The sequence below is a fragment of the Dreissena polymorpha genome, chromosome 9 (assembly GCF_020536995.1).
Source record: "Dreissena polymorpha isolate Duluth1 chromosome 9, UMN_Dpol_1.0, whole genome shotgun sequence".
Taxonomy (NCBI): domain Eukaryota; kingdom Metazoa; phylum Mollusca; class Bivalvia; order Myida; family Dreissenidae; genus Dreissena; species Dreissena polymorpha.
In genome coordinates, this window is record NC_068363.1 from 62,978,523 (window position 1) to 63,050,611 (window position 72,089).

At 36.2% G+C, this 72,089-nt stretch overlaps 2 protein-coding genes across 2 annotated transcripts; both read right to left on the minus strand.

Moving 5' to 3' along the window:
• Nucleotides 1-19,997: 19,997 nt before the first annotated feature.
• Nucleotides 19,998-30,531, minus strand: LOC127844765 (uncharacterized). Its single transcript, XM_052375225.1, has 13 exons — nt 29,741-30,531; nt 29,402-29,590; nt 28,798-29,308; nt 28,545-28,661; nt 27,901-28,211; nt 27,625-27,732; nt 26,510-26,663; nt 26,124-26,307; nt 24,419-26,034; nt 22,908-23,839; nt 22,259-22,580; nt 21,510-22,052; nt 19,998-21,295 (listed from the first exon to the last, which is right to left on the minus strand). The coding sequence occupies exons 1-13, from the start codon at nt 30,041-30,043 to the stop codon at nt 21,012-21,014; spliced, it is 5,574 nt and encodes a 1,857-aa protein (XP_052231185.1). The 5' UTR covers nt 30,044-30,531; the 3' UTR covers nt 19,998-21,011.
• A 1,398-nt stretch (nt 30,532-31,929) lies between these two features.
• Nucleotides 31,930-43,600, minus strand: LOC127844766 (uncharacterized). Its single transcript, XM_052375226.1, has 9 exons — nt 43,489-43,600; nt 43,194-43,255; nt 42,419-42,956; nt 35,251-35,373; nt 34,410-34,817; nt 34,159-34,291; nt 32,848-34,018; nt 32,442-32,663; nt 31,930-32,160 (listed from the first exon to the last, which is right to left on the minus strand). Exons 3-9 carry the CDS (start codon nt 42,765-42,767, stop codon nt 32,056-32,058), a joined length of 2,511 nt encoding a protein of 836 aa, XP_052231186.1. The 5' UTR covers nt 42,768-42,956; nt 43,194-43,255; nt 43,489-43,600; the 3' UTR covers nt 31,930-32,055.
• Between the last annotated feature and the right edge of the window lie 28,489 nt (nt 43,601-72,089).

The following is a 72,089-nucleotide window of genomic DNA, read 5'->3' on the forward strand; positions in this document are numbered from 1 at the left end:
CACTTTATTCATACAGTATCAAAGCTATTGCTTTCATACTTGCAACACTTATTAACTATCATAAGGGGACTGTGCAGGCAAAGTTATGTAACTCTGACTGGCATTTGGAAGGAATTATGGGCCCTTTATACTTAGAAATTTGAAAATTTGGTTAAGTTTTGTGTTTTGGTCCACTTTAACCCCAAAGTATCATAGATATTGCTTTCATACTTGGAACACTCGCAAACTATCATAAGGGAACAGTAAAAGGACAAGTTGCATAACTCTGGTTGTCATTTTTACGGAATTATGGCCCTTTTTTGACTTAGTAACTACTTTCATGCTATCATGAGGTTACTGCACCTGGCAAGTTGAATTTTACCGTGACCTTTGAATGACCTTGACTCTCAAGGTCAAATTATTAAATTTTGCTAAAATTGCCATAACTTCTTTATTTATGATTAGATTTGATTGATACTTTTACAAAACTACTCTTACCTGACATACCACAATAGACTCCACCCAAACCATCCTCCGTGCCCTCCCCCCCTTCCCCGCCCCGAATCCCCCCCCCTATTTTTTTTTAAGATCATCTCACAAATGACCACCACACCCTCACACTATACCCCCCACCCCACCCCACCCCCCATTTTTTTTGGAAACGGTTAAAAAACACAAATATTTATTTGTATTATTTTATGTTTGAAATACCGTCCAACAATCGCACCCAAGAATTTCCCCCCCCCCACTCCCCCCCTCCCCCCACCCGAATCCCCCCCAATTTTTTTTTTAGATCGTCTTGCAAATGACCACCACACCCTCACACTATACCCCACCCCCCCTACCCCCCCCCTCCGCCAAATTTATTTTTTTGGAAACGGTTAAAAAACACAAATATTTATTTTTATTAGTTTATGTTTGAAATACCGTCCAACCATCGCACAATCCATCCCCACCCCCCACCCCCCCGATTTTTTTTTGCATTTTTTTCGCATTTTTGGAAGATAATGTAATTATTGTCCACGCCCCCACACTATACACCCCTCTTCACTTCACCCCTCCCTTCTTTGTGATTGAAAATGAGAGTCCCTTCACCTTTAAAAAGAAAAATAGATGAGCGGTTTGCACCCGCAAGGCGGTGCTCTTGTTTATTTCACTCGTGATCATAGAAAAATAATATTTTCTATGATCACTCGAGAAATATCAAACGATCTTTTACTGACATGAACAAATATCCTCTATTTATTGCGCATGCATTAAGTGGTTAATCGGAGTTTTGGGAATTTGTTTTTTGGCAGCCAAGCAAAAACCGAAATATGCTTTTACGACTGTTAGTAGCCAACTAATTGTACACTGTATAAACATACGAATATTCTTATTTAATCGCACATGCCGACACATTCGTGATCAACTGATGTTTGCATGTTTTAACACCGTAACATGCCATTTAGACTTGCAATAACCAACAAATGATTGCATTTTCTGAACCATAAATTTTTACGCTGCCTTGTGCGCTTCATCTGGAATAAGGTGTTATATTGAATAACAAATATGGTAACTATAACACCAATATCAGCCTGAACGGTATTACTAAAATCAGGCATAATATTGGAAAATATAAATATGGCCTGAACGGTATGACTAAAATCAGGCATAAGCATAGTTCTAACGTAGAGAACTATCACAGCCATATCAGCCTGAACGGTATAACTAAAATCAGGCATGATATGGGAAAATAAAAAATATGGCCTGAACGGTATGACTAAAATCAGGCATAAACATAGTTCTAACGCAGAGAACTATGACAACAATATCAGCCTGAACGGTATAACTAAAATCAGGCATGATATGGAAAAATAAAAATATGGCCTGAACGGTATGACTACAATCAGGCATAAACATAGTTCTAATGTAGAGAACTATGACAACAATATCAGCCTGAACGGTATAACTAAAATCAGGCATGATATTGGAAAATATAGACAAAGCCTGAACGGTATAACTAAAATCAGGCATAAACATAGGTCTTACATAGAGAACTAGCACGTCAATATCCGCCTGAACGGAATAACTAAAATCAGGCATAATATTGGAATATATAAAGCATAGCCTGAACTGAATAATGAAAATCAGGCACAAATATAGTTCTTACGAAAAAAAAAAAAACGATAATATCCATATCCGTCAGAACTGAATAACTCAGGCGTAGTATTAAAGAACGGCCTTAATAAAATCAATTTCATGTGAATATGATAGCTAAAACCGTCATAATGTAACGGAAAATTGTGTCCAGTTTGGATTGATAACTTTAAGTGACAAAAATATGACACTGAATATATATATCTGGTCTGAACCTACTAAAACAGACCGACTAATTTGAAAAAACCTGAAAAGTTATCAGGCAAAATATGATAACTAATCAGATCGATTGTTTAAGGGCAGCGACAACCGCGGCCCGAATGTTGTTGAAAAATCTATGCTGGCCACGAGGTGAAAGGTGACAACCGTCATCCGCAAAGTTAGTACGGATACATTCTGGTGACCAAAACCCCTTCAAACGCCACAGGTATGCTCGGCCATGGGGCGGAGAATTCAGCCAGTCGATGAGAAGACTGTTCAAATCATCGACCCTGTTGTTGAACCAATGAATGTCAACTGGATAACGAGTGTGGCAAGTAGGGGAATGTCTGTGTAGTGTTTGCAGCACAATAACTCGAGGAATTCCATGAACAAAAAGTAAGGTGTCCACAAAATCACGTATTGCCGAAGCTACAGAGAGTGGCGATTGATTCGGGTTGTAGATATCATTGGTTCCCACAACCAAGATCACAATGTCTGGAACGAAATCCAAGAGGTCTTGTAATTTATTACGGAGACAGTCCACTGTGGCGCCTGGAAAACCCGAGTATTGGATCATCGGACTGCCGGTTAGGCCCAAATCGTAACGAAGGGACGGATCCTGACGAATGAAATCCTTTAACCTCTTCACGAACGAGTGTCCAAAGATATAAACTTTCTTCGAGATGGGCGCCGCCATCTTGGATCACGTCGCGGGAGTCAGAGCTTAATCACGCGAGATTTAGTCGTGCACACAAAGGAAACAAAGGAAACTAGATGTTTGTCCCTTAAACACGTTTAAAACACAAATAATGTAGATCACCGTGTAAAGAAATGTAATCCTTCAAAAACACCACATAAGACTGTGTCATATGGTGTAATAAATAAAACGTTTATATTACCGCTGAAAAGCGAATTTGTCGAAATTTATGACAATAATAAAGATGCAACTGCGTAGTAAGGATTCCAAAACGAGTATGGCCAGGATCAATTTTTATTGGTAGAAAGAGCTCACGTGATCCTATAACCCGATATGATTGGACAATAAAAATAGAAACAATTTAAAAATAGAAACAATTTACGTTTTGGGTTACACACAAGTAATAAAAGACGAACAATGCCATAAAACTTTTTATGTGTGCATAAAATGTTATTTATTCATAATCGGTATGAATCACATAAGGCAAATGGTTTGCATAGTATTAAAGACGGTTCGTGTAATTTTTCAGGAATTTTGCTAATTTATTTAATCTTAGATTGTGCGTACTTGGTTAGCTTATATTCATCGCTCGATCCCATGACTGTAAATGAGCGAAGTTGAACACAACAGAACATTATTTACCAATGAAACCGCAGGGTCTCTTGCTTTGGGCGAAGCAATGCAGTCAAACCTGAACGATGCGTACAGTTACATGCTCTGTATAAAGCATATTGGACATCCAGCAAGGCTTATCTGAAATTTGGCTAAGTGCCTTATTAAGCCTAATTGCTCGGCCATTTACATTCAAAATGGTCCCTCCACTTAAAGGCACCGAAGGAGCCAAACTATCGAAACACGCATGCAATCAAGTCAAAAGTTAATTTCTTTTCGCGTAGGACCATATACTCGACCCGCAGTCAGCTTGCAAGAAGGAGTGTCGTTTATTAAAAATGTTACATTATTATGTGTTTGATGGAAGTCGAGGACATGCGCATGTACATATAATTTGTGCACATTTGTATAAATACAAATATAATTCGGATATTCACGCTCAAACTGTTTATCTATAGATTAACCTGATTAAAATGGCGGTTAGTGGGTCTATTTATATTTGCTGTTAACATTTGATTTAAAAAACAAAAACGTATATTAAAATACTTAATCCTCGTGTAGTGTGTCTGTTAGAAACTTATAACAGCGATAGAAAGCTTTGAACGGTTTCCCATATATGCACGAGATTTATCTAAGTGGCACTTACACAGTTTATTGAAGTCGTGCATCTTTCCATTAAAGGATATGTACGTTACTCCATCCATCCAATAATCTTACACTTATGTTATAAAGTTACATGTATATGTCTGTTAAACGTATAGTAAGATCAACGTATAGTGTGTTTGGTAATCTTCATTCAAAAGATTCTGAATAAGAGCGTCCTGACGTCTGCTTTAAGAACCACCGCATTTCTAGCCGCCCTAATACATGTATCATGACTATCATTTCTATTTATGTTTCTACAGCGTCTTCTTATACCACTAATTCTATATTATATTATATTATATTATATTATATTATATTATATTATATTATATTATATTATATTATATTATATTATATTATATTATATTATATTACATAGTATTTTATTTTATTTTAACAATTTGCTATCAAAATCCTCGCACTATTTAATATTATAACAGAACTGTCAGTTGTAGAAACCTATATAACAGCCGTTTCTTTTAGATTAAGAAGTACACCGTTACCATCGCAAACAACGGAACGACATTCTCTGGTCAATTTGATGACATCATTAACGACGAGTACGACTTCGGCGTCATCCACGATTGGGATCCACCGAACATCAAGGTACAGTTATCACGAGAATATCTTGTTGCTAAAATAGAACCGCCCTGTCGATTTCTGTATGGTATTTAAGAATAAAATAATCCTATTTTAGATTACTTTCAACACATGGTTTTGCAGAAGCTGTGGTGTAATAAAATCGACATGAAATTTACATCTTAAAAATACCCTTTATTGTCACAACACATTTCAACAATATCTTATTCAAAAATATTAGCAAATACTTTTTGAAAAGGATTAAACTCTTTATTTTACTTATTTATAAATAACACTTATTATTTAGTATAATTTTACTGACCAATCTAATTACTAGTATTACGCACCGGGAAATGTAACCACTATTCAGTGGGATGAACCAAACATCTAATGTGGTAAAACTATAAAACGAAAATTATTTCAGTTTTGTAAAATAATTATTAAGTTCTTGATCATCTGAAATATCATTGTTTAAGATGATTAATGTTGCAGGGAAATGCACTAGTATACACGTAACATATATATGTTATACTGCACTGTTCATTGTGTCAATATAACATCGTGTGTTATGCCCGTGTTTGAAAGAACAGAGTTTCACTTGCATTTATTAAATATATGATAAAAAATAATTATTGTTATAAAAATTTAGTTGGTGAATTACTGTTTCTAGATCTTCTACGACGTGGATTTAACGGGCGCCTTGGGTTTTTCCATAATTGGCCTCGGGGTACTCTCACCACCGCCGACAAAAGGCTTCGCAAAATGCCTCAGATGTGGCACCTTTTTCAAATTATCTTGCTTTCAGTTGTGATGGGAATCATTCTGCATCCATTGGTACATTTTCACACAATATTGTTTGACAACAAACTATGCCTTTTTGTGCTTTATGCAGCTGAATACTTGTGTTTTGCGTCGCCATGGCTCATAGTGGTATTTTACGTGGAGGTGCTCTTCACCAAACCGATTCCACTCGCTCGTTGGCAGACACGAGAGCTCACGAGATTCTGTATAACCAGTCTTATATCTTGGCTCTGCGCGAGCTTCGTAGTGGCACATGTTTTCTCTTCGTGCCACACCGAGGAGATACAGATCCTGAGCGTAGACGCGACGATGACAAAATCGCACTTCGAGAGGATTCGCCGATGGTCGTATGCGCCCTGTGTAACACGGTGGTGATCGCTGTCAGTTGCCTCAAGAAGCATAGACGAACATCGGGAACTGAATCTGGTGGATTGCAACTGGTACGGCACGAAGATACCGAGGACGTTGCAGAATGGACGAGCATTTGTTTGGCTCTCAATGTCATTTTACTTATACGCGTCGTAGTATCTGCTGCCAGTTTGAGAGAGATTATCATGTTCACACCGGAAGATTATAAAATCATGATTTTGTTGCACGTTTTCCACGCGAAGTCGTTCTACATTGTGCCTATGTGCGCACTTTTCATATCCATTGTGCGCCAAAGCATAGCGGACGTATTATTGAAGATTTTTAGCGTTTTTCGCGCAGCCCACGACAATGATTTATTGGCTATTAGATTTGTGAACATTTCTCAAACTGTGAAAATGTCCCAAGATGCGTAATGCACTGTCAGAATAACAACACCCATCAAAACGTTTTGTACTGTTTTGTCATATGGCCACTTGCCTTAAATAAAGGACCACGAAATTGTGTATAATAATAACCCACTACTGCTCCAGCAGCTGGACTTTCACTTCTTGATATTGTAAAGAACTTTGGCGGGATTTAAAGAAAATTAGATAAATCGAACATAAAACACAAAATGCGTAGTATTCGTTGTAGGAAAATCATTATACGTGGTCTGTTTCCACATATAATTGAGCCGTGCTCTGTGTAAAAGAGATTAATGCATGTGCGTTAAGTGTCTTCCCAGACTAGCCTGTGCAGTTTGCACAGGCTTATCAGGGAAAACTTTCCGCGTTTATGATATTATTCGTTTCAATAAAGACTCTTTTTAGCAAAATTCCAGTTAATGCGGAAAGTGTCGTCCTGATTAGCCTGTGCGGACTGTACAGGCTAATCTTGGACGGAACTTTACGCACATGCATTAAACCCCTTTTTTAAAAGGCGAGGTCCAATAAATCCAAAAGTGCGCATTTATTTTCTGCGTAAGAGGAACGTGTTGTCTCTTTTTACATGAATTTCCAAACACTTTTCTGGTATTGCCCTAGAAACTGACAGAATGCACTGAACATTTAGCTGAATGTTAAGGATTACGTGTACATGGAACCAATTTTCAAATCCTTTGTGTTGATTTACATTTTGCAATGGGATACTACAAATTATACTGTTTTTGGTGTACGTCGAACATTTTGTCACATGCCGTTGTGAATTTTGTTGCATATATTACTTTTCGAGTGCGCACAATACCTTTTTGTTGTACCACTTCTTTGGTGTATTTATGCTATGGATCATATTCATATGGATATATTGTACATCATATTTTAATAAAAGTATCTAGTAAATACTCATGAATGTGCATTGTGTGCAATATCAATTCTAGATTATAAGAGAAAATGCTTATCCAAATGCGTTTGTTCTGTTTCAACCCAACCAACCACGGCCCCTATCCTTAATTCCCCCCTACAATACAACAACAACAAACAAACAACAGTATACGAATCAAAACAACATACAAATAAGAACAGTAAGAATGCCGCCATAAATAACATTTATTTATTTATTTCCAATTATCGAAAATGCCTTTTATAAAAACGTAATATAACTTACGCTAAATGCCCGTATTTACGTTGTATGAACAAAACTTACACGAGCAGTCTATTGACGACTCTTATTTATGTTCGCTTCAATCATATATTCGACACTAGCGACAAACATTCATTGATAGCACAGTACATGGCATGTGTTTATTTAAAATAAGAAAGTTTGCATGACATAAAATCGTGAACAAATAGATAAGATCAGTAAGGTTATATTTGTCTTAAACATATCAAATCCTTTTGGTAGCGAATCTCCTAAGCAGCCAGTGGTTTAAAGCCTAAAAACACATATTTGCTTAACAAATTTAAGCTTACTTTGTTCCGTGTTTATATGAGCATCAAAACATCATTTACTTGCAGCAAATGAAAGGAAAATTTGGTAATTGGATTTTAGCACCTTTGGTCAGAATCTGCTAAGGCTTGTTTCATTTTATAAAGATTGTCTCCTAAGACAAATTGTAATACTGTCTTTTTGAATCGTACATTTTAAAATTGTGTTCAACTCCTTGTGATCAATCTCAAACCAAAACTGATAAACAAAAAAATAGTCCTTTTTTTTCAAAATGTGCTTTCGCGTAATCGAGTTTCACCCTATATATATATATATATATATATATATATATATATATATATATATATATATATATATATATATATATCAGCGACATATTTATATGATAAAACGCCACTAATTGCAGGAAGGGCAGAAATGATCTGTGTGATTTATTATTATTTTAACATCCTTTAAATGGGATTAAAAAAAGAAACCAAGGAAATAATAAAGAAGGAAACTCATTAATGGGCTTTGATTATTTTAGCTGTCAGTGGCTTCAGTCAACGATTGGTTGACAACCATCTGAGAAATAGGTGAGAAATATTTTAATCGAAAATCTCGATGTGAAATGGTTTTAAAGAAACAACGCTGTAGAATGCGACCAGCATTGACGTCTGTACCCGGGAGGTTGACATTATTATTTTTTTTATTGTTTGTCTTTTCCTTGCTGTTGGTAATTGTAAAAGTGCTTTGGTTGTTTAATCAAAAACACTGTGCTTTATCTTTGTTTGTTTGGGTATTATGATGCTTAGAAATAACACCTTTACGGTATCAGCCTGAAATAGTAAATTACACAGATCAGAACGACATAAGAGTAGATTATAAGCCTATCAAAACGATAGTTTGAAAATTATGCATAGCTTTTATTTTTGAAATATCTGGGTCATAAAATTAAAAAAATAAATTTTGCGATGTTAAGCTAAGTAACGGACTTATTAAAGTTTGTTGGGTAATAGTTTTATACGCCCTTATTTTTATTCCTGGTTAGAATTATTATCATCATGTATATATTTGGAAGAAGGATTTGATATCCTCGCTGATATTAATAAACAAGTTTACACTGAATATATTTTTAGTTTCGTTCATAACATTTTCATTTCGTTCCGTCCCATTACTGCTTATATAGACGAAAGGCTTGCCGAAACCCTTTAATGTATCAATCAATTTAAATTGATAACGTTATTATCGCTGATAATGATCGACCTCGTGAAATAGGTTCACCAAAGATGCTTTAAATTGCACATTTCAATGCAGGAACCACATTTGTATATTGACGAAAGGCTTGCCTAAACCCTTCACTGAATCAATCAATTTAAATTGATAACGTTATTATCGCTGATAATGATCTACCTCGTGAAACCGGTTCACCAAAGATTCTTTTAATTGCACATTTCAATGCAGGGAAACCATTTGTCTCGTGTTTTGATGTCAAACCTTTTACATTCAGCTCGATTGCATCGAAAGTAAACAGATTATTGAAACGTGCCCGAGACCTTACGTATGTAGAACTTTTTATTGACGGAGATCCACAATGGGATCGAAACTTATTCCTCCCGGTCTTCAGGCATATTCCATATCCAATTCGCAACTTCAACCTCAAACCACGTGTGTTTGTTGCGTTTTTGTGTGTGAATTGTTTCTAGTGTTTATGTGCTACACCAGACTGTTTGGCCATTGGTCGTGTGAATCGTGTCTAGTGTTTATGTGCTGCACCAGACTGTTTGGCCATTGGTCGTGTGAATCGTGTCTAGTGTTTATGTGCTGCACCAGACTGTTTGGCCTTTGGTCGTGTGAATCGTGTCTAGTGTTTATGTGCTGCACCAGACTGTTTGGCCATTGGTCGTGTGAATCGTGTCTAGTGTTTATGTGCTGCACCAGACTGTTTGGCCTTTGGTCGTGTGAATCGTGTCTAGTGTTTATGTGCTGCACCAGACTGTTTGGTCATTGGTCGTGTGAATCGTGTCTAGTGTTTATGTGCTGCACCAGACTGTTTGGCCATTGGTCGTTAAATAAATCACTTCACGCTCTTTGCTCGTGCAGCTGAAAAAAAACTTTGTTTATAAATGAGTGCATGTGTTGCAAATGTCACTGGTGATTTTGTTCAGTTTTTTTTTCTTAAATGGGCGTATCTCAGATAAAAATAATTAAATAGGTCTATGAAGACAACGTCTCATGATTGTAAACCAATTACCGGTTGTTGTTTTAAGTATATGGGTTATGGATTTATATGGCAGTTCGGTAAAAATGTGTAACATTTGTCCAAAATCAAATGAAATGCACCCATGAGCATGTTTGATCTATGTTTACCAAATCGATGTTCATAACTGCTTGTAGTGGCCAGGACGGACGGATAAAATCAACTTTTCTGAATAAAAATCATTTCACAATCAAATATTTATATAACTTCATTGTATGTACGCAATTAAGCATAGTTTTACGGCAAGAATCAATTTAATACCTTTCATAGTTGTTATGAACTTGCAATTCAAAAGACACAATTTCAGCTTGAAATAAAATGATAAAATGCAGTCAATCATTTTAAAAACTACTCGTTATAAACGAATTTCATTGTGTCAGATGTTTAATTCACAGCAAAGGACAAATATTAATTAAGGATAATAAAATATACAGTACGTTGTATACGTATTTCTGGTTATAAGCTCGTTGAATTTGTTTTGTATATCTCTTGTTAATTCAGTATATGATCATTCTTGTACACTCAAATTGAATTCTTGTTGAACTGTTCTATCGAAAAATGTAACATCACAGTGATAGGGCGATTACAACAACTATTCTGCTCACTGTCGAAATCGTATACTTCTGACTAAAGCTCCGTATCCTTATGTCAAAAACATGGCCTCAAACTTTTGACGAGTCCAGAAATCAATGACAAAAACGAGAAAAGAAGGTAAGTTGGTAAGAAAATGATATGTCATCGAACAAAGTATATGTTTTACATCTAATTGCCGTTTAACGCATTAAAATTGAGTCGCTATTAACTTTAAAATAGTGAAAACAGTTTGAGCATGTCGTGAAAGAAGTGACTTTCATGGCGCAAACATTCTTATTTTTGCAGATTTTAAACCCTTTAAATGAAAGATTTTGTTTTTGTAAAACGGTATTTTATGGTAGAAGATTCAATTTACAACACATTATGGCATGCTTTATTGAATAAAACTGTGATTTTTACATTTGCAAGTGTTAGCAAGTATGCACCGCTCAACACTGACATTATAGAAATATGAACACCACTAAACAATGTCCTTAAAAGCACCGCATCTTTATGATTGTTTGGCACCGCGTTATTCTGATCTTTACAAACGGTTTTAAAGCAATATTACAATGTACTATATTTGGTTTTCAATTGTTTTTTTTAATACTTGACGGAAATAACTATATATGATTCGAACCCTTTACATCTCGTCAAAACGGGCAGCGCTGTAATGTCTTATTTATGGAGACATGCACTCACAAGCTTCTATAGACAGTCCCAAAAAAGTTTTTTTTATATAATTGAAACCCCTTTGTTTTACGCCAACATTTGCTTATACCTTTCCATAATCGTAGCTGGACAACTTACTTTTAATATTGATACGGATTATGAATCTGAAATCAATAAATAATAATTATCAATACTGATTGTATTTTACCACAACAATAGATAAACTGAAACATGAGACTTAACATGTGCACTCCACGTGCTGGAAAGCAAGACAATCGATCCCGGTGAACATTTTCGGTGCAAGCATGCCATCATTTTCAATATCAATTCTGGGACATGTAACTTTGATAAATGTAAGATTGTCGTAAATAAATTCAGCCCACGATGGCTTGTTCTAGCACATAATTTTAAACCATGTGCAGAAGTTAGCGGTGCCACGAATGTAAGTGGCACGGAATATGAATACCGTGTTTATCATCAGTGTTGCGCGGTGCATCAATATTTATGTAAGTTATGTATGTTTTCACCAAAAAATTGGACTTTTAACAGATATTGAAACAAACAGGTTCGTATGGCATGTTCTTTTTATATATACAATGATTTAAGTATGTTACAACCGGTCTGACACATCGACAATCATCTGATTATTACATTTTTCTCACAAGTATAAATAGTGTCGAGCGCGACACGACTTTTGTTAACACTATTTCAAAGTCATGCTAAATATTTCACAACTGATAAACTTTTAAAAAGACGACATATTGGTTCAGAAATTTGATGGAGTGCTCCGCAAGTGGCAATAATTTTTTAGTGCCTTATAATAAAATATTTTGTCACCCGGTTACCTGAAATTACTTCGTCCGCCATGTTTCTTTTCGTCAGAATAATACGGAGCTTTTGTCAGAAGTATAACATTTCGAAGGTGAGTTGAATAGTTGTGGTAATCGCCCTATCAACGTGAACCTTCACACATGATTATTGACTGCTAGACATTATTCAGATGAAAATGAAACACAAACCGAATTTATTTCGACATCAGTAAGCTGAATATCTACCTGGCAAAACACTATCATCATCACCATCATCATCAATCATCATCATCATCATCATCATCATCATCATCATCATCATCATCATCATCATCATCATCGTCATCGTCATTGTCATCATCATCATCATCATCATCATCATCATCATCATCATCATCATCATCATCATCATCATCATCATCATCGTCGTCGTCGTCGTCGTCGTCGTTTTCATCATCATCATCATCATCATCATCATCATCATCATCATCATCATCATCATCATCATCATCATCATCATCATCGTCGTCGTCGTCGTAGTCGTCGTAGTCGTCGTCGTAGTCATCATCATCATCATCATCATCATCTTCATCATCATCATCATCATCATCATCATCATTGTCATCATCATCATCATCATCATCATCATTATCAGCATCATCATCATCACGACCTTGGGGTATCCAGCTGACTAACTTATGTTCACTTATAAAATCTATAATATGCAATTTCGTCAAAAGTATGTTTGATACCACAAATCACAGAAATCGGATATTTTTTGTCAGAATATAATAGACATATATTGTGGCTTTTAATGTTTGAATGTAACATAGGTGATTCTCTACGACGTGATATAGCAAAGGAAAATATGTTTACATCTCATATACTCTCATCAAGGAATCAAGTCTAAAATATATTAGAAGAAAACACCTATAACACAACAATTTAATGTTATGAAACAAACCTTGCCATAAATTAAAACACATTATTTTATAAAGAATGTTTTTATAAAGGCACAAATCATGTTGTGCAACTGTCTGATTACCGAATAAACGGTTGTCATTAATTTGATAATACGGGCAAAAGCCCGCAAAGCGGGCGTTGACCGTTCATACATATGCAAATTTAGACATAAAATTACACAAGAATACCGCATATGGATGCGTCTCAAAAAAATTTGCCACGCGACATATATTTTCGCGATGCTATTTATGACCTTGAACAAATCAAAAACACTTTGACATATGCTAAATCACATGTAAATACATACCTCAGGAAAAAAATATATCAATGACATCATAATTGTGTAGCGAATCGCACTTAATATTCTCGCATTATTTGTTTTTCTTCGCAACCGTTCCAGAATTAAGTCATTACTCAATTATCTCCCCTGAATACTCTTCAGTGGATATAAGCCGAAGACTGGTTCACTACATATAGTGACAGTCTTTACCAAACACAATTTACGTCTACATAACCCGTATTAAATATATTGCCGAATCTCAGATTTCTTTCGAATTTATTTGCTTTGATCTTTTCGATATCTTATTGTTATTATTATCCCGACAAATCACAATCGCTTGTTAAAAAATTATTTGTTTTAAACATTATAGTTTGCATCTCTAATCTTCCAGTATTCTCGCGGTATTTCAATAACGACACCCTACTGTTTGATTGTCAGAATTCGTGATGCATTTTCCATTCGCGCTCAGAAAGAAGTTTTACGTGTGATAATGAGCAATATTCTGGTAAGTTGTCGTTGTTATCCATCAGAAACACATTTATTCACAAAATTTAAAGATATTCAGATCTAACATTTCAGTCTTTTAGCTTTTATTTTTAACGTATTTACGCCTCGTCTGCTCGCACTTTACCGATATCCCGAAAGGTTACATATCACTATAATAAGTTTAGGCCTAAAACCAGAAAACCCAATACCGTTGGATTTTCGTACCACAATCTTACGTTAAAAATCTTCAAGATTCGAAATCAACAAAAAAACTAGACATTTATAAATTGTCTGCATTATTGACCAAATTTTAAGATATTTGTCGGTTTTCCGTTTTTAGAAGCTGTTCTGCCAAGGCAAGAGCTGGGTATCACACAAGCCATTCTATCCATCAAAACTGACAGTTTTGGTTTACAGAAATCAACAAAGGAGGGATTCCTGAACTATCAAAATGTCCAAGCTATACACACAGTTATTATCTGTGGTGATCTTTATTGGTTCTGTTGGTTTACTTGGATGGGACATGTGTGAACTTTTATAGAATTTTGAAAAGGCTATATCTGTCTATCTATTAACACAATTCAGCTATGGCATAATAAGATCAGATGTGCAAACACTGTCAAAGGGTTGTTAAATTAACAATTTGAAGGTAATTATGCTGAAAAAATATAAAAGTTCCCATCCATATTTAGTCTGTTTATCGACAAGTGTCTGCCAATAAATGTCAAACTAGTAATACAAAACTTACCACAAGTATGTAAAAGCACTAAGTACCTGTTGTGATCACTTTTAGTAAGATAATGTAATTCTAAACAGTAGTGTAATTCTAAACAGTAGCAAATAGCTTGTTTAGTAAATGCATAATGCATTTAATATGATTTCTTTTCTATTGTGTAATTAATAAATTGGTTGTTACTTGTTAATCCATGATAAATGGTTTATGACTAGTACAAAACCAGCATTGTTAATTTTGTAAAAAGTAATAAAATAACATCACTTTGTAGTTTCATACACGTAAATATTCTTGTACTGTAGGTTGGTGACAGTGTTTTAGTATTACTTATTTTGTAACTATTATTTTATGTGCAAATAAATGATGTGAAGTGTTTTGTATCTCCACACAATACCACATACCTTTTTATATATGTACTGTGTTATGTGATATTTGAATGTTTAAATAAAAAACTATGGATGATATAACATGATGCATTCTAATATTTGCATTCAAATTGTAACTATAGAGCTTAATGTATGCATTGTAAGAATTGCTACACATTTTTTACCGACCCTTGAAGGTTAGCCAATCAGAAGACACCTTACATCTGTTGCTTTTAGATATATTTGACATTGAACATTATTATTATTATTATTTATATCAAATTATGCGACTATCGACCGCCTACTCATAGATATTGTTCGTATTTATTTAAAATTATTATTATTATAATTTATACCAAATTATGCGACTATCGACCGCTAACTCATAGATATTGTGCGTATTTATTGACCTGGCGTGGCGGAGTTAACCTCTGAAATATGCAAATTACGATTATCACAAAAAGCGACCAACCGGGGAGGTTATTATACATAATTATCCCGTTATCGTTTGGTAACTGTTTGGTTACCGTTGGGAATTTCCTACACAGTAATGCGCTTGACGGTTGTGATACTCTGCCCCGCATGATCAAAATATGCTGAATAATTTTAATTTTAAAAGGTAACAATTGAATCTTCTTCAAATTTGTATATAATCTATTTCAATGCATAAAATATTTGAAACTTCTATGGGTTTTTTTGCCATTCTGATATTTTTATTCATTTTGTTCTCAAATAATAATGAGATTTTAAACATTTATTATGAATAAACCTGAAGGAAAAGCGGCTCAAGAGACAAGCGTTATGATTGGCTGTTCAGAAAATTTGTACATCAAAGTACAAACATGTATGTCAAGTACAAATTGTACTTCGACATACAAATATATACTTCGAAGTGTATTTTATATTTGTATGTCGACGTACAATTATTGCACTTCGACGTACATTTCTCTTTTTACCTTGTAGGTCTTCTTGACTTTCAACCCAAACGGTACGCCATAGTATGTCTTTAGGGTTATCTAAAGAACGCTCCCACTTAAGGGATCAATACAGAGACCTCCCAGTGACTAAGCCAGTTAGGAAACACCCCATCCACTATACCACAGCCACGGAACCAGCTTTAAATTCCTGCGGCTAAAAAACAAAAAAAATAATAAGATGCTAGATCTTTAAGCTAGGAACATGTAACTCGTTTTAAGATTGATTTTGTTTTGGATGCATTACTTAATTATTGCAACAATTATAATATTTTGATCACAATCATGTCCATATATTTATTTAAAATACATGGTTTTCAAAAAAACATAAAAAGCTTTTGCCCGTAAATTAGGTAGCACCTATAATCATTTTAAACTTTACTTGAGTGAAATACCTTTAATAAACAGTCAAATATATTACACTTTATAAAAACTATACCTTAGAAATAATTCGTGTACGTTATAGTTTGTTGTCGAATAACCCACGGCCGGAAGTTTAGAAGAGTAAACAAAATAAAAACAAGATGAAACCAATAAAACTATGATATTGGAAACAAATACACAATAACGACATTGCACTAACACATTTTTTTTTCAATCTTTCCTGAAACGTTTCGTCTTAATTGGCTTTTAAAAAGGTATTTGTAGCAAATTAAATACATGACTTTTTCTTCATGTTACTCAACAAAACAATTGATTATTGACGTCCATAGAAAATGCAGAGGAAATGATGTCATGACGTAAACACAACAGTGACGCAAATTAGCGCCAAACAGATTGAACGATCCGAATTCAACATAAACGTATTTATTTAATGCTTTCGGTGGTTTATAGAAAAATAGCAGTGAATTCCACATAAACGTATTTATTTAATGCTTTCCGGTGGTTTATAGAAAAATATCATATAGATAGCTATTGATAACAGTTAAATGACCCTGTAGTCGCTACTGTATTAACACTTAGGTAAATTATCAGTCCGATATATAAACTTATGGTGGGGGAAAAGTACCTTCATTTGGCGTTACCAAAAGAGGGTAGGGGAATCACGAGATTAAACTATGACGAGTTGCACGGAAATCGGCTACAAAGGTCAACGATTTTGTGATGGAAATGACATTCAAACAGGTATTGCCATATATTGCTTACTTAAGTCAATTGTGTATACATGTATAACGGAATACCTTTAGAGCCATCGTGGTTACACTGTAAAATCCAGAGGGCGAGAATGCGAGAACGTGAGAGTACGATGAAGACAATGCGACAATACGATGACGACAATGAGACGATACGATGGCGAGAATGCGAGAACGCGATGGCGAGAATGCGAGAACGCGATAGTACGATGACGACAATGCGACAGTGCGATGAAGACAGTGCGACAATACGATGGCGACAGTGCAATAGTACGATGGCGACAATGCGAGAATGCGAGAACGCGAGAGTACGATGACGAAAATGCGACAATACGATGACGACAAAGCGACAATACGATAGCGAGAATGCGAGAACGCGATGGCGAGAATATGCGGGAATGCGAGAACGCGAGAGTACGATGACGAGAATGCGACAATACAAGGACGACAGTGCGACAATACGATGGCGAGAATGCGAGAACGCGATGACGTGAATGCGATGATACGATGGCGACAGTACGATATGACTATGGCATTGTTGCCATCGTACTTTCGCACTGTCGCCATCGTATTGTCACACTGTCGCATTGTCGTCATCGTACTATTGCGTTCTCGCATTCTCGCCATCGCGGTCTCGCATTATCTCTATCGTATTGTCGCACTGTCGTCATCGTATTGCCGCATTCTCGTCATCGTACTCTCGCGTTCTCGCATTCTCGCCGTCTGGATTTTAATGTGTAACCACGATGGCACTAACGGTATTCCGTAGTATATATCTTACGAACGAAATAGTAAACATTCCAACGATGTATTCGATGTTCACAACGTCGGGATTTAAGATAACACCTCGACACAAGTTTCTGAAGTGTAATTTTTTGTAACGGTAGAATGCACGAAAAGACATATTATTGGAAGCAAAGTGATAAAGTGTCGTCCTAGATAATCATGTGCAGTCCGCAAATCCTAATCAAGAACAACGCTTTCCGCTTAAACTGTATTTTCGTTAAGTATATACTTTATTTAATAAAAGGCAACAAAAGCGGAAAGTGTAGCCCCTGATTAGCAAGTGCGAAAACAGTTTAATTGCGTTTTAGTCTTCTTTTTACTTGATTATTACGATATGTATGTATTATACGGAATCTACCAATATCTGAAAAAGAAAGTTTAGTGTTTGACGTATTAACCTGAAGTTCCCGTAAAGTATGGTACTCTAACATAGCATCGAGTGAAAGTTGCAATTTTTTCAGCTTTTACAATAGCATGACATTTAAAATTAAAACTACAATTGCTTTATTACCAAGTGAATAATCAATTGAGTATCCATTGATTCTAACAAACAAGTAAAACCTTTGCATTTAGTGGACAGATAGTTTGCAAATTGTTGATTGTTCATTCAGTGGTGTGTAACCTTCATGATGCGGTGTTTGGTTCGAGTATTGTTGTGCGTACTTGTGAATCGCAATTCGGTGAACACAAGATGTACACTTTTCAAGTGCTATGAAGAAAAACTTTGCTCATACTGTAAAAATGAAGTAACTTTATTTGTTTGCTGTTTAAATGTCAGTATATTTTATGTTGTGTTTTTATAAGCTTGTTTTCTCCTACCAACTCCTTCTGTTTTTATAAATGGCGATTTTCGCCAAGCCGTTTAGTACCAAAAGGCAGAACGGCATGTATTGAAATAGCTTTATTTTTGAGATAGTAGTGTGTGATCTGGTTACATGTATGACTTTTATCAATTATGGGTATAAATAAACATAGCATAGTCTAGAAACATTCATTAAAGGAAAGTATAAATTGAATGTATAATGTATTGCAGTCTTCGCGAACTGACTAAAAACGCTCTTCATCCACACAGGCATTTGTTTAAAGTTGCAAGCATGAACAAGAAATTGCAAAACCGAATTTTTTTTTTTATATAAACAGTGCCCAATTTACGCACTTCACTTCCAATAAAGTCACGATTGGACATTAGTCAATTAAAATCTTTTATCGAAATATCATACAAAGATCTTAATACTGGCATTTCCAAATTATTGCAAACGTTTGTTTTTATGTAATTTATATAACGTAAAATATTATAAACAGCATGAAGCCATTAATATATTTGTTACACATTCTTTTTCTGTTCTTTGAGGGGTACACATGTAATATTTATTTTATATGAAAACAATACTCATAGTTAAAAGCAAACTTTGTCGATATACGCAATATTACAAATCACTATATTGCATTTTTTAAATAAAACACGCTCAGTTGAAGTATCCTAATGGATATTAAATAATAATAAATATCTGATTCTACTCCTTCAGTTTAACGTTTCGGCATTATCCCTTCATCTAAACAATGGCGTTTAAAAACATTTACTTTGTTATTTAAAATGTGCTGTCAAAAGACGTAAAATGTAGTATTTTGATAAAGGCCTTATGCCGAAACGTTAAATTAAAGAAGTAGAATCTGAGATAAAACACTTACTCATAAACTATTTTCTCAGAAAAAATATCCTACATTCAAAAGTTTACACAGGCTATTCAGGGACGACACTTTCCGCCTAAATTGGATATTTGCTAAGAAGACACTTCATTTAAACGAAAAACATCATAAAAGCGGAAAGTGTCGTCCCTGCGGACTGCACAGGCTAATCTGGGACGACACTTTACGCACATGCATTATGCTCAGTTTTCTCAGAACGCGACACATATTTTCGATGCTACATAGTACTTTAATGTTATTGTTCTGTCAAGTATTACATGGTAACAATGAAAGTTACACGTTTCTCAAATTTAGTAAGCCACATATCACGTTTAAAAGGATGATTGCATTGAACAGTTGGTTGCTATTTTCACTTTACAGTCGTGATAGTTTTATTATAAAAATATGTAATGTTAAAGTGAACATTTATTCAAGAATCAATTATTAAAAAAGTCATGCAAATAAACAAAATTTTAAAGTCTAAGGCATTTAAAAAAAACGAAATAAAAATATGCTTCCAACAAGGAGTAAACCAGACACTTAAGCAACAGCAAATACATATTTAAAAATTAAACAATCTTTTTAAAATGTATGTCATGTTATTTGAAAATATATTTTCCAGTTTAAAATATAATACATTTGAAATCATGTAGGTAAAATAATACTAGTTTGATTACTTTTATTACTTAATCATAAGCTCATCCCGGTTGGATTTTTTATCTCCGGATTTAATTGTATGCAATTGAAAAACCTGTTGTCAACAATTTTAACAACAAACAATGCCAATTTAAAAGCTTCATACCTTTCAGACACCAAACGATACATTATTGTATATGTAGGTATTTTGCTGCCTTGTCCAACTAGTTTTTTTTTCAAGATTTTGAATTCGTTAATATATCAACATGTCCCTTTAATTAATGTACAAGTTACAATTTATAAACATTTAAACCAAATCTTAATACACAGGTAAGCATAATAAGAGAGAAGCAATTATAACAAAAAAGACAATAACAAAAACGTAATAGAATTAATATAAACATAGAATAGTTATGCGTATTACAATTAATCTGAAAAACACTGATCTACATGACACCTACATTTGTATGTTTTTCTATTGACAATAAGAAAAGAAGCACACTGTATACAATAAAAAAATACTATCACTCTATGACAAATATTTAAATCCGATTACTTATTACGAAACGATAACTACCAAAAAGGGGATATATACATGTGCACAAATATTGAAATGATAAGCGTTTTCTGTGACGAAGAATGTTTTACATATTTTTGTTATAATCAAAGGTGAAGTAATAAATCTTACGATTTGTTCGAGACTCTTCACGCTGGTAATGAAAACAAAAACAGAGAAGGACAGCGACATTGGATGTTAAAGTAATCGCATATTTCTACCAAACATATTAACTTCACAGTTTGTACGATGTACTGTATGTTGTAAACAACCCCGTGCTGTATGTACAGGTAACTTTTATGTACAACTCGTTCAGATTTGGAGATACGAACGTCGATGATGGAACGATGACGTCATACACGTGGTCACGTGTGTAGTTTACGTCAGCGATATCAGAAAATCCGTCGCGTGATCCAACAACCAGACTGTAGTGAATCGGTACTTCCATGATTGTATTGAAAACACTTTTCCAATTGAGAGTAAGTTTGCCGTTTGCGAAAACAGCAGACATAGGGAATCCTGAAAACCGAACAGGTGATAATATAGTAACTTATTACAAAAAGAAAATGTAAAGCAAGGCTATCAATTCATCACATATGATACACAAAGTTATAGTATATATTTACAGATATGTTACACATTGCATTACATCCAATCCATTACACGACTAGATGTTGTGAGTTTTTAATAACAGCGAATATGGAATTCGAATTGAGGATTTGATAAAACACACCTGTTAGCGCTGGTGGATCTGAAGCTACAATCAGCGAGGAGTTGACACTGGAACTGGTGAATCCTCCACCATTTACTGCATGAACTTCGGTCGTGTATATCTGGCCTGATTTCAACTCCAGATGCTCATTGGAGAATGTGTCCTTTCGGTCTGCATCAGTCCATTCCACAACAATGTCACCATTGCTTTGGATACGATAACTGAATGATGTGATCTCTGAAGGATCTTCGAAGTTGTTCCATTCCATCTGCAATAGGCTAGAATTGGACTGCGCAGAAAACTGACCAGACAATGGGCCACTCATAGAAAACGATTCCTGACCACTGGGCAAAAACCGAACAAATGCTTGTGAGTTGCTGGGCGGTTCAAGGTAGATGATCACTGGTCTAGATACTAACGTCGTGGCGATTTCGACCTTGTTCACACATTTGACCGTAAGAAATACTCTGTCGCCATGAGAAAGGTCACGTATGTATGACTGACAAAACTGCAACGTATCCGAATCCCTTTCCTCCTGTATATCAGCTGACAGAGGTGTAGATCCTTAGCAACATAAGCATGTTGTTTTTAGAAGACACGTACCGTAAAATGATCACATGAAATGCATCAAACTATAAATGATGTTAATGTGAAACGTGCACTTTTATCTTTATAAGTGTAAATAATTAAGTGGTTTTCGTATTGCATAATATGTTCCGTGTATAACATGTGTAGGAAAATAAACGTTTAGGGACTAATCAAGTACTCACCAATGAAACAACTGCAGTATTGAACACCAGATTCACCATCTTTTGCTGTCCATGTTGTTAACAATTGTGTAGAATTATCCGTTATAACAGAAACATCAACACTAATATCGCTGACGATAGGTCCAGTGTGATCTATTGTAAGTGCTTTGCCCGAATGGAAAACAGACGTGAGGCCAGCGTGGTTCTCGGCTATTGCAGTAATAAATATAGGTGCCCCGTGCACAAATGGTGCAAGAATTACTCCGAAGTTATTGCGATTATGTATCTCAAACAGAGGTTTGATCTGAAAGCCCCCTTCAGTTGTACCGGCTCCAAGGAACACCTTTCAAATACATAGAATGTTTTACAATTCTACATGTCAGACATCTGAGAAACATATACGTACAAAATTCAGAACAATGAACATTATACTAATTAACTGTATGAGATTGTCTGCACAAGCTAGACTTGGCTAGCCCAGTTGATAGAGTATGTGCCTGTCTATTCGGGAATCATGGGTGCGAATGCAAGACAATGTATTAAGCATTTGCCTTGTTAAGTGTAGCTTGCCGAGTAACAGTAAAATTGATTAACTAATCATATAATTAAACTACTACAACTTAAAACAAACAAACAATCAAACAGACACAAAAAAAAAACATTTGCTCACCGTCTTTAACTCGCTTTCCGAATCCAGTATTCCCAAGGACACAGTCAGCGAATATGGGCCTATTTGGTTTACAGAAATAGCAATGGAATTGTTTTCCACCAGTTGACACACTTCAAAATCAACATTCTGAATTGAGTGCTCAGCAAGCAGTTTTCCAAATTCAATGGTAATGGTTTGCAACCCTGTTAACGGCGATATAAACATGTAATGATATTCGAACCATCCATCATGATGTTTCTGTAATGGTAAGGGTAAACTATATTTATCAATCTGAAGAATCGGGTTGAGCTCATACGTAACGTCTTTAATCTTTCCGTTAACAACATACATGCTATCTTTCGAGAGATATGCGTTAAACCAAAGCGACACACTTTCATGAGTAACGTTGTGAGAAACATCAATTTGAATAGTTTTAGTTGATCCACATGAAACACCTTTTGGTGGAGTCGTATCGATTGTTTGTTTTGGGGATCTTACAGTTGCACTTTCATGACCTACTGCGTCAACAGCTTTGACGAATCCAAAATAAGACTCGCCGTGCACAAAACTCAAATTTGTAAAGGAATACTTGTTTGATAAACCAACATTTGTAAAGGTCATATTTGATTCATTGTATTCTCCTTCATTGGCAAATGCAACCAGATAGTGCTTTATTCCAGAGAAATGATCCTGGAATCCGTGCCAAGACAGTTTAAAGGTTGCTGTCGATTTCTGGAAATCTGAGTTTTTGTGTTCAATTGTATTGAACACAACCCCGTGGATGGGATTATCTGTATCAATAAAGAATCCATCCGATGCTAATGCAGTGTGTAGTCCAACACCATTAACAGCAATAACTGTAAAGTAATAGCGCGTGCCTGGATTGAGAGAAATATTATTAAGACTTATGTTTGTTGATAGTCCGACTTCAATTTGTTGAAGAATGTCATCATCTGAAATATATTTAATAAATAGAGGATAATTGTTGGATTCGGTGGATTATCGATTTTAATTCACGAGTGATCATAGGAAATAATATTTCCACGAGTGGCGCAGCCACGAGTGCAAATATACATTTTATGTGATCACGAGTGAATTAAAATCGATAATCCACCGAACACAACACATTTTCTTTTTATTTTATGCTTTATTTCACAGTTTATATACATTGTTAAAGAGTTTAACTAAAGAATTTCGTTGGGAAAATGACGTCATTTCGTCAAAAAAATGACGTCATTTAACATAAACAGTGAAAATTATCGATAATTTTCACTGATAATTTTCATTGTTTGAAACAGTGAAATTATCAGTTTTAATTTACTGATATTTCTCTATAAACCACTGGAAAGCATAAAATAAAAGTGTATTTTCAACAGATATATGTGAAACAGTCAAATATAATTATAAAAAAAAAACAACAGAAAAGAAGTATTAGGATTTCACAACAGGCTCGTTATACTGGATACGTTGTTGCTATACATGATCACGTTAATTGTTCTTCATATTTTGTTATGTATTGTTATACTTCTTACTGTGAGGTGATGTTCCAAGGCTGACACTGAAATGATCAATGAAGCTCTGCTGTTCAGTAAACACCCCGTCCCAACAGGCCATGATATTTTTCGTCCAGTCAATAAAGTCCAAGTCTTCAAGACAATTACCCTCCCTGATAAAACGACCGCGTCTGACATTGGGTGGGGTTTGATCTATCATGATTGGAGACGACTTGAAGACAGTGAATGTTCTTTCGCTATACCAAGCCCTCACATAGACGACGTATCGTTCTTCATGTACCAATGAACGATTTACTGGTAGACAATGAATAAATTCTAATCTTAGTCCAACATCATTCCATGGGTTTTCTAGTTTCAGATCGAATACCCCTTCGCCGACAGCGTGCCTATGTACGCCAATGCTCCATTCAAAGCGATGAATATTTTCAGTACTTCCTCCATTTGTTCGTGACCAGTGCCCACTCAGACATGCTAAAGAAGCCGACACATTTAGGATTTCATGCGGTAGTCCCCCATATACATCGAATGTTGATAGATTTTGATTTTGCGCATCTGTGTAAGAGATATCTGAGCATGTAACGTTGGTGCTTATTTCTACACATGGACGACCTATAACTGCGCACGTACAATCCTTGGTACAAAAATGTATGTCGCATGAATGTTTTTCTATTTCTAAAATTCCCATTTCATTTCTAGATGTCGCAGATAAAACATTCACAGTGACCCTTGCAATCGAACTGTTTAGGCCGACATTGTTTTGTGCCCATATCGAAAGAATTATTGATTCGTGAAGAAACACGCTTTCAGTCAGTACAAATGAAGTTTGAATAGTTTCGCTTCGATTTGTATTTTCAATTTTTATAACTCCATTTGAAAGTTCATGGAAACTGTAGGACCGCGAGACCGTCACGTAATAGTTTTCAATTCCGGACTCCTGGTCGTGGAACCCATACCATTTCAATGATAGATTTGTTACTTTATTTCCTAGTGTATCAATGTAGTTCGTCCACGTCAAAGGTTGTTTAAATCCACCGAGGTGTGGTGGAGTAGAATCAATTAAAAGGTCGCTTGTTCGCTCAGAAGAGCATTGTCCGGCAGCGTTGCACGATGTTACAATTGCATAGTACTTGTCACCGTCATTAAGCCAATTCGTCCCATTTAAGCTGACAGTCACATGGCGTTCCGATCCTAAGACAAGACTCTCAACTGGCGTGTGTCCTTCGTGATGCGTTTTCAAGGAAATCTCACGTCGAACGATAGGGCTGATGTCGTCCTTAAATTCCAATTCGACAAGTAAGATGGATTTTTCCCATTGTGACGGTTTACAATTTGCAGAGTTATATTTTAGTAGGAATTTCGGAGCTTTCACAACAACTGGCGGTGTGTCGTCAATAAGAAAAATATCAGACGCCTTCGACACATTCATGCCGACTCCATTGAACGCCCAAAGTGTTGCTATAAGTGAAATATTAATCGGTAGCGTTATATTTGATATTATACTTGAAGAGTGGAGCAGCCGATTTGATAGACCAACAACGTCACACTCGCCCTTGGGTGTTGACACACATACTTTAAAATGACCTATATCTGATTGCGGATCTTCGAAGCCTTGCCAACTTATTCTAATAGATGAACTGCAAAAACAATTTTGTTGTTGAGTATTGCATTGTATTTCTACGAAACAGAAATGACAAATGAAAACAAAGATTGTTGATTAACATACCGATGTCCTAAATATTTGTCATGACCTTCGCCTGGACCAACATGTACAAGACCGCGTACTGGGGGTGAGTTGTCGACAATAAGACCGTCAGAAACACGTCTGGTACAAAGGTTTGCATTATTACACGCTTCCACGGTCACAAAGTATTTTTGGCCAGGAACAAACGGGCCATTCAACGAAACCTCTGCAGTATATGAATATATCTTCATGAATATATAAGTACATTTAAGAGGAAAGAGTAAAGTATGTTTTAATGTAAAGCATATGTGCAGTTAAACCTTTCCGCATGAACCGCGTGGTATAATAAGCTAAATAATGATTTAAAACGCGTTATGTGTTTAAAGCCTGTTTTTTTATGTTAACCAGAATCCTTAAATCCTAATTACCTGTCATCATTCCGACATCTTTAAGAGATCTCACGTCGGTCTGATATGGATCGGTCCCAAGACCAACTTTAAAGAATGCCAAGCTACTCTCTGGGTCGTAAAAATCTTTCCAATATGCGTTGATAACGTAGATATCACTTTGGAAATCGATCTCCTGTAATTTATCTCAATCTTCTAATTTATATTATGTTTGGGGAAGAAACACAATTAATTACTCCATTCTGATAATACACTTTATTTCTTAACGTATTCAGTACACTTAATTTATGTGTATAGTATTCGATTCACGCATCACGTTCTTTCGTTCATGTTTATGTTGTCTGTATACATAGGCACATCTGATTGAGATCGTTTAAGAAGCGCATTTTGTTTGAGATTATATCTGCACCAAGTGTGAGATTCGGCTTTCCTTTAAGCCAGTTTAAAACGCCAATTTTTAGAATTGACCGTTCAAACGCGGGAATCCCAGTGTTAAGCAGTGTTTGTATGTCCATATTTGAAGATTTGTTCTTAAAGTATTGGATAAGGCAAACAACTTTAATCCTGATAATAGTTCGGGAGTTCCATTGTTTGATATGCTATTTCAAAATATGAACTTGTCAGTTCGAAAAGAATATTAAACGTAATATTGATCAGTTAATTAATTTAGGTTCAATGGCTGCTCAATATACCTTACCAAAATAGAATTATCACGGACAGTTGAGAATATCCTTATCAAGTAAAATGAAAAATCCGAGGTTATCATCGCTTGTCGAATCAATGTTGATGTACATAATACCACACGATGTCAAATTTATGGGTACCGTGGTGCTGTATGGGATTTTGCAATGAGAAAACGGAGTTCGGGCCTTATTTCACTATCCAATTCTTCGTTGATAGTCTTACAAAGAATACTTCAATTTAAGCTGCACTTTTCTGCAGGTATTTAAACATTGGGCATAACCTGTTATTATTCAGCTTGAGTTACATCATCGTTCATTTAGAAAAATGAGATTAGTACAATTGTTAGCTTGCATATGGTCCATTTTAATAAAATATCACTGATTAAGTATTTCAGTCTAAGAATGGGGTTGAACACGGATACATTTACATTTATACAAATCATGAACACTTACCCCAGCTCCTTTGATTCCATCGAGAACGTGTCCTCCGGTGGGAGCGGTTCTATCCAATACAAATCTTTTTGATACTGATTTAGAAACCAGCCCTGCTCGATTGATCGCCTGAAAAAGAATACAATTTATATATTCAGATGTCAGATGCATTCACTTTAATTTTTGCGAATTTTAAGTACATATATTGAAAATTTTACCCCAAACAATTATTTTCATATAAGTATATCAAATATAGGGAAATATAACAAACATATTGAAAGAAAGCCGATAACATACTTGCACAATAATAAAACACAGATGACCGTCGATCATTTGCGCTAAATTTAATTCCATGTAGTCGATGGAAACTTTCGTTTCAGACATTATATCTGTTACTCCTTCGATTGTACCAATGCCAACATTGAAATAGTCCAGGCCACTGTGCGGATCCGAAAATCCCTCGAAACGAACAGTTGCAAGTTCTCGGTTGATAAATATGTTTCTCTGAAGGTTGTTTACAATCGTAACTCTGCCACATACAGGCGGTGATGTATCCATGATCAACTCCAAGGACTCCGAGCTGGTAGACAAGCCGGCATAATCCGTTGCTGGAAAATATCATTCCGATTAATACAGATACTTAATGCCCTTAAAATATAGATATGAATTCTTGGTTGCCGACGTTATGTGAGATAAACATAAATAATTCTAACTGAGTGTTGGTCAAATAGAACGCTAAATCATAGAAGCATTAAAATAGAACGCTATATCAGAGAAGCATATCCTATATTTATCATTAAGCGTTCATTAATCAAATAAACGGCTTTTTTTAAGAACGCTTTTGGTTCAAATATTACCAATATTTAACAGATTTATTTAAACAAAGGACAATCCAGCAGAGATTTACATGCAATTATCAAGAAGTGTCTATTAAAACATACCATTGACCGTGAAGAAAACTTGACTTCCATCAGACGGTGCTGACACATTCAATATTGCAGATGTTTCCATGCCAGTTCTAACAATTTCCAAAATATTGCTCGAACCGGCAGTTGTGCCTGAATATATATAAATATGTTTATTGATAAAATTAACAACATGTTTAAATTAATCTTAACTGACTCGAATTCAACACAAATAAAAGCATGTTTGTACAAATTAGAAGTGATGCAATAACAACATGACATTTCTTGCCTGTTCTTATAGAGAAATAATGAAGTTTCTCTGGGTACCCAAATACGGTTGCATCAATGTTGTCATCAAACCCAGTCCATGTTACAATGACGTGTTGTGGATTTGAAATAAACCCTCTGTGATTGTGAACATGTACTTCACCTTTCGTGGGAGGAGAACTGTCCAATATGAATCCGTTGCTGCACGACGATATCTTTTCTAAAATTTCAGTGAAATACTCACCTTCTATCACCGTGTAATTCGAGTACGCGCATATGAAATATAATTTATTGGGTGATATATATTTCCTGTCTAATTCTATGTATCCATGGTCAGTGTCGTACTTTACAACGCAGTTTATGTCGGAATCACACGTTTGTGGCACGTACTGCAACTTCATAAGGTACCAGGTAACTGAACGTTCTGAACCATACATCAATGCACCGGTCACTGACGAATCGACATTACCTATGTTCATTTCTGAATCGTGAAGAAGGACATAGTGCTGTCCAATGTCAGAACTAGACAGCATCTGAAAATTAAACAGCGATGTATGTAAATAGTAGAGTGTGTAGTGTAATGGTAAAATAATGTGTAATTTTGTTTAATAACGAATCCAGTTTACCTTTTTGATGACGACCCAACTGACTGACGACGAATCAAAGTCGTACACAGAAGTTTTGGAATAGGACCCACTCTCACCTTTATTCATCTTCTGACAAGATGTCTTTGCTAAACCACTTACAGAAAATACCCGGACGCAGAGGAAAGATGTCAGATGTCCGTGGCCTGGGAGAACAACGCATTTCGCAACCTGTTTGAGGCCATGTACGATATAGATTACATGTTTATCGCAAAAAAGCATCCATTCAAACATTGTTTGTTTTATGTCAACTTCTTTTAAGTATGCGTCTCCTTTTACAAGAAAGCTAAGCGTCATTTTAATGAATGATATAACAATTACCTTAACGACTGTTCCATTGGGCCGCACATTCTCCCAAACAGACAATAGTTGACCACCTATTGCATCACGACTTACAGACCATTGATAGAATGCAACGTTGTCGCTCTGTCCGATTATTTGCCATGACGCTTGAAAATCAACGCACTCCCCAGCATCTGCGAGTATCAGTTCAGTTTTTATAAACGAAATATCAGGAGCTTCAAGTTCGATTGTAAATGCCTTTGAGTGAATGGGACTGAGACATCTTACATTGTTGCACAACTGTACGCTGGCCTTATACATGGTTTGGGCTTCAACATTCATATCAAAGAACGTTATACCAGATGACCCTACAGGGGGTTGAGATGGCGCGAATATACTTTCTACATCCGAGCCGTTAACAGTCACGTATTTAAGTAACGCAGCTGAAAATACAATATCCTTAATTGTTGCGCTTTTATGAAAGGCCCAGCTAATATTCAATTGATTGTTGTTCAGAAGGATATTCTCTGCAGGGCATTTACTGATTTTCAAACGCAATATAATTTGCTTTGAGATACTTCCCTGTACTTGTAGAGTTGGTTTCTCGGTATAAGGGATCAAAACATAGTTGTTATGTTCGGGTTGGACCAGAGCGTCACTTGAATTGATGCTCAGTGTTCTTTGCCATTCACTGTTTTCCGCGAACAAGACATATCGCTGTCCGATAATCAATGTGAATGGAAGTTTGATAAACGTACTGTCGTTTGCAATCGAAACGTTAACTTCCAAGACATTGGTGGAGAAGCACTCTTTGCCGATTTTTATTTCAAATTTATTTTTCAGTTATTTGTCATCATATATTCGGACTCCGTTCGACGCAGATATAGTGGTACCTCCGCTACAGCTTGCTTTTACAATGAAAAAATATACTTTGCCGTTACCAATTGAACTTGAATTAAGGCAGATTCTGGTCATTTCTGATGTGCTCTGAAATGGAACTACATCTGCCGTTGTGCGATCTAATCCTATCCCCACTTCCAGAGAAAGCTGTTCACGATGTTTAAATCCCATCCAACCAGCGCACATACTGTGTTCAGTAAAATGAACCGCAATATCTGTTGAAGTGTTCACCATTTCTGGATCCAAATCCAGAACATATCCGTGTCCTGGTGGATATCGCGAAGGCAATTGGAACGTTTCGGTCCTGATGGACGTAAAGTGACCGGCATTGTTGTATATGTGAATGTTGATATAGAAAAGTAGTCCGTCTCCCGTGTCTTGATTCTGAAGACGATTCAGCGCATATTTGAAGCAGCCTCCAGTATAAGGGGGACAAGGTGACGAAGACTCTAATCGCCATTCAAGAAGTGGACTGGACACTCTTTCGTCATGACCTAAAGGTTGTAAAAAGGTGTTTATTTTATGCAACACTAAATTGCATTCACAGATAAACATGCATTCCTTAATAGATATAAAAAACAACCTACCGAATTGAAACATCAATTGTTCTATTTGGGATGTCTGTTCATCGTCATAGAATGTATCTGATTCCCAGGCAAACACGATAGTGTCTAAAGCGATAGTCACTCTTGGAATATATTTGTACCGTGGTGGTGTTTCGTCGATCAAAATAGGACCCAAGGTTGCGATGTTGGATAAGCCTGCTTTGTTGACTGTTTTGATGAAGACAAAGAACAGTTCATCGGATCCAATTGCTTCATGTCGATGTTTGAAGTATGGTTTTCTATCGGTAGAAATATAGTTCACCAAACTGGTAGAATCCTTTTCTGTCGCATCCAGACCAAGCCCAACATAAAAATCTTCTATTTGACTACCTAATTCTTCCACTTCCCAATTCAGCACGACATGGTCGTTTGGCATGTAGACAATCGTTTCGTTAGTGTACAAAGACAGGTGTCGACAAAGGAAATCGGAAATATCAGTGTCTTTGCTTCCTGAGATATGAGTAGTCAGAAAGTCAGCTACTATGGTGTCCGTTCTTGATTTGCAAATTTTTAAACATGCTGTTGTGTTATGCAGCGGGACTTTTTGAAGGTTAGATTGTAATAAATAAGGTTGTCCATTTTGACAGATAATGGTCTCGGTCCACACTGCATGCTCCAGTGTTAAGTTGCGAATAATAGCAGGTGAGATATCTCTTGTGATTCCATCCGAACAAACAGGCTTTGATGACTCCATGGCATGGTTTAGAGCAATAATGGTCATGAACCGTTTACCTGTGAAATTTGCTGGAAGACGAACTGATGTCTCAGTAAGCTCTTTATAGACCATTATCTCAGCCACTTCTGTAAAGTTGCACAGTTCCTGTTTTGTTAAGCATCTGGCGGCAAGCCCTAACCTGTAGAGTTTGATTCCACTTTCATGGTCGATAAATCCATGCCAGTGTACAACAAAGGAATCCGCACTTGTGTAGTCAATATCTTTGTAGTCCACAGGACCTATAACGAAACATTTAGCAACCGGTAATATAATTATATATATTTGAACTACTTGTACGAACCTGTTTCCCAGGACATTGGAGTACCAAAATGTTAATAACGATAATTATATTATTGTATTATGTATTTTAAAACCTCAAATTATTGTTTTTGCTGGGAAGGATAACAATATAAAAACACAAGCTTGTTGTATTATTGTTTATACAAGCGCGTGACAACAGATTGTCAACTATTGTTTCGAAGCTTGACGTTGGTTCAATAAAAATACCTTCATAAATTACTCCTTCTTCTGGTGGGGAATCGTCAACAAGTACATCGATATGCCCTATCGTTGTTAGCAAGGCATTGTTGGTGACCGTTATTTTGAAATAGTAGTTCCGGTTGTGGTTCCCGGTATGCTTATCTGCTTCAACAAGCTTATTTAGCGGGATTGAGTAGTTGAAAAATTCACACATTTGTATGTCCGGGCAATAGCAATTAAAATTTCCAGTTGGGCAAGTTGCCTGAAATAAAGTCACGACCTTTACAACATGAAGATCTATGCACTTCAAATAAAAAGTATCTGATCAGTTTACATTTCGATATTATACTGTAAATCCGTTGCTTTCGATACACCAAATGCACTTAAGTCTGTGTAAGTAAAATACTTGAATCATTGGCAACACCAACAATAAAAAAAATACTTACGTTTTTGATCGGCACTACTGGCAAATAACCAGTTGTTAACACAGTTGACGTAACGGCGATTCCGAACTCCCACTTAATTTTGTGCAATCCGCTATGCGGGTCCAATGCGTCAAACGTCATCTGCATCTTCGACAAATCGGTGCTATTATGAACATATAACATCTCATATCCGTCTTTCTTAAGCCAAATGTTGTTTATATGGGGTGGCGAGCGATCTATGTAAACGGTTCTAGACTCGTTGAAACTGTTGTCGACAATATCTACTGCACGAATGTTGAATGTATAGGTCTGTCCATCAGCAATATTTAAATTGGTACAGAATCGTTGATTCAGAAAGTTTGGTACGAGTTGTTCTACAGTAAACGCGCCATTGTTGAGTTTCCAGGATACGTAATATTCTATTATCCCGTGTACATTCGGTGTTCCACCAACGGGAAGAAGGCCAGTTGTTTGTTCATATACGCCGGTTATAATGCCATCGGGTTCGGACTCTATTTTATTTAAAAGTTTATTTTGCAAATAGAACATGTTAATAAAATAGTTTGTCCAATTCAGACAAATGTCATTGTGATGTGTTTGCCAAGTGAAGTTCGTCTCTTTCGATGCTGAATCAAATTTATATGGATTGTCTTTCCATGTTTCAATGAAGCTCGTGCTGTCGTACAACATAAACCTTCTACTTTGGCGAACGTTATCTGCAATATCTTTGACCTCTAGTGTAATACAATATAGTCGCGGCGAATTTGATGTGAGATTCAACTCCATTTCATGCACAGCAGATGAGAGTACTTTTCTGGTATATGTATTCTTTGTATAATCAACTTTCAAAGAGTCGTTGGAGGAAGGTACTTCGTTGACAGTTATTTGGTAACTTTCAATCGACGAAGCTGTTTCACTTGCTCCTTCACTTGGCACTGGGTCTAACCAACCGTTGAATTGAACCATCGACAATGCGGATCGTGTAATTCGCCTCTGAAGCGTCAATGGTTCGGACGAGCATGACCCCGACTTGGAACAATGTTCCGGTGGTGCGTTGTCGTATATGTAACACACTGTCCTTTGTTTTGTGACCTTCGTGTAAGGAACCGGCCTTGATGTTATATGTGTGTATGCCCTTGTATCAATGCTTTTTAAGTAGCCTCCCGCCTTTGCTTCAAACTCCAAACAAAGTCTGCAGCATAAAATACATTTCATTTTCAAATTTAAGCAATATAACGCCTTACACGTCATAACAAAAACAAACAGCATTTTCTCCAGGTTCTCTTTTTTTCTGGAAATATATCAACGTAGATACAAATATGTAAATCTTACGCTTCTCCATTTTGTAGATTATACATCGTCTGGTTGACAGTTATATTTCCCGAGTCATGCTGAGCTTGTATCACGCCTGTGCTGAATGACGTATCATCTAATTGTTTATGGATTGACTTTGCTTCATAGGAACCTAAGAAGTCAAAATAGTTGTGACTTTGTATAAGATACAATATGAATAAACACACTACCTATAAACCTGAGAAGCTAATAGACCAGAGTATAAAGTACAAGTATTAATAAACAGTTACCTGTAATAGCCCGAACCTTTACTGTTATTGTTGTATCGCTGATTCCAAATTTTTCTTCTGCGATGAAAGATGGTTTGCTGAGTGAAATATATACTGCAAATTCCGAAGACATTGTAAACTTCATAATACTCGGTTGGTAGTTGCCGTACATGTCTGCAAGGTATTGACATGCAGTTGAATGGTTGGTGCTCATTGCCTTTTTCTCCTCGCCGTTAGGTCCAACTGCAACAGTGTCGCATGTCAAAATATCAGGAAGTGTGTTGGGCTGACACGTTGTTTCTCCGGCATCGACGGAACTGTTATCAACAGTTGATCTTTTGACAAAGCCATTCATACATTGACAGTCCTGAGTCAAGTTGGTGCTGCATGTTCCGGGCCAGCAATACTGATTGTTCCATGCGCACATACCTTAACAATGCAGGTTGACAAATTAAACTCAATTTGTTACAGTACAATTTATTTATATTTGCAAATAGGTGTTTTGTGAGTCATAACATACTTATTGTCGTATGGTTATTAAAAATATTCTTTGGAACGAAGAAATTGGTTTAAGTAATTTCAAAACATATAATTGAGCCGCTTAATAGAAAGATGCATTCTAAATATATAATGTTATAAAAAAAATCTGTATTTAATTACAAAGATAGTATGCCCATTTCGGACATATTGCTCCAGCAGCTGGAGTTTCACTTCTTTATATTGTATAAACATATTTTAAATAACTCTGTACAAAAACAATTGTATACCCTACGAATTAAGTTTAACATCTAACGGAACTTTTAAACTTTTTCGTTAAATGTGTATGTAGACATTGGAACATCTATGTATAATACAAAATTACGTTGACATTCTTTATCTCCATGCCATGGCTTGAATATCGCATTGTTTTCATTGCATTCTTTGCACACAGTGTTGTCGTAATGTGTGCAGCTTCGTCGCTTACACTGTGTAATGGCCCGGCATTCTGAAAAAAGCAGGAAAACATATCACAATACAATGAATAAAGAAAGGGGCGGGTATTTCAAGGTCGTTCATAGCAAGAAAACGTTTACATCATTCCGAGTTTTAGTATCATTGGTACCACATGATTGAGTAAGCATAGCTATGTACTGGAAATGTGGTATACTGTTCGACGCAACATGATATAAATCCAACGGTTTCTCCAATACAACATACCCTGGTTCCAATGTATTGCGGCATATATTTTATGTTTTAATAATAATTGCCAAGTGTCACCGATTGCAGAAGATTCTCTCGCAATCCAAACCAGATCATGGGCAAATTAATGTCAGGTGAATAAAATGCGAAAGAAATAAGTATTTTTATTTTTTATAACTCAGCTTCTATTAACCGATTTGTAAGGAGAGGTCACGTAAATAAAGCTTTTTCTTCACTCGGTTTTTAAAACCTTAAAATTGAACAAAATGTCAACCGATGGAAACTTCGATGGTTGGTTTAGAAATTTTAACCTTATTTCAAATTAGCACTGTAAAATGTGTTTGTTTTTGTTAACAAAATGGATTACTTACTAATGTTACTAATGCATTAACTATCCTAATCTTTAGACAGTTCAAGGACAATACAAATGTATTGATCTTACCTCGGTGTTTGTGCTGTTGAAGTGTATCTCAACATGAAAGAGGGACAAACATTACAAAATCTGCTTAATTATTGTGATATATTTAACAAGAGCACCGCCTTGCGGGTGCAGACCGCTCATCTATTTTCTTTTTAAAGGTGAAGGGACTCTAATTTTCAATTACAAAGGAGGGAGGGATGGAATGAAGAGCGGTGCATTGTGTGGGGGTGTGGACATTTATTACATTTTCTTCCAAAAATGCGAAAAAAAGGAAAAAAAAATCGGGGTGGGGGGGGGGATTCTTGGGTGCGATGGTTGGACGGTATTTCAAACATAAAATAATAAAAATAAATATTTGTGTTTTTTAACCGTTTCAAAAAAAAAATTGGGGGGGTGAGGTGGGGGGGGGGGGGGGGTATAGTGTGAGGGTGTGGTGGTAATTTGTGAGATGATCTTAAAAAAATAAAAATAAAAATTGGGGGGTGGGGGGGATTCGGGTGGGGGGGAGGGGGGGTGGGGTGGGGGATTCTTGGGTGCGATGGTTGGACGGTATTTCAAACATAAAATAATCAAAATAAATAGTTTTGTTTTTTAACCGTTTAAAAAAAAAATGGGGAGGGGGTGGGGTGGGGGGGGGTATAGTGTGAGGGTGTGGTGGTCATTTGTGAGATGATCTTAAAAAAAAAAATAGGGGGGGGGTTGGGGGGGGGGGCACGGGCGATGGTTTGGGTGGAGTCTATTGTGGTATGTCAGGTAAGAGTAGTTTTGTCAAAGTATCAATCAAATCTAATCATAAATAAAGAAGTTATGGCAATTTAAGAGAAATTTAATAATTTGACCTTGAGAGTCAAGGTCATTCAAAGGTCAAGGTAAAATTCAACTTGCCAGGTACAGAAACCTCATGATAGCATGAAAGTATTTGAAGTTTGAAAGCAATCGCCTTGATACTTAAGAAGTAAAGTGGATCGAAACACAAAATTTAACCATATATTCAAAGTTACTAAGTCAAAAAAGGGCCATAATTCCGTTAAAAAGACATCCAGAGTTATGCAACTTGTCCTTTTACTGTACCATTATGATAGTTTGCGAGTGTTCCAAGTATGAAAGCAATATCTATGATACTTTAGGGGTAAAGTGGACCAAAACACAAAACTTAACCAAACTTTTAATTTTCTAAGTATAAAGGGCCCATAATTCCGTCCAAATGCCAGTCAGAGTTACATAACTTTGCCTGCACAGTCCCCTTACGGTAGTTAGTAAGTGTTGCAAGTATGAAAGCAATAGCTTTGATACTTAAGGAATAAAATGGACCTTAACACAAAACTTAACCAAAATTTTCAATTTTCTAAGTATAAAAAGGGCACATAATTCAGTCAAAATGCACGCCAGAGTTATCTAACTTTGCCTGCCCAGTCCCCTCATGATAGTAAGTAAGTGTACCAAGTTTGAATGCAATAGCATTGATACTTTCTGAGAAAAGTGGACCTAAACGCAAAACTTAACCGGACGCCGACGCCGACGCAGACGCCGACGCCGACGCCAAGGTGATGACAATAGCTCATAATTTTTTTTCAAAAAATAGATGAGCTAAAAATTCAAAAATAAGTAAAATTATTTAAAAAAAAATAAATGTTCATGTGAACATATTATTTGCGTGGGTTTCTTCTTTAATGATTTATATTGAATAAAAATAGGTAACTCCACGTCTCAATACACCTTTGTTTACCGCATATTACGTAAATAGCATAGTGTAGGTCCACTTTTATGTTTTTTTAAGGGGCTATCTTGAATAAAATATAGATAGAATATTATTAATGCATTCACTTCCTTATACTTTGAACTTTTTCAGTGATAACACAATAAAAACAGCGAAGGAGGGAGACTGTACAACAAATATTCATCCAGAAATTGTAACAAAGGAATTGAGACTGTTATACTCTTACCTTCTCTCAATATCCTATAGCTACATACAAATATGTATTGAAGTCCTTTCATTTCTCAAATATGTATGCTCTACATCACAAAACTTGATGAAGGACAACTACAATGTTTTGTCTTTATGCGAAACTTATTGCCTTTGCACTTCACCTCAAAATGATAAGCTTTATGTGCATCCCTTTCATGCTTCACACAAGAAAATGACTATATTAACAATAAGTAAAAGGGTCATAATTCCAAAACAACTGAAAATGTGTTTCTTTAACAATGCATTTATTTTGAACGTCTCTTACACATGTACAACGTTTTATTTAAATACCGCAGGGTGTTTTATTCCGTCTGTAAATCCTGAATAAAGAGTTGTCATCCTTGCTCTTTGAACTTTCTATTTAAGACGTCTATCATGATATTTAATGTTTAATGTAAATAATTTCAAAACTTCCTCTGAAAAAGAAAAAAAACATACTTAACACAAATAAAACAAAGGACAAGAACTCCAAAAATATTGAGAGATTTGTGGTTCGTATAGTCTGCATTTACTATCAAGAAAGTATCATCTATCGATGTAAACCGTTTTATTTAAATATCTGCAATTCTATGTAAACTATGCTCTGCGCGATAACATTTACTTACGGGCAATTACTCTGTGGTATATACTCCGGACAAGAATCTAGATGGAATTACGAACAGAACGACAGGCGGACAGACGGGTGGACTGAATGACGCACGGGAATGCGATCACTAAATTAATCCATTCGGGGATATATACACCAAATGCATCATTAAAGCAATGGCAACAGCACAAACATAAACCTTGTGATTTGTCAAGTTTATAACGTTTAGGAAAATACGTTAACGTAAACTTATCTTTAAATAATGCAGAAATTGGACAAAGCGACATTATTTGTGAAGCAATAAGTACTTATTTATTAACGAAAAACACATTTTATTTTTATAATTATTTGCATAACTGGTTATAATTTGTATCAAGTAGGCACATTGAATCGTAACCTGTCGTCAAAGAGAGTAGTTCGAAGTTTTCTATAGTTCAAACATAAACATGTAAAACAAATCGCGCAAAAACAACAGTTTATATTTACAGTCCAACCTGCCCGAGCGACCGCCTGTTAATAGCGACCAACAGTCAATAACGACCACACCGATTTCCTCCCGAACGATTTCACTATATATTGAACCTGCGAATAAAGCCCACCTGTGAACAAAGACCAACGACCACCCTTTTACATTCCCAAATCTCCATTTTGATGGCTTACAACGACCACTGCAATCATAAAAATCAACGATTTCGCAACTTTCAAAAAACTAAATGGCCGCCAGGACGCTGCGTAGTCACGTGATACACATCTTACCAGTGGACTCGTCGGTCGCTATGGAGATATTGGCAAGTGACAGTTTATTGCACTCGATACTTTAGTTTCGTGTATTTTTTTCCATATATCGGGCATCTTTTTGTCAATTAATAAACACCTATAATTTCTTGATCGTAACTCAAAGTGTAATAGGGATTTCCACAATATGTACGCTTAATATTATCTGGAGCAACGCCAACTATTCGTTTGTCGGGCTTGCAGTGATTCGTGCATATATGTCGACACACTGAAATGGAATGATTTCAATTTTCACATGTATATAATTATATAACTGAATCCTTTTAAAAATCGATTTGTAATGTTTAAGATATGGTGGATAATTCAATACGCTGATTGCGAGTAGCATACATGTAAGAGTAGTTTTTTCACTAAATAACATGACGTGTCACAGGATTTAGCATATGCCCCGAAGTGAATTAAGTAAAAGCAGGAACTGAACAAAGTTAAGACCATATTAAAGTTAACAAGCGGACATAAAAATACACGGCTTTTGACATTGAATTGAGAACTTGAAGTTTTATCCAGCAGTCTTAGAATTGCAATTGAGACATCATCTTGTCATGGGGAATAATAACAAACAGAAATGTATTTAAAATCATCGTAGGCACTAGCATTTACAACAATATGTGTTTGTGAAACACTATGTCCCCCTTTGAGCGATTTTGACCCATATATTTGACCTTTGACCTTGAAGGATGACCTTAACCTTTCACCACTCAAAATGTGCAGCTCCATGAGATACACATGCATGGCAAATATAAAGTTGCTATCTTCAATATTGTCAAAGTTATGGCAAATGTTAAAGTTTGACGCACACAAACCAACAAACAAACCAACAGACAGGGCAAAACAATATGTCCCCCAGTATAGACTGGGGGACATAAAAAGGAAGCTCCTAAACTTTGTAATTGAAATGTCGCATTGAACGTTCACTGGGGAGTGATAACAGTTATACGCAACATATCACGTTGTGATGGGGAATATTACTTCCAAGTAATATTAACATGCTCAGAGCTATTATAATATAACAGAGCGGAAACGATATTCCATGGCATTAGACCGTTGAACAAAGCGACACGTTAAATGGAAATAGTAAATACTAATATCAATGAATTTTAAATGTCTATCAGGCATTTAAAAATTTCAAAGCGGTAACGAAAATCCATTAGCATTGATCTTTAGTTGTACACGAGCGATTACCCTGCCATGGGTAAAATTAAACATATATCAAATTAAAATTCTCCTTAAATCATGTTTAAGCTTCAGAACAGAAACGGAATCTGGGCAGACGGAATACCTAGCCTCATATTCGGACCCACACACCCACGGACTAACGGAGCGACTACTATATGTCCCAGTTCGGAGCAATGTGTTCATGAATATGGTGCGGTCGCTTCAAGATGAAAATCCTGAATGATGAGTTGTGTCATTCCGAAAAACCAAAGTATGGCCTATCAGATTAAATAATCAATAATTACTACAACAACGTTAAAATATATTAGGTGTGTTCATAAAACTATAGTGTACAAACCTTCACAACAATCGCCGCTCCTCAAACTTGGGCAGTAAAATTTTTCCGTCAAAGAACATATGCTTATAGCTCACATAACACTTTATCAATTTTATAGAAAACAATCCAACGGTCCTGCGTATTTCGACACCGCAATTACTAATTTCCCGGGTCAGTCATTATAATTTCTCCATGTACATCCCACTAATTGAATAAACACAAAAGTGTACGAATTTAGCAAATACAATAATTTCAATTATGTACGTAAATATATTCTGTAGCACACAGTTATAGAACTCGCTTTCGAAAGTAAAATTAAATACTATCTATACAATAGAAAAGCTCGTATTCTTAGCAGCTAAAACGAGTTCTAAATAAAATGTTCTATTAAGTTATTCCCATTCTTAATTAATTTGTTTGTACATTGTGTTGAATATATATTGTTTTGCGTTTACACTACAAAAGGTATCGGACAAAGAATCTACTCTATCGATCAATTAAATAACCATAACTAGCCATGTACTTAACACTATACGTACATGGAAGCTTCAAACAACAATGTGAATGAATCTTCACAATTGTATACATAAGATCTCAACAACAATATGCTTAAAATAATACACGGTGTAGTTATATTACAAGTTTCTTATACATTCGACTAGACAAAAGGAATTTAATCTATTGCCCCGTGCACCTGGAGGATAAACCATCAACTGAACAAATGCAAACAACAAGAAAGAATACAATAACTTATAATTATAAAACACTTTGTCTATCATCTCCAAAAAAAAATGCATAAATAAAGAGAAACAAAATATATGTGTCAGTTTGATATTTTTCCATCACTTAATCTGATATTTTTAACAAAGAATACGTGAATATAATATAGGATAATTTATTTCATATCATAGTGAGATTTTTTAATAATGCGCGAATCATTTTTTTATTAATTATACTGAGTAATATTATTGTGCACAGTCATACAAACAACATTTTCTTTAATTGTAAAACAATTTTATATATTCACACGTTTAATATATATAAGAATAGTGATTATACATTTTTCAGGGAATTAACAGTTACGCAATAGTTGTACTTCAATAATTTACAGAAACGTTACCCATAGTTTGTCATATGACTTCTTGATCCGTAGATTGGAATCTATTGCTACTTAATTGACATATATTGCCACGGACCGATAGCAACTGATCACATTACATTTGTATGCAACACTTTACTTAAATATGGCATTTTTTGTCTCACATTTATCAGTCGGAAACAAAAGATTTCTTCATTTTTTATTAAATTCAGTCATACATAAATTTAGATACCTCAAATACAATGACATACACTTATACAAGGTGATTGTATTTAAAGGTGTTTATATATACAACGTGCATTATCATTAAGTCTTACATACTAAATGTGGCTTTTTAGTCTTTATTCACCTAGTTTGATGAAAAAAAAATGAATTGTACAACTACACTGGTCTGCGCTTTTTTGTAAAAAATCACTAAAAACTAAAAAACAAACCACCAATATTTGCAATTAAAAATATAATCAAGGCATAATTATATGCTAACGTATTTACCGTTCTCGCAGCACGACCCATAGTATCCATCCCGACAATCACATCCAGAGCCCCATTGCCAGATTGACCCGCCATTGTAACAAAAGTCGTTACACTCTTGTCTGTCACGCCAATCTGCATTGATACCACACTCTGTGATACAGTCCTTATTTCTCCTCATTTCCGCTATTAGATTGCAACTTACACCTCTCATTCGTGTTTGCCAACCGGGACCACAAGTTTCGCTACAAGAACTCCAACTTTCCCAAGACAACCATGTACATGCCTGTTGACATTCGGAACAGCCAAACTGCACTGTAGTGGTGATACTAAGCAGCACAAATATAAGAGTAACAAACCATACCTCCATTGTTTTTTTTCCGATGCAATTATATGATTAAAATCTATCAAAATCAAATTAAAATATAACTTTGTGGTTATTTCGCTACTTAACCACACAGGAGGAAGATAACTCAAGACTGTCTAGTTTTACATTTCCATATAATTAGAATATTTGATTCTCATATAACTCAAGAGCATCAAACGTCAAGGCTCCAATCTGTAAAATATACAAATACACATATTAAGACATATGATTAATAATAATTACTATATTATTATAAATATCCTTGAATTAATAATAACATTTATAATATGTCTTGTTCTAGTGGCTTTACAATTGCACCTGAACCTTAAACATTAGTTTACAATACAAATAATAACAAACATACAAAGCAACAAACATATATCACATGACAAGAACATTGCATAGTACACAACACACAGTTTTAATTACCAATTTGTGGAACTGAATGGAGTTCACTCCCTTGCTCCTTCTTCCCACGCTTTCTGTGACTGCTGCAAGTTAATCATGCACAAACATTATTAAGTGCATTTATTAGTAATGAGTTAAAACAATTCAAGATATTAAAATATCAAAAGAAAGAAATGTATCCATTGTGCAACCATTTCAACAACCGCGAAAATATATGACTCAACATTAACAACATGTCAAATCCTTCTTTAAATACAAATGAAACAGTAACAATGGATTGAATGCAGTTAAATACAACCAAATACAACATACTAACCAGTAGAAGTCCTAATTAACCATGTATTACTCAAAATATTACACGAAGAAAACCGCTGTCTTTGTCCAACAGTTTCCCTCCAAAGACTGACAAAACCATTCCCAATAGTAAGAGAAATTACCACAAGAAATAGGTTACACATAAGTAAAATAGGGTTAAAAACCACTCGGGTACAAAAACTTAAACCGAGTGCTTAAATGCTTTTATATGTCACGTTATGGTAGGAATTTATAGGTGGAATATTTTGGGATTTCTTGATTGAATCGTGACAGTCACACAGTGCAAATATGTACAAATAAGCTTATCGATGAGGGAGAAATTTAAGATAGTATAGTTGACACAAGACCGGTTTGTTTGTATTGGTCAAGCAAAATTGTTTATACAGATAAAGCTTGTAAATACAATAGCCAATACCGGATTCTCTGAATACCGGAACTCTCCCGATTCCGGACGGTCGGGCCCGTCCCGTATTTTTTCCTTCTATTTCTTTGTTAAAAAATGTTGAATAAACCGTACTCTCTGAAAACCGGAAACCGGACGGGTATCTCCATAAATTTGGTCATTTTCAACGTAAAAAACATTGAGTATACCGGACGGTCTAAATTCTCAAGATGCCCGAGGCGTGAAAATAACAATACCTAGTCAGCACAGCGAGTGCGGTGTCACACATTTTGCTCGCGCAATTATCGATAATCGGATTAAACATACCATAAAGGTGTCAAGTCGAAACCGCGCTATGGGAGTCCGATTAAGTAAAGTAAAACTTACTGTGAATGTCTATAATAGACATGCGGTAACACCAAAAAGTGATTGACTCGATCGTTTAATTATTTATTTATTATCGCCTATGCTAAACAATTTAATTAAAAAATTAATGCATGCCGTTGCGACGATCACTTTCTTGTGATCTTCTAGGGTATTTTAAAGATCTTATAGCCATGTTCTGTTCTGTGTTCTTCTTCAACCCCCTTTGTAGAGGAACCAAACAATCGTTTGTAGACAGTGAATAATCCTCCACCGAATATAAACACTCTATATTACACGTTCACACTATTCACTCCTAAAATCACACACCTTTCACTAGAATATAAGTCTATCCACTAATCGCGAATATATGCGACTTAGAACTGTACTCGCGATTTTTCATTAGTTGTTAAAATATTAAATGAGATAAAAATAAAAATAAAACATTAAGTGAATTTACGGTAGGTCGGAGAGTGCTTCTGTAGATACATTAGAGTTGTATTGCCTTGAATAAAAATACCCAATAAACACTATTGCCAGTTTAATTAAGAATTATGCTCTTCTTTAGTTTTTTTGTGTGTTTGGTACGGGGTGGTCGCTGGCTTGCATTGGTCACCAAGAGCAACTGACGTGTCCTGTCCAGACCGTACAACAACCGTCCACAATGCTTCTCCAACTCGTGAAATTCTGTAGACAAATGGGTTTTCAGGAAAGTCTTTAAAGTTGGCCAACTGTTGATGAGTATGTAGAGCTGTTCGTCTACGGGTAAAGTATTAAAGGAAGTCTCTGTTATCGCACCCCACTGACGTTCTATGTCTTCCATAATTGACTGTCTAACACTATGTAGGGCACTACACTTGAGCACAAAATGTTCTGCGGTTTCGTTCTCTTCACCACACATCTGACATGTTGGGTTCATATCAAACTGGTTAAAGTTCTTACGTTTTGTTTGGAGCATGTAAGTCCCTGTGAGTAACCGTACCTTTGTTTTTAACCGTTTTGACTCTCTGGCCGTATATTCCAATGAGAGCAAAGGGAGAATCTTACCAGGCACATACTTATCTTGTCTCGGGAAAAACAATGTGGAATATAAGGGTGTTAAACTGTCTATTTGATCACTCCAGTAGCTATGAACCGCCTTGAGTACACGTGTCTTCCATTTTCCCTTCGTGGGTGTGTTGTCAGCTAAGTCAGCAACAGTCCCCAACTCGTACTTCCACATTATATGCTGCACTTGTATGAACCAGGATGAGCTGTCAACTAATGTAAAGCTAATCTGACGTACAAGTAGCGCCCACTCAATACTGTTTCTATCCTGCGAGCATATTGTATGTAAGAAAGTCAGTGCCTGTATGTGAATTTGTGCTTCGATCGGTAAAAGTCCGGATAGAAAATATACTGCCGCATTGGCTGTGTTGTCTGGTAGTCTAAGAATTTCTTTAACAAACTTTCTTTGGAATGCTTCCAGACAGTTTATAATGCGTTCAGGAGGTAATAACAGTTCCAATCCATATAAAAGCACGGGAAGAACATAAGATTTGTAAAAATGAATAATGGACAGTACATTTAGTCCCGCTTGCCCTTTGTTACCACTACCGAATATACTATATGCTTTTCTTCTTGCTTTTTTTTTAAATTTTCATCCACATTAGCTTTTTGGTTGTTCAGCATAGAGTCAGTTCGTATAATACCGAGATGTATAGCTCTTTGAACAGATGGAATTTCGTCATTATTCATGAAGAGGGGAGTAGACACGCCCTTTTTACGTGGGTGACTAACATTGATATGCACGCTCTTGGTAGGTTGTATACCAGGTATCGCTCCATATTGGCGAATTCTGCTGAAATGTTTAACAGTTCCTGAGCTTCGTTGGCCGTCTCGGCACATAAGCATATATCGTCCGCACAAGCACTGGCCGAACATTTGACGTCACCAATAGTGAATCCCACCCTGGCTTCTTGTAGGCGATCAAGCAGCGGGTTAACGTAGACCTTGTAAAGGTCGGTGCTCAGTACTCCACCCTGCCTAACGCCCTGCTGAACACTGAACTCAGCCGAGACACGCCCCTTCCACTTAACTGCACTAGTGGAGTCCCTATGGAAGCTATCGATTAGGGACTAATGTTTGTCGTATACTCCAATGTGACCCAGTCGTCGCATAAGGTGTTTGTGGTCTACCACATCAAACGCAGATCTCGCATCCAGAAAGATCAAATGCATTTCGGATCTATTGTCATGACATTCACGATACAGTTCTTCTACTATAAAAGCTGAATTTAGTGGTGGAGAGTTCTTAGTAAAGCCCCGTTGGAATATATTCTGGGTGCTCTTTATGTTTGGTGCTATCCTATCACGCAGTATTGCTTCAATGACCTTGCCAATCAACGGTAGAATTGTTATGCCCCTATAGTTCCCTGAAACATTTGGTTCACCTTTGTTTTTGAAAATGGGAGTCACCACACCTCTCTTCAAAGCCGCAGGAAACAGTCCACTAGCAGATACATGGGATACAACCTTTAAAAGATACTCAAAGGTGCTGTCTTCACAGTTCAATAAATGTTCGACTGACATGTTGTAAACATCGGGCGCTTTACCAGTATTCAGACTTTTAACTGCTTTTTCAAGTTCAATTTTAATTACAGGTTGAACGTATTGATTGCGGTTCATATTCACAGTCAGTTCGTATTCAATATTGACGATTTCATCATATACATTGTCGAAAAGGTCATTGGCAGCCTGTTGCCCAAGAGCTTCAAAATGATCATGAAAACCGCATAAAATTTTATCTTCTTGGTACCGTTGGTTACCTACGTATAAATCAGTAATAAACCTGCCCTGCTTGTTACGTTGGCTATTCACTAGCTTATGAAATGTTCTAGAGGCATATTTCCTGCTTTCAATTATCTTCTGTTTTAGTTCATAGTCTTTTTTCGCAATTGCCTGCCTAACACTGGATCGTAGTGCCCTCTTAGCCAAGTTCTTTTCAGTAAACAAACTTCTCTCTCGACGCGGTCTACCCGCCCGCTTCCAAGCTTTGTATGCACTTTTCATGTTCATGACATTGTCTCTAATTTCTGGGTTCCACACCTTTAACTTAGGTTTAGAATTAAACGGTTTCCTTCTACTGGCAAGATTTGACGCAGATTCACTCATAAGCTCACAGAAATCTTTAACAACCTCCTCGACATTATCATCATCAATTTCAGTTTCTAGGGTTGCGAGACCGTCCTTGACCCTAATGGAATATACGTGTTTATCAATAGTTCTCCAGTTCAACCTAGTGCTTATTACGCTCTCTTCTGGCTTTATATTTAAAGTAAAATTACACAAAAGTTCAACCTTAATAGGATAGTGATCCGATGTATTTGTCCGCAGGTCATTAAGTACGACCTTTCTTGAAGTGATTAGCACTGATGGCACGTTGTACAGAAAAAAGTCTATCTCGGTGCACTCATTGTCTCGAGGGTCAAGGTATGTTTCTCCGGAATTCTCAAATTTAAGATCAAAGTCATTTACCAGTTCTTTCAAGTAATTAAGTCTTCTAGATCCATGAGCCCCTCCAAGATTTTCGTTAAAGTCGCCGCCCAAAAGGATATGATTGTCAGTGTTATATTTTAAAATGATTTCCCTTAACTGGTCCACACAATCGCAAAACTCACTTTACCGCTCAACCCCCGACAGGGCATGTATACATACACTATGACTAATCCCTTATTGTCCTTGAAGTTAGAACGTTGCAGGCATTGAATTCTGTTTCCTCCGTCGTCAAGCACGGTCAATTTTGGATCAAGTTCTTTCTTCCATAAAACACCTACCCCGCCAAAACCTCGCGAAAGCTGTGTAGGCAATAAGGGGTCATTATAATCTGTACCTTTTTCAACAGAGTTTATGTTTTCGTGAACTTCACTTAAGAAATCAGTTTGAGACTGAAATAGCCAATGTTCTTGCACAAGTATAATATCGTTACACTTAAAAATGTCCGCTATGGCGAGTGTACTAGTCACAATGTTCTTACAATTAAAAGAAGCTATCCCTAACGTTTTTGGGGACTCGATACTAGGTTCAAAACTAATAACACTCGATTCCGACCCATGCGCTATCTGGGAATGTTCCGATGTTTGACATGGTACAAAAAAGGATGCTGATCAGGAAAGCTCCTTACACTAGTGCCCGCCGGTAGATACATCAACGGTTGACCATGGACATGTCCAGGCACTACTGACACACGTTCGCTATCACGGTCTACACTGTTGCGGTTCGGTACACTCTCTACTCTGTCGCTGTAGTGCGTTGCTGTAGAAACCACACTTGTCGTTGACAGCGTAACAGGGGGACATCTGTTATTGTTCGTAAGGACCGGCGCAGCGCAAGCACTGGCGGCGGCTGTCGAAACCACCCTTATCGTTGACCGAGTTACAGGGGGAACGCTGTTAATGTTCGTTAGGTCCGGAATATCAAAAACACTGGCGGCTGTCGAAACCACACTAGTCGTTGACCGAGTTACAGGGGGAACGCTGCTAATGATCATAAGGTCCGGCGTAGCACAAAGACTGGCGTCGGCTGTCGAAACCAAACTAGTCGTTGGCCTTGTAACAGGGCGAACGCTGTTAATGTTCGTTAGGTCCAGCATATCACAAACGCTGGCGGCTGTCGAAACCACACTTGTCGTTGACCGAGTTACAGGGGGAACGCTGCTAATGATCGTAAGGTCCGGCGTAGCACAAACTCTGGCGGCGGCTTTCGAGACCACACTAGTCGTTGATAGGGTTACAGGGGGAACGCTGTGAATGTTCGTAAGGACCGGCTTAGCACAAACACTGACGCCGGCTGTATGCACACCTATATCACTCGCGGCTTCTAGAACACGATTGCTTGAAACAATATGGTTCTTATTGTGCGGAACAGAGATATTCTCGCACTTAGTATCATGCAAAAAATTGTCTTTAAATATAAACTGTTCAAGTTCACTTTCTATTTTGTCAAAAACAAAGTTAGTTAGTCTGTCTTGTAATTTAGTCAATTTAGCCTGTATCGTGCTATTACAGCCAGTCTGCACTTTTTCTCGCGAAGACTCATTAGGAATTGAACCGGCAAAATGCCGCTTATCATTAACACATTTGCCCGCCTCAAGACGTTCAAGTCTCTTAGCAATTAGGATTCTAATTTATTAAGGTCTTTAAGTTTTTCATGGTTTTTAAGCTGGAGTATCTTAACCTCTTCTTCCTTTTTCTTTACATTCAATTCACGTTCTCGTATATCACTCAACTTAGTTAAACAAGGACATTCTGCGCTGCTAACTTCAACACTCTGGACTAGCTTCTGCCTGGCGTTGCTACTTTTGCGCGACTCGACACTTGCGGCACTAACAGTAGTGATTATCTCTGACTCTTGTTACTGACCACTGTCCATTTCATCGTGTAAGATATCGAGAGCCACCGTGCTCTCTGTTGCCGTTGGAATTTGTAAGCGCAAATTAGAGTCTGATTTAGATTTTGACATAAGTTTTGGTTGTTTCTTTTTGTCAATGTGCGATGCAACACAGTATGTTCTTAAAGACGTTTGCTCATCAAGGCTATCACCAGTTTGTTCGCATTCATTTAACGTTTTAGACGGTGTACTTGTGTCAGAAGTTTTACAAAATCTACAGCAAAACGACTCGTCAGGAGACGAAGCCAATTGTTCAATTTCATCTTTCTTAAGCTTTTGGCAATGATAATGGATCCAATGAGAACCTTTGGTACACAGCACACTATTTGTTTTGCATGCACGGTTACAACCTGGGCATTTATCAGAGTCTTCTCTACAGTTATTGATGGTTATCGCTGCACAAGCTGCAGACAGAGCATTTGTACTTTGTTTTGAAAGAAATTCGGTCAACTTTTCAACCAGCAGGTCATTAAACACTTTCAAATCTATATTGTTGCTTACACACAAAAAGTCTACAATAGCATTTATATTTGGCATATCGTCTTCCAGAAATTCAATACAGTTTTTTCCATTAAGGAGAAATCTACTTGTGGTTACATAAATGTTGAGCGTATACCTGACACCGTCGGCTTTAATGACTCTATAGACCCTTTTGGTTCGATTGACTCCAGTATTGTCAAACGTGTCTGTGACTTTCACGTTACAATTTTGCTCAGACAGTTTATTAAAGTACTGAGAGAGTGCAATGTCAATTAATTCAAACAGCACTGCGTCGGTTGAGAAGACTATATTGCCTTCACTGAGTTGGTATGATACGACATGAGCTCTTTGAGCGGCCTCAAGTTTGTTCCTTAGCATTTTGTCGATGTTCAGGGCATAGTTTTCAAACTTCTGTGTTTCTGCTTTCGGCAGAGGTTTCCTATTTCGAACTTCCAAGGCCATGCTTACCATACGACCACCCCTCACGTACCAATAATATGAATTAATCAAAGGATAAACAGTGATATTTTCAAGCTGGCTCTCACGACCTGCTATCAAGTGCAACAATGTTGCAATTAGAAAAAGATACACAATCATTAAGATGGCTTAAAAAGGGACAACAACGGTTTGCCTACAATAACCCATAGGGACGACAGTAAAGATACTTGAAAAGTCGTAAAAGTGTCTAAATTTGAGGACACTACACAGTGTTATTTTCACACCAGCACTCACGGCCTGTGACCACGTGAAATCGGTAAAAGTTACAAAATCATAAAAGCAGTTTAAAAAAACAACAAATTGCCTACAGTAAAACATTGGGGCAGCGATAACGCATCTTAGAATGTCATAATAGGGTCTGATTTGAGAACCCTAGGCAGTTTTCTTTTTTACACTGGCACTCACAATGTTGCAATCAGTTAAAGTTGCAAGACCATTAGGATAGCTTGAAAAAAGAAAACAACAACAATGGATTGTCTTCAATAAAATAGGGATGATAATGAGGCTACTAAAATGTCATAAAAGGACTAAATTTAAGGCCCCTAGAAAATTTTCTTTTCACACCGGCACTTGCTACCTGCACCACGTGCAACAAAGTTATTCACAATAAAAGTTGCAAAGACATAGAATAGCTTGGAAACTACGAATTATCTACTAAAATGTCATAAGAGGGACTAGATTTAAGGACCATAGACAGTTTTCCTTTTCACAACGGCACTCGCGACCTGCACCATTTGCAACGAAGTTATTCACAATAAAAGTTGCAAAGTCATTAAAAAGCTTAAAAACTACGAATTATTTACACTAAAACATAGGCATGGCAATAAGACTACTAAAAATGTCATAACAGTGTCTATATTTAGGGTCACTAATTGTAAAAACAGTTTTAGAATGTCCAAAGTAAAAAAAAATCCAAGATGGCGGCCACTATCGATTTCCTTTGTCCACGTACACACGCAGTTATTTATCTACACCGAACACACAAAATTGGGAATTTGGGCAAAGAACAAAAGTCCTGTCTTTCTCTTATAGCTGTTCCAAGTATTGCCGCATCTCCTCCACCAGAATAATAAGTTAAAAATCAGTTAAAAATTAAAAAATTTAAGAGCATAAAAAGTACGTCCTTCCACCACAACACCGCCAACGCATTTTTTCAGGTCAAGGTCATTCTTCAAGGTCAGAGGTCAAATATATGTGGCCAAATCGCTCATTTTATGAGTACTTTTGCAATATTGAAGATAGCAACTTGATAGTTGGCATGTATGTGTATCTCATGGAGCTGCACATTTTGAGTGGTGAAAGATCAAGGTCAAGGTCATCCTTCAAGGTCAAATATATGGGTCAAAATTGCTCATGTAATGTCACTTATGCAATATTGAAGCTAGCAATTTTATATTTGACATGTATGTGTATCTCATGGAGCTGCACATTTTGAGTGGTGAAGGGCCAAGGTCAAGGTCATCCTTCAAGGTCAAATGCATATACGGGGACATAGTGTTTCACAAACAAATCTTGTTTTTTAAATGATATAATTATAATTATAATTTCTTTGATGTTCATTACATACCTGTGTCCATAGATACATGAACAACTCTGGCTATGATCTCTTTTAAACCACAGGCATTGGTTGTCAGTGATGTCTGACATGATCATAATTGACTGTGAGACCTTCCCCCCCCCCCCTACCCCCCATGGTTGGATTGGAAAAAATTCAAGGGAAGTAATAACTTTTAAAGGGAGATGATTTCTATCCCTGACAAATGATAAATAGAAATGTTATTTCAATGCGGAGCAGTAGGGGGAGTTGTGTTTCTGACAAACACATCTCTTGTTGGGTCACTAGGTCAAAGGTCAAGGTCACTGTGACCTCTAAAAAAAAATTCTGACAAGCTTTGGCAGCCGAGCGTGGCACCTGTTATGCGGTGCTCTTGTTTTTACTGTTATTTGCCTGCTGTCTATGAAACTACAGTTATCCAACCAAACTATAATTTCTTTCCAGGTTTAATTAAGAGGAGCTTTAAAAGAAAATAATAATTTCAAGTGTTGGATCATCAATATTAATGGATACAAATTATTGTCTACCAGTTCTCCAACAGTCTGTAATGTAGTGACAACAAAAAATATTATGTGTATCCAAACGATGCAATGATTACTGGAATCTAATATTCATTGGTTTTACAAGGTATAGTATTTGGATATATCATAATCTCGCTTGTCTGTGAATTTAATAAGAAAAGAGATTTATATGATCAGGTGCATTGTTTAATTTAAGATCAAATGAAAAATGTTGATTCATATTACCCTCAAAACTTCAGGGGCCAATTATTGTGAGTGTTGGGATTATAAATTGCAACTGGATAATTAAAGATTTTAAAAGAAATGGTTGGTCTGTTATTTTATTGAAAAAATCTATGATCTGAACATCTAAAATATTATAATCATTAGTTTTAATCAGGTCCGTATCTACCAATATATAACACATTTCTTAATCTCTGAGCAAATTGGTGGGAAATTTGAAGCAGATACATTTGAACCTGTCTGGTATGTTATCAATTTTAAACACTTTCACATTATTGTGAAATAATTTATTTTACCACAAATGCTAGCCATTAAATATTAAAATCTTGTGTTCGAGGTCTGCGTTGTTTACAGAAAGGTCAAGGTCATATTAATAGGTCAATGCTCAAAGGCACGATACAGACTGGAAGATTATCATTAAAACGTCAGTTTAAAAGTCCAAAGCCTTTCATGTTCTACCCGTTGAGAGGAAAGGTCACACTCATTATAAGATACTCACTTTATGAATTGCATTTTTGACACAAGGTTTGACACTTTGCTAGCTGATTCCCTATATATTCATATTGCTATAATAATTGAAACGTCATCAACATTTACCTTTACTTGATGTATACGATTGGTGTATTATATTGATAAGAAACAAAAAAAAAGTTTACTGAAAATGTTAAATTAGAAAGCCTGTTCGGTACTGTCCTCTTATTTTAATCTGAATTGTTTTGTTCCCTTATGTAGACGGAAGAAATCAATATAAAGTTTGTCCCCTCCCCGCTTCATTCCCCCACCACAGGGGCAGTACGGTGAGTGGTGAACGTGGTGACTCGTGCGGCACACTAACTCCACCCTGACCACTCACGTGTGAATATTGTACAGGCTATAGTGTAATAAATAATAAATAATTGATTATACATATAGGAATTCAACTGTTTGTCAAATAATTGGCTAATTATTATAATACCTATGCCAAGTAATATTATATTTATATAATTGGTAGTAACAAGTTATTTTTAAAATTGTGTTTAACCGCACAGGCCATTGTGCAAAAACACTGTAAATATCACCCTAATCAGTTTTAATACTTCACATGTTTTAATTGTTATATCAACTATTCTGTGACAACTTGCAAAAATAAAACTTTACTTTAAATAGAAAAATACCTTGATCATCTTTAAAGAATTGTTTTTTGCTTCAGCTAAGGTTACATATTAGGTAATAATATTGCAAAGTGTTACAAAATATGTAAAATCAGATGTTGATCCTACAATTATATTATTTATGCCATGTTTTCCCCTTGAATTAATTTCAAAAAGACATGTGAATGTTTAACTTGAAATGCTTCAATGCTTATAATTTTAGTCAAGCATGGCATGGTTGGGTGAAAATAGTTCTACGAGTTGGTAGTTGAACAGTAGAGTGTTAATATTACAACATCACATTGTGTGAAATATTAGGCTGGCAGACAGTAACGAAGTGACTTGAAACATTTGTTTAACTACTTAGTATGGGTTTCATCTACCACATTACCTGACACAATTGTGAGTTTGGTAATTGGTCATTGCCATGGTCCCCATTCTCTTAACAACAGAAAACAACTCTACAAAAATATGTCTTGTACACATATCTAATATAAACATTGACTATTTTGACTCAATTGAAATGTAATTTAGATATTGAAATTAACATGTGCAATTTTTTAAATATAAAATCAATCTATTAAAGACAAAATAGGATTTCAGAGAGAATAGTTATTTTAGGCTGTTATCATAGTGTATAAAATTGCACATTTGACTGGTTCACATATCATTCCAACGTTTTTCAGAGATTTTTAGTTCGACTATTATATATGAAATATATATAGTGGAGCTATCCTACTCACCCCGGCGTCGGTGTTTCCGTTAGCGTAAGCGTGCAAATATTTAAGTTTTCGTACTACCCCAATTATTTTCCTTATCCCTTGACATATTGCTTTCATATTTTGCATACTTGTTAACAAACATGACCCCAACCTATAAACAAGAGCAGACAATTATCAAGCATTTTGTCATAATTATAGCCCCTTTTCCACTTAGAATATGCAGCAAATGTTAAAGATTTCGTACTACCCCATTTATTTTCATTGCCCCTTGACATATTGCTTCCATATTTTGCATACTTGTTTACCAAACCAACATGCCCCCAACCTATAAACAAGAGCAGACCACTGTATCAAGCATTTTTACATAATTATGGCCCCTTTTACCCTTAGATAATTGAACATTTTGCTTAAATTGCCATAACTTCTTTATTTATGATCACATTTTATTATTACTTTGACAAAACAACACTTACCTGAATACTACAATGGATTCCACCCAAACAATACCCCACGCCCCTACCCAGAATCCCTTCCCCGCCCCCAACCTCCCCCCAACCTCCTTTAACCCCAACCTTTAAACAGTATCTAATAAATTACCCCATCCCACATTAAACACCCCTCTCACCCCCACCCCCCTTCCCCCCACCCCAGCCCCCTACCCCCCCCTACCCCCCCTACCCCCCCCAACCCCAACCCCCCCTACCCCCCCCCCAATTTTTTTTTTAAACATCATCTAATAAATTACCCCACCTAACATTATACCCCCCTCTCACCCTCCCCCCCCCCACCAATTTTTTTTGGTTTAAACATCATCTTATAAATTACCACACCCCACATTATACCCCCTTCTCACCCTCCCACCCCCTCCAAATTTTTTTTTCCTTTTTTTATTTTTAAAAGATCGTCTAATAAATGACCACACCCCACATTATACCCCCCCCCCAACCCCGCCAAAAAAAAATGTTTTTTCCTTTTTTTATTTTTGAAAGATCGTCTAATAAGTTATTGAATATGAACAGTTTCCCCATGATGGCTTACGTTATAATGTCAAGCACTCGAATAGTCGAGCTCGCTGTCCTCTGACAGCTCTTATTTAATAAAGGACACAACAAAAGTGATCAGATGTTTATCAGATTTACGTATTTATTTTTAGGTTCCCCAAAAACGTTGTTTTTTTAGAAAGGTTAAGCCTAAATATTTTACGCCATGTATTATATAAATAGGCTGAACAAATTTGGCAGAAATGTCCAACAAATATAAAAACATTCCTTTTTTTAGTCTGCGCCTTGCAGTTTCCTCTGATTATATCAAGAATGGAATACAAATATGTTTGATTTTAAAGTGCTTGCTCACTCCAATATCTTTGGCAAATTCCTTTGAAAAACTGATCAATTTTCTGTGGCCTTAGCATTTATATTGTGTTCCTTGATACATGTACCAATAAATTTGTGCAGTGTTACATTAAATTTTGTAACAATTCTTTTTTTAATCAGATTTGAATTGTGACAATGAGGATATTAAATTCTTCAATTTTTTATTATATTATAAGAAGAGAATGAATCATTGATTGTTTTCTTGCAGGAAATATAAGAGTAAAAAATATCAACAAATATAGTAATAAAACAATGCTATTTTTGTCAATAAAAGTTTACAATAAATGCAAACAATATCATTTTATCTTGGACCAAATGTCCTTGATTTTGTTTTTGTGTGTGCAGAATGTTTGTATTATTTAAACATTATACAAACCTTAGGGGTAAGGAATCGGATAAACAGTTTCTTTAAAAAAAGTGCTTTCCTGTCACAGCTTATGTTCTATTTATGAATAATATGTCTGTGTCAGCATGCAAAACTGTGCCTACATTGGCTTTTATATATATTTTTTCTTTGTAGATACTGACATTTTTTCACATTTAAAACATTTATACAATTCAAAAAACTATATATTTCTAAAAGACAGCTGATACAAATTGTTTGTTTAGTACGTTAAAATTATACATTAATGAAGTATCATCACATAAAAGGACCTTGTCATATTGTCTTAATTAACTTCATTGTTGTTCCAATTGTTATGCCCCCTTTCGAAGAAAATGGGGTATATAGTTTTCACAGAGTCCGTCAGTCTGTCAGTCAGCCTGTCTGTCAGTCTGTCACACTTTTCGTGTCCGCTCTCTAATTCAAATAATTTTCATCCGATCTTTACGAAACTTGGTCAGAAGTTGTATCTAGACAATATCTAGGTCAAGTTTGAATATGGGTCATGCCGGGTCAAAATCTAGGTCACAGGGTCAAAAAAACAAATTGAAGGGAAGTAATAAGCTTTAAATGGACATAATTATCTGACCAGCCAAATTATATATTTTTGTTAAATGAATCAACGCGGCGCAGTAGGAGGCATTGTGTTTCTGGCAAACACATCGCGGTAAAAGGTCAAGGTCATCCTTCAAGGTCTAAGGTCAAAAATACAAATCCAAGAGAAGTAATAAGCTTTTTACGTCAGACCATCAATATTGATTTTCAACTAATTTTCAATAATTACTGCATAGACATGGTTATCACTAATATACATACCTGTTAATTCTGAATAATCCAACACTTCAATATTTAAAAGCTAATTCTGACCGAAAATGACCATAAACGTGTCTTAAGAAATGCATAGACACAAGCGGCCGCCATTTTTTCTGAAGTGGCAGGATCGCAAAATTGCATTATGGAACACTCGATACAATGACGTTCTGCGCAGAATTCCCATTTGCACGCTAAAACACGGCGCCTGATTATTTAAAACACAGTACCTACCGGGAAACACATTTTTCGGCTTCGATGATTTCTGTCGGAAATTGGGAATTATTTTTTTTTTAGTTGGGGAAAAAACATCCATATTTGTAATAGGGAATGGGTCCAACTATCGGACCCGTGAGATAGGCAGAAAAAGGCCTGTTCACTATATCATAATAAAGAAAACCGCCCAGTCCCCTTGCAGCCATGATTTCAACAGATGGGAAACATTTTCAAACTCAGCCCAGATAACATTAAAACAAATGTTTTGACCAAGTGTCATAAAGATTGGGCAAAATGTATGTCTTCTAGAGTGTTAACAAGGTTTTACTATAGCCATATAAGGAAAAATGCCCTTCCCCTGGTGGCAATATTTTTTATCAACCACAACCATTTTCAAACTTGTTAAAAATATCAAGTAGAGAGTTCACAAGGCTTAACTATAGCATTTTACTATAAAATAATAAAGAAAACTGAACCCTAGCGACCATGATTTCAACAGATGGGAACCATTTTCAAACTCAGACCAGATAACATAAATGTGGTCTGGTTTCACTTTCAACGTTACTAGGGTTCGAAAGAATAAATTTGGCTAAACAAAATACGGAAATCAGACCAAGTCTTAAAAATGTCGCATTATTCGAAGTACTCTCCAAGTAAAATACGAAAAAATTTACTCAAAAGGCACACACAAACTGAATGTTAAACATTCCCAGTAGTACAAGTCAGAATGCCAGTTTGTATTCCCTAGAAGGGGTTTCTGAGCAAGCAAGTGATGAACATTTGCCAATGCCAGATTCAGAGTCACTACCCTTTGTAGCTTCTTAGCATTTCAATACTGTACATTTATGATGTTCAGCTTTACTGTTGTGTTTCAAAAAATGGTTGCCTTCGGACATTTGGCAACTTGAATTTTGAATAAAAATATGTTGAATGCAGGTCCTTCGACTGTGAATATTTATAAAAAAAATCCTTAATGTCATATCAAGCTATGTGATTGGTTTTAAGGGCCATATGGATTGTTATAAAGAGTAGCGCAGGTGATTGGTTTAAGGGCCCTATGGAAGTAGCGCAGGTGATTGGTTTAAGGGCCCTGTGGATTGTTATAAAGAGTAGTGCAGGTGATTTGTTTAAGGGCCATACGGATTGTTATAAAGAGCAGCGCAGATGATTGGTTTAAGGGCCCTATGTAAGTAGTGCAGGTGATTGGTTTAAGGGCCCTGTGGATTGTTATAAAGAGTAGTGCAGGTGATTTTTTTAAGGGCCCTATGGATTGTTATAAATAGTAGTGGTTGTGATTGGTTTAAAACCCTATGGATTGTAATGAAGAGTAGCGCAGGTGATTGGTTTAAGGGCTCTATGGAAGTAGTGCAGGTGATTGGTTTAAGGGCCCAATGGATTGTTATAAAGAGTAGTGTATGTGATTGGCTTAAGGGCCCTATGGATTGTAATGAAGAGTAGTGGAGGTGATTGGTTAAAGGGCCCTGTGGATTGTTAAAAAGAGTAGTGGTTGTTATTGGCTTAAGAGCCCTGTGGATTGTTTTGAAGAGTGTAGTGTATGTGATTGGTTTAAGAGCCCTATTGATTGTTATAAAGAGTAGTGCAGGTGATTGGTTTAAGGGCCCTATGTAAGTAGTGCAGGTGATTGGTTAAAGTGCCCTATTGATTGTTATAAAGAGTAGTGCAGGTGATTGGTTTAAAGGGGCCTTTTCACAGATTTTGGCATTTTTTAACTTATTCATTAAATGCTTTATATTGATAAATGTAAACATTGGATCGTAAAAGCTCCAGTAAAAAATCAAGAATAAAATTAAAAAAAGGAAAAGAACATTGCCCGGAGCAGGTTTCGAACCAGTAACCCCTGGAGTCCTGCCAGAGTCCTGAAGTAAAAACGCTTTAGCCTACTGAGCTATTCCGCCGAGTACACATACTTCGCGTATTTTATACCTTATATAAGCAATCTTCGTAGTTATACAAAATTTAACGACAAAAACAGAACTCTCCAAATTATTCAATCGTTTCGCGTTGCAACGCTTTATAATTTTTAGGTTTTATAATCGTCAAAAGATGCATATAATGGCTATATTAAAGCATGGTAAATGTTCAGTATTACTGTTTCCTCACAAATATCATAACTAACACGAAAATTTGCGAATCTGAAACAACTTTTTTCAATTTTGTCAATTTACCAAAGCGTGAAAAGATCCCTTTAAGGGCCCTATGGATTGTTATAAAGAGTAGTGAAGGTGATTGGTTTAAGGCCCATATTGATTGTTATAAAGAGTAGTGAAGGTTATTGGTTAAAGGGCCCTATGGATTGTTTTGAAGAGTGTAGTGCATGTGATTTACTGTAAACCCAGTATGCATTTATCTCACAGCCTAAACAGTAGTGGGTAATACCAAAACATTAATTTACTGTAAAACCATTCAATTTCCTGTGGTACAAATTTTCATGGATTTCATTGGTTCGATGAACCACGATTTCAAGTACCAACGATTATTTATACATTTTTAATCCGAAATTGGTCTTTTCCCATGTCATTTCGGGCATTTGCTTTTGTTGTCGTTTATTCGAGATATTTGTTTGAAATGTTCCCGTTTTCAATCATTTTGAAAGGGACATTGTTTGATAGAGATATGCTAGTTAATACAGTATGTTGTTTTCTTGATAAGTGTTTGGGTAATAATACTTGTTAAATCAAGCACCTTATTTAAACTGTACATCAGCGATTGTTCTCTATTACTTGGCGTCCTCAAATTAACAGTTTGCTGATTTATCACATATGTCAATTAATGCCAATTAAAGTTGAAAGAGACATAACGGTTTTTACATGTGTATTTTGGGGACCGTATTACTCAATTGTTGCTATTAGGGGACCGATTGCACTGAGAATTGCAAATATTGTCAAATCAACATTGATGGCAATTAGCCAGTGGGGACCCACAAGTGCGCCGCTTTATCACTCTTATGGACAATTGTCGGCAACCCTTTCATGCTTCAGTGCACATTAACCTTAAGTCTTTTGGTCAACACAGATTAGCAGATTATGCTTCGTTATTACTCTGGTTGTTTAAATAAAAGTTTAATTATTAGGACAGTCAGTCTTCCCCGAAAATTTGAAATCCACGAAATTACGTATCAACACATTAGTTGTTCTTTTTATTTTAAATCCACGAATTTACGTGTAAACGAATTAGTTGTTTTCTTTAAACCATGAAATTTCATACGTTTAAGTATTTGACATCTTTTTAACCAAGTTTTTCATCTTAAATGACCTTAACATAACGCCAAAAAACCAGAATGAATACACTCCATTTATAACATTGTCTGATTTTAACATAATCCCCCAGAACATCATTATTATCTAGCCACACATTCGTGACATAGGCAGTCAGCCTGTCAGAAAATCTTTTCTGCTAGCCAGAAAAGGCTACCGACATTTGCCATTTTGCTATTAATAATAGTGTGACTTTAATTTTCATTTTAAAAGTATCGTGGTTTGAAGTTCCATTTACAAGACTCATATATTTTTAAATAACAGTTTCATATACAAATGGGTCTTATGCAATATGCTGTTAGTGTAGCTCCAGTCCATATATTGTATATATAGTGTATATTTGATAAAGACGCATTTGTCTTTAACACATTCAAATAACACTGTTAGATCCCAGTAATGCGAAAATTGGTCTAATAGCATATTTGAACAGCGTAGCTCATGCCCAGCCAGCGCACTTCTGCAGACTGGTCAGGGGCTACACTTTCCGCTATAAAAAGCACTCAAAGTTTCGTGATATCTCCTGAGTATCCTCTACATAATGCATATCCTGAAAAGACTGCTGGACTGGAGCTACACTAACAGTATATTGCATAGGACTCATTTTTACAAGATGCCGTTATTTACAAATCTGTGCATCTTGTAAATGGAACATCAAACCACAAATTAGTTTCTAATAGAAAATTGAAGTCACACTGTGTTATTTATAGCAAAATGGCAAATGTCAGTTGCCTATTCTGGATTACAAGAAAGATTTTCAAACAGACTGAGTGCGTACATGTACGTCACGTATGTGTGGCTAGACAATTCTATGATTTCAGATCTAGCATGCAAACTATATTATTTTGGTAATTGAAAGACAAATGCAAGACAAACAAAATTTACCAATATATTTTAGGTTTTCAATAATTTATTTTCATATAATTCATGGGATCGTTATTTGATATCTTAAAAAGCAATATTGTATTATCAACATGAGGTATTTATTAATAGTACAGTCCATCTTCCCCTGACAATTTACTAACCAAGCATGGACCCTGAACGTATTGGATACGAAATTTATCTGTAATACCTAACTGTAACTGGGCCAAAATGAATATGAAAAAAGAAGTCAGCATTTCCCTACTCTGATTAGTGTTTCATCCGATACTACAGACGTGGTTATGTTGCCAATGTTCTGGGGGATACTGTTCAAATCAGCCAATGGAATGAATGCAGTGTATTCATTCGACTGCAGCGACAACATTTAATCAGCGGTACTGATTGCACACAGCTTATGGATGATGACCGGAATTTACAAAACAGCGCCGCCGCAACACATGGACTATATTCTCAAAGTGCATGGACACATTCTACCGCATTTAGAAAAGCTGAAAGTAGTGCGCACGAAGGACGTTTGACATAGAATATAGCCATGGACTGGCAAAAACTCTACGTTCGATCTTCCTAAGGAGATGACTACACTTTAAATGCAAACGGCCGATACAAAATCCCCACCGAATGCTACGCGGCAGACAAGAGTGCGGCGACACGTGACGAGCATGTTAACGTGATTATCGTCCCGTTTTCACACGCTGTTCCGGGCTATGGAATGACCTTTAGGGCTTCTACTCGCAGCGATTAAGTCGTAAGTATAAATTGAGCCACGTTCCAGATTAATGCATATGGGTAAACCTGTGTAGTCCGCGCAGGCTAATCAGGGACGACTCTTTCCGCCTTTACTGGATTTTTCGCTAAGAATGGACTTCCTTTTAACAAAAAAAACCATAAAAGCGGAATGTGTTGTCCCTGATTATCCTGTGCGGACTGACCATTTTAATCTGGGACGACACTTAACGCACATGCTTTAAGTCCCGTTTTCCTAGAGCGAGACTCATATAATTATGAAAATGCTATATAAAGGACACCTTTTCCGCTTAAATTTATGCGTTCATAATATTGCGTTTGTTTTCGGTTACATATTCCAAAGTATAGGGGATGTAAGCAATGATTAAAATCATATTCGAATAAGTTAATGTTAATATTTAAGAGTATGCGGTTGCGTTCGGTTAAAAAGTCTTCTGAGATTATAGAGTATGTGATTGCGTTCGGTTAAATAGAGAATACTAGGTTAGCGTTGCATACAGAGAAGTTTATGTTGCGAGGCTTAGAACGCCGGAAGCGCGAGCCTTGGCGAGCGCTTTCGGTGTTCGAGCCGAGCAACATAAACTTCTCTGTATTCAACGCTAATCCTAGTATTCTATTTATCCCATTTGATTTTTTCAACGTGACATTTAACATAAATAGATCTAATAACCTTAACAATAATTTTAATTCAGTCATAAAAGCGCTTAAAATCTTACAAATGTAACCATGCGTAGTGATATACATGTATTTGTTCTGGTACGCAAAATAGTCTTTAAAAACTTCACTCACAAACTGTAAAACAAGTAAAAATATCACCATATGCCTACATTGAATTTTACGCAGTATGCGAATTTTAATACATTACGACCGCGAAAAGATGATTTTACTTTACTATAATTAATTTTATTTTCGAAAGAAAATGATCAAAATCCAATATGGCGGCGATTGCTCCTGACAAAATGCTGTCGATGTCAACATACATGTACACCATCGACGACCTAGTTCTGGCTACCATAATTTTAAATGTCGCTTTCTATGATTTTTGACTGGCGCGACTTTGTACAGGTCTGTAAATACTAAATAAACTGTACGCTGAAGTTTCTTTAGCTATCGACGACATTGACAATTTTGACGAGTAAACAGACATTTGCAGCGACTGACACTTTATTTGACAAAATATACAGGGCAATACGTTTTCCGACTTCGGACGACGAATTTAAGGACGCGCAGAACGTGTTTTTATATAATGTTATGGGTATGTCGTGTGTGATCCGATGCATCAATGGCGCCCATGTTAAATCATTTCCCCGAGAACAGGGAACGACAAAAGTACAAACAAAAATCAAAACACGTAAGAACTAGTATCTTACCTTTAATTATCCTTTAAAATCCATATATTAATCCATTTAACTCAATAATTGACGATTTTGCATCTAGGGTCTTTAATAATTATTTTAGCATACTTAAATAAAGACCCTTATGCCATTCTATCACTTTATTCAAACGAGTTTATGAACGCAATAAACTTTCTTCTTCGTCACACGCTACGTCATGTACTCTACATTACTGCTGTTCAAATGAACCGGAGCAGTTTATCTAATAATAGCCGTTGGTAAAATCGGTTGCATTTGCAGATTTCTGCATACAAACATAATTATGTTTAAACTTGCACAATGTTTTTTTATCTATGGTAAATTCCCTTATTGTACGAAAAAATAATTTAATATATAAATACACAAAGAATGGAAAACATTCCAGTACACAACAGATAAATGAGTAAAAAATACCCGTGTACAAAATGGGACGTTCCCAATTGACCAGTCGCCAAATTATCGATCGCTCCGCCAACATAGTCACTTGGTCTAGTGATTAGAAAACTCCGACAAGCAGATCGCAATTATAGCGGATTGCGTGAGGAAAATTCTATATTTGTAACGATGTATCATGCTCTTTTCTATAACATAAATTATTAAAGCCGCACACTAAACTAAACTGCTTTGTAAAACGTTAATACAATCATAAATACTTTAGCGAGAAATGGCGTAATCAAAATAAATGAGTTAACGACAGACTGACTATCAGAAACGTTTCTTATACATATTATATAGGGAGTTGATGAAAAATCCGTTGTAAAAATGAGCATTTATCTCATATTGATTTTGAACTTGTATTCAACCGTCTGACAGTGAACCCGGTGGCTATTCATATATAATTTTGAAAATATTTTTATTAAATGCAAATGACATATCCATATCATGATTGTTTTTTTGTTTATTAAAAAATGTTTAGATCTTTGTTTTATTGTGTTATTTTTTTAAAAGACACCGATTTTTTTATTTAGATATAAATTAAATTTTGATTGTAACCACAATTTAATACAGTATAAAGAAGTGAAACACCAGCTGCTGGAGCAGTATTGAATTCTCATTAAAACAATTAGTTGGGCCTAATTTCGTGGTTTCATTAACAGATTGTCTAATATGCATTTGATTTCATTTATGTTTAATGCGAATCTGTTACATTTCACTATCAAAAAATGCAATGATGGTATTACGGTGCTGTTCACGAACATTCGAATTAAATACATTTAGCATATTATGCATTTGCTTATTTATAACAAGATGGCCCTTATATGTTAATTGCAATTTTCACATGTCTCACCTTATCAATATATGTTGTATTACAAATGTTGTTGTTGTATTATAAGCCGTACATTTTACACTTGAAGTCGCTTTAAGCTGGCTAAGCCGCGTTGAAATCACCTTTTTGTTGTTTTTACTTTAGTTAAAACAATATTTAAGTTAACAATTTATAATGATTTGCCTTGTTTATGATCCACAGAACAAAAATATAAAATTGGAAATCATTTAAGTAATTAAATAGTTTTCTTTTCTTGTGTACAGTACCTAACAATGCCTTAATGTTCCTTCATTCTGAGATCCACGCAACATACTGTTATTTATTAATCATCGACAATTACGCTGAGATTAATAAGCACGTGTGGCAATTATTATGTTGCCCAAACTTCTTCATAATATTGTGCATCAAACGGTATAACACGTTTCATAGAACACGCACCTGGTGTGGTTAAACTATTTATTGCGTTTGTTTTCTCAATACTCGTTCATATGTTCAAGAAATAAAGGTAAAAATAATAACCTTTTATAAAGTATTTATAGCACCTGTATAGCACCTACAATTTTAAATAATGATCGAACAGTAATGATCATGCATTTGATATAAAATATGTGTAAACTCTTAAAAATTACGTCCATTTCATATGTACAACACGCTTTGTTTGTCGGACAAAATGGCGGCCAGATAAGCGTTGCTGAGGGGTGGTGTGTGAAAAATCGATATCTGATTGGCTGATCGAAATATGTGGGCGGAGCGATCGATACTTTGGCGACTGGTCAATTCCAGTGTGGTGCTATTTTTACCATCTTATACTTAACACAGCTCTTTGCCTAACGTGAATTAAATAGGAAAGCAAACATAGCAGATTATTCATGAACTGTGCGATATGTGTATGGCTTGTTGTACATTCTTAATATTTAAGTTAAATGTGAAAAGTAGATCTATATGCTTTGGTTATAAACAATGCACATTACACGAAATAAGTCAAATGTGATCAATTGACAATTCAGATATGTCGACATATAGTACATGTAGAAAACATGTGAAATAAGTCGCGTTTATAATAAATCGTCAAAAAAAATGGGGAAAATGACGCAATAAGTATGTCATTTTATGACGCCATCAATCAGCTGATTCATTATACGGATGGCGAAAAATTATGTCATATGACTAGATTTAAAGGTTGAAGGTCGTATAATTTTGAAGCTTAAGTTTTGTCGACTTTGTTTCTTATGAAAAATCATTCAGTGGTAAAGTAAATATAAATAAAAAAAATAACAAAACAAAAATCGTGTAATTTTATATTTTATTTCAACATTTCTTTTGGTGAATGTGTCATATATTTTTTTGTCTTCAAAATATGCACATTTTCTTCTAATGGGTGACCTTAAAATTCGATCAATGAACCAAACAATATCGACCTAATTTTAGCGCATATCGCATGACGTCATTTAAAAAGTAGTCCGTGCACGCGACAGGTATATTCCACAGTGTTGAATACAAGCAAGTATATTCCACAACGTGTTATACCGTCAATGTCGCGGTGAAAATGGGATAAAAAAAGGCTTCTGAGCCTGAAACAAACTTACAATAATTCAATAGATCTACCAAATAATTTGGTATTTCAAAGATAATGTCAGAAAGAAAACACCACCAATCAGGGACTACACTTCTCTCTTTTATGGAATGTTTCGTTTCAAGGAAGTCTAAGCTGTTATTTCAAAGATAATGTCAGAAAGAAAACACTACCAATCAAGGACTACACTATTCTCTTTATGGAATGTTTCGTTTCAAGGAAGTCTTAGCTGGTATTTCAAAGATAATGTCAGAAAAAAAACACTACCAATCAAGGACTACACTATTCTCTTTATGGAATGTTTCGTTTCAAGGTAGTCTTAGCTGGTATTTCAAAGATAATGTCAGAAAGAAAACACCACTTATCAGGGACTACACTTCTCTCTTTTATGGAATGTTTCGTTTCAAAGAAGTCTAAGCGAAAAGCCCAGTTTTCCCAGAACGAGGCTCATATAGACATTCGCACATAACCATGAAAAGTATTGAAACAAAATTAAAACCTCGAGATATATTAAAATTAATAGTAAAAACTAATAGGCATCAGCGTCCCTTCAACTTCCTGCTTCAAAAAATGTACTGCTATTTTTAATAAAAGTCACTATTTTGTAAGAACTCCGGATCATCTGATATAACGTGGAACTTTCATAGCTTATATTGTGCACAGCATCACTTATGCATTGCAACCCACACAGTCATGTAAGTTGTAACTCGCATTGTTGGCTGAACAGTAATGTGCTTTTATTTCAAAGTACTTGTATGTTGTTGTGTTCATTTAATATCAATGAAAACCTACCACGAAGCATATGGGCGAATGTTAATGATTTTAGCCCGACTTTTCGAAGAAAAAGATACTATTTTTCTCGCCGCGTTCGAGAGGGGTTTGAGTCTCGTTCGGGGAAAACTGGGCTTAATACATGTGCGTAAAGCGTCGTCCCAGATAAGATTGTGCATTTCGCAAGGCTAATAAGGGACGCTTGTTGATATTTTATATTTTGTTCATATTCTTCTATAAGATATACGATTTCAAATTTATTTACCGGTAAAGTCAATGTTAAATAGAAAACACGAATAGGGAAGCATAACATGCAATATTGTAATTAACAGCATACTGAACACATGTTAAGCAATAAAATCTCATTTTAAAAGGCATGCAGTGACGTTTTAGTCAATATGCTGTTGTTGTTTTTTTATTTAACATATAGCTTCAATTTAATCATATCATCAATTTACCTGACAGAGGGGTGTTCCGGAATATAGTGAGCTTCCTGACGGAGAACCGGAACTTGACGTTCCAGTGAGCGAAAGTAGTTTTTCTGGAGCACTGGTTCCGAGATGTCCCCGAAACCACTAACGATCAGTTACTACTAACAAGTCAGCTTCGCTCTGGGAACACGGGGCTTAATGCATGTGCGTAAGTGTCGTCCCGGATTAGCCTGTGCAGTCCGCACATTCTAATCAGGGAAAACACAGTCCGCCTAGACTGGATTTCCGTTTAGGAGGGACTTCCTTAAAATGAAAAATTCCATAAAAGAAAAATGTGTGCGGCTACTGTTACTGTTTTGAGAGTATCCACTATTGTTTCAACAAAAGCATTGCAATACATTAGTCTAAAGTATGACATTTAACAAATCGTCTTGTTCAGATGCCGGACCTGACACGCTGAGGTCAGCTGAAGGTGGTTCTGGGCGGATGTTTGATGCTGGACGAGGCGGTTTCACACTACTAACCTGTCATCGACCAACTTATAGAGGTACACCAGTGAATGGAGGAAAACCTGGGCATCAAGCCTGTCAATGCCTGGATAAACGACCCTTTCGGATATTCTTCCGATACGTCACTTCCGTTAGTCGTCTCAGACAACGAGGAGCGGCTTACCAACGCGATCCGACAGGCGCGGGAAGCATTGGCGTCCGCTCTCGGTCTCATGCTCATTAATGGATCTGTAAGCTCAATAACTGCACTTAAACACAGCGTCGACCAGGATGGTCCGAGATCTCTTCTCCTGTTGAACGAACTGAAATTTCAGGGTGAAAATTTAAAAATCGTAGTTGCGAATCCGGCTGAGCATGCGCGCGAGGACGTTGTATGCGTATGCATTGCTCAGGGTAATGTAGAGGTAACGGATGAAGAAGGAAACATAACACAGTACCAGGCGTTCGAACCCACTCATCCCACATATAATCAACTGAGTATTTTGTCGTTTTCTGTGCAACTGTTACCGTATGAGGTCCAGATATTTACAATCTCAAAGTCAGCAACAGGCCAGAACGGCGCCATCTAATCAAGCGTTTTAATTTTTGACGAAAACAACAAAAGCTCCATGAAATACATTAATTATGAATCGAAAAAAATTTCATTGAAGTACAGTTTGAAGCTTGGTCGGGCAATCTAGAGAGCATTAACGATAAGAAGACTGACAAATATACTGTGTTGAGATCCAAGTTCCATAAATACATCCCGGGAAAGAGCGGCGCCCACTTGTTCGAGCTTAAGGGTCAGGCCCAAGAGATCGACGTTCTGTACGATACAACACCAAAGATCAAAGTCACCAGTGGAAAGGTTTTCACGGAAGTCAGTTTGACCTACAAATCCGGATTTTTACAGAATTTCTCCATTTACAACGTGGATGACGTCAAGGCGACGTCGGTGCTCATCACGAAGAAATCGACTTGAATATTGAGCCGTCGCTGGTGAATACCGACATCATCATGCGCCTGCAGACGGACGTAGATAACGAAGACATCTCCTTCATCATGCGCCTGCAGACGGACGTAGATAACGGAGACATCTTCTTCACCGACCAGAACGGATTCACGTTGATGGGCAGGCGAAATAACCAAAAACGTCCGATAGAGACCAACTACTATCCCCTGACAACGATGGCAATTCTAGAGGACAAGGGCTAGAGGGTAACTCAGCATTCCGCGCAGCCACATGGAGTTGCCGCCCTTGGCGACGGCTTGCTCGAGGTGATGCTCAACAGGAACGTGTTCAGGGACGACCGGAAGGGGCTGGGGCAGTGGGTCACCAAGCGCGGACCGAGTTCACCATATAGGTATTTATTTTCGGGGTCGTTTGTAAGGAACATTTTGGTTTTTTCTTTTTTTCTCAGTTATTTTACTATGTTTGAAATGTACATAACATGTCATTTTTGCATACACAAAACATTGGTATTATAACATCTTATAAAAGGTATATCTTATCCCTAAGTTTTAAAATGGTCGGTTTTCTTAAACAGACCACATGTGTACATATTGTTTGACGCGTAGGGTGCACTACTTATCAACTAAATTGTAACTAATTTTTTAATAAATGCTATTGGATCATAAATCTTAGGTGGTGTTCAAAATAGCACACTTTTTATCGGATAATGAATACAAATGTATATAAATTATCATTATGTTTGCCCAATACATACATATGTTAACATAGGAAAGATATCTCGTTTTAAAACATGTACACTGTATGTATATTTCTGGGAAATGCCGTGCAAAAACCATATTTTAAAGTTTAAACTTGCATTTTTCTGGAATACCTTCGTGGGTCTGTGTTCACATTTCAATTTCAAGACACACGAACAATCTATAATCTTGATTTTTTTGTTATTTTACTGTTGTTATATTTAGTCTTAGTTGACATGTAATTTCTTTTATTACGACCCACGGTTTAACTGCCTGATATGTATAAAGACACCAACAGTGTAATGCACATGTCATGTTAATTACCAACGGCGCAAATCTGTTTGTAAATACAAAATGAGTCTCGCTCTGGGAATACGGGAACACCTGCCCAAGTTTTCCCAGAGCGACTTTACATGCAGTAGCGTTTTATTTCGCTGCATTCGTCAGTTTCATAAATCACGTACGTGTTTTACAGGTGGAGTACAAGGAGGTTACGGGTCCCGTCGTAGAGCCGCGTTTTACACACGCTACGCTGAATAGCCTGGGGACCGTTTCAATAAGCTCTCGTAAGTATGTTACGACTCGTAAACCAGTTGCGATTATTGCAACTTGCCATTTTGCGCTTCAATAAACTCTCGCAACTTACGATATCGTAGAATTCTCTCGTAAGTCTACGAGACGTAAGCACAGGTGGAAGTAACGTACCCTGGATAGTATTTTTATGTTATTTATTTTTTTAAGAGCCCAATATATTCAAATAAATACATAAAATCATGTTTAATGAGAAAAAAATTGACAAAGAGCCGTGAAAAAAAAATCCCCACCCTCTGATATTGGAATCATAACAAGGTCATTAACTAGAATTTATCATAGACCTGTCTTCGCGGGCCGCAAAAATGTCAAAAGTAGCTTTAATCAAAAGCATCCATTGATCCTCCTATGGTCCATTGGACAAACTTTCAAAAAAAGTTCACTTTAAAAAAATCTGCCCAGCCGTTAACTCACAGTCGGTCGAAAACCGAGCAATATTTCGAGTCCGTTTGTCAACCCGAATAAATCTTCTACAGACTTTCAAACAATATTTTCGAGTTTTTGCCGCTTAATCGATAGCTCGCGTCCTATTCCTTTAAAACAACGAGGCGTGTCAAATAATGCATGCACATGCAACCACTTACCCCTAAAAACTTATTCCAATACAATCAGAATGATAAGTATTTTTCATTTATTTACATTTATTAAACATCGTTGTTGTTGTTGATTGGATATTTATGTGCCTGGCTCTGTCAGTGTAATTCACTGCTAAGCCGGGTTCAAGAGCGATGGCTACTTTCGTTTTCAAGTAAATCAAATTTAGAGTTATAACAGTTGTTGCAAAGAAAATATAACATTTTGGAATTAGTTTTTAGGGGTAAGTGGTTGCATATGCATGCATTATTTGACACGCTTCGTTGTTTCAAAGGAATAGGACGCGAGCTATCGATTAAGGGGCAAAAACTCAAAAATATTGTTCGAAAGTCTGTAGAAGATTTATTCGGGTTGACAAACGGACTCGAAATATTGCTCGGTTTTCGACCGACTGTGAGTTAACGGCTGGACAGATACTTTTGAAGTTAACTTTTTTTGAAAGGTTGTCCAATGGCCCATAGGAGGATCAAGGGGTGCTTTGGATTAAAGCTATTTTTGACATTTTTGCGGCCCGCGAAGACAGGTCTATAATTAAGTCTAGTTAATTACCTTGTTATGATTCCAATATCAGAGGGTGGGGATTTTTTTTCATGGCTCTTTGTCATTTTTTTTCTCATTAAACATGATTTTATATATTTATTTGAATATATTGGGCTCCTAAAATATATATATATGAAAAATACTATCCTGGGTACGTTACTTCCACCTGTTGACGTAAGTAGCAGTCGTAGTTACGTCGAAACCAAACTGGACGCCGCGTATGTTGTGCATATAGACGCCGAATAAGAAGCTTTTGGCTCCGTCTTTTTTATCGACGACAATACAG

What these genes read in the sequence shown, in the direction of transcription:
- LOC127844765 (XM_052375225.1), bottom strand. Translation starts at nt 30,043, where the DNA reads ATGAATGTTGAAGCCCAAACCATGTATAAGGCCAGCGTACAGTTGTGC. An exon ending in TGTGTTTTATTATTGTGCAA is followed by an intron (nt 27,733 to 27,900) that starts GTATGTTATCGG and finishes ATTCTTTTTCAG; the next exon opens with GCGATCAATCGAGCAGGGCT. An exon ending in GACAAATATTTAGGACATCG is followed by an intron (nt 26,035 to 26,123) that starts GTATGTTAATCA and finishes TTGTTTTTGCAG; the next exon opens with TTCATCTATTAGAATAAGTT.
- LOC127844766 (XM_052375226.1), bottom strand. Translation starts at nt 42,767, where the DNA reads ATGGAGGTATGGTTTGTTACTCTTATATTTGTGCTGCTTAGTATCACC. An exon ending in AAAGGTTCGGGCTATTACAG is followed by an intron (nt 34,292 to 34,409) that starts GTAACTGTTTAT and finishes TTGACTTCTTAG; the next exon opens with GTTCCTATGAAGCAAAGTCA. An exon ending in CAGTAGTGCCGATCAAAAAC is followed by an intron (nt 32,664 to 32,847) that starts GTAAGTATTTTT and finishes ACTTTATTTCAG; the next exon opens with GCAACTTGCCCAACTGGAAA.